This window comes from Mustela erminea, chromosome 10, assembly GCF_009829155.1.
Source record: "Mustela erminea isolate mMusErm1 chromosome 10, mMusErm1.Pri, whole genome shotgun sequence".
Taxonomy (NCBI): Eukaryota; Metazoa; Chordata; class Mammalia; order Carnivora; family Mustelidae; genus Mustela; species Mustela erminea.
Genome location: NC_045623.1, coordinates 28389073 through 28460059, shown reverse-complemented (window position 1 = coordinate 28460059; position 70987 = coordinate 28389073). Strand labels below are relative to the sequence as shown.

General features: G+C 37.0%; 1 long non-coding RNA gene across 1 annotated transcript; it reads left to right on the top strand.

Annotated features, from left to right (window-relative positions):
- Positions 1-34334: 34334 nt before the first annotated feature.
- LOC116567487 lies at positions 34335-41367 on the top strand. The gene is made up of 3 exons (XR_004276233.1): positions 34335-34419; positions 38895-38941; positions 40439-41367. It is a non-coding gene; the product is annotated as an uncharacterized LOC116567487 (long non-coding RNA).
- The last annotated feature ends 29620 nt before the right edge of the window (positions 41368-70987 follow it).

Genomic DNA, 70987 nt, shown 5'->3' with positions numbered 1-70987 from the left:
TGCAATATACTGTTATGGTGAAGACCACAGACTTAGAAGACAAACTAGCTAATTTGAGTGTTTGGAGTAGAAAATATTAAAACAAAGGAAACTATTAAAAAGTTATAATGACACTACTCTTTCTATTTGCTAGGAAAAAACAAGACAGTACATAGCACATATCCTCTTTCTACAAGTGTGTTTTGAAAACAAAAACTTTTCCCATTAAATAATCAATAAATTACATGTAGCTTCTTAAGAAGTGCTTTATAGACACTACAAAGATTCTTCTCATTTTAGTATTTTAGAGATAAGAGATAACTATTTTTAATAAGCTTGACTAATAGAAGTGTAAAAATCTTCCTCCTTAAGTAGCAAAAAATAGTACAAATAAAGGATTCTACTCCCACACTAGCTTGTGAACACCTCAGGTCAATATCCCTATATAACTCCTCTTTTATTCTCTTTGGGATAAGATGTGGGACAGGAAGCAAATGTTCATTAAATGAATTAATAACAAATGAACAGATGAATAGGCTCCTCTTGTACCCTGTACCACTTTCTACTTTGTGTATCTCATCTCTCTTCCTGGATTAACAAATATTTCAGGATGAGAACAATGTGATCCATTTTTACATCCCTTACCACAACCCACCCTAACACTTAAACTGTTTAACTAAATGAGTAAACCTCTTTTAGAATTTTTTTTTTTTAATTCTACCTAGGTTTTTGTGGAAATGAGAAGTATCAAATAGGGAATACTCACTAATTCATTATCAAAATATTCTACAAGCATGTCAGACCTTAGGGTATACCTGGGTCATTTATAATTCCTCACAAAAAAGGTGACAGGAGCATTGTATCTATAAAAATGCATGTGCTGCAGGAAGGAGCATTGTTTGCTGTGTTCGCTGCTTTCTCCTTAGCATCTGAACACTTGAAATATATCTCTTAAATAAATGAATCCAAAGATCAGTCTTCCAACACTTGTTTAACAGTCTTTTAATGAGTATTTTATCTGCAATGATATGCCAACTGTTATTCTAGGCACTGAGGAAACATTGATATATACGTTTTCTGCCCTCATGAAACTTATATTCTACTAATGGAAATACATAAAAAATATTCTAGTATGGGGACAATTAATGAAACAGAACGTGGTTAAGTGCTTTAGAAAAACTAAGTTAACATGAAGAGAGCATTAAGCAGTAGGCAAGGAGATTAAAACACAGTCTGATCAGAGAAGGTCTCTCTTTTAATGATTGCAACATCTGAGCAGAGAGTAGGAGAAAAAAGGGAGATATTCATGATTTTGCTCAAGAAGGAGCCCTCTAGGCAGAGGAACAACACATGAACAGGCCCTGATGTAAAGGTGCACTTGGCAGATTCCAGAAATGGCAAGGGGGCCTGTGTGGCTGAGTCCAGTGAAAGGAAATGAGTAGGAGAGGAATAAGGGCATTTTTTAGCCTTCATTTGACTTTTCTCACTCTGAGTGAGACAGAAATCCATTAGAGAGTTTTGAGCAGAAGAGGGAAATGATCTGAAAATATCACAAAAAGTTACAACCATGTGACTACACTCCTCAGACTTGGACCTTTCTCATGGCCTTGTAAATGACCTGTTTCAGTAAAGGGACCCTGATGCTTAAGCTTCATTAGTGCCCTATAAATCCTGCCTCTGGATCTCCCTCATTTTAACAGGCTCCCTCCCTGTTTGTTCTAAAAATAATTTATAGGAAAGTCAAGGGTAGAGGCATGAAATCCTGCTAGACTATTGCAGTTTAGGCAAGGGATGATAGTGACTCAAACCAGGTAAGTGTGGTAGCAGTAGGTATGGGGAGAAATGGTTGTATGCTTGGATATATGTGAAAAATAGAGTTAATAGAATTTGCTGATAGATTGATTATAGGCTTTGGGAGAAAAAAAAAAAAAAAAAGTCAAGGATGACAACAGGTTTGGAACTGAGTAACCAGAAAATGGAAGTGCTGTTTACTTAGCAGTAGAGTAAAAAAACCTATGGTGCAGTAGGACTGCCAGGTACCACTAAAAATTTATTTGATGTTGAAAATCATGTATTCTAAGTAAGACTATATAATATAATTATGTGTTTGTTTCCTCTCCCTCCCCGCCCCCCAATAATATTCAGTTTCCCTTAGTGTATGCTCAGAATTGGCAAAGACCTTCATTTAACCAGGTTTGGGATCTTTCTAGAAGAGTATGAAGGAGAGAGGAATAAAAGGGTTGAGGGTTTACACAAAGCTCTTCTAATGACAATCCAGGGGACATCAGCTTGCAAAGGAGGGAAGCAAATACTGGAGGGAGGAGGAGGAGACACTGAAAATGTGGTAAGGTACATGGATTGGATTGGCAGTTCCAGAGAAGACAATAAATGCTGGAGTACATGCACGAGAGAGGTAAAGCTGGAAACACAAGACATGGTAGTTGGGGAGTGGTTAGATTTTTAGAATTTAAATCATGGAGGACGTACATTTATTGGTGATGCAAGGCTCATGGCCATAGCTAATGCATGTGCCTACACTATGTTTAGAATGGTGGTACATTCAGGGTTGAGAATTAGGGTAGTTATTAGAGAAGATGTCAAGGAAATGAAAAGCCTGGTCATGCCACCCTTAAAAGTGTAACTTCAATCATCTGAGTACAGATTCTCCCTAGGTATAGCCTATGTCTATAAAGATAGAACTAACCAAGTACCTGGTAATAATCACACATATTTTTTGCTTTGTTTTTGCATAAAAGAGGAAGAACTGTGGTAGTTAACTTGTAGTGGTTATTTGTGGAAAATAGCAAAAAAGGAAAATAATTTACAATTGCATTAATAATTTGAACACATTTTTGGAGAAAGGAAAGACTTGGGGAATTTAACCGGAACATTTTAAGTACAGGGAGATGACCTGGGTCCAGACTCTATGCATTTTTTTCCCTCCAAATTATCACATGGAATTTTATTAATTAGTAACTTATTAACATGATATGTAGTTCTACTTCTGCAAAATGGAAATATATTAAAATAGTCTATAAGGAACAAGAAGCAAAAGAGTGATTAGAGGATTTACTTGATTTGGAAAGTTATTATTATTATTTTTAAAGATTTTGTTTATTTATTTATTTGAGAGAGACAGAGCATGAGCAGTGTAGGAGCAGGGGGAGAAGGACAAGCAGACTCCATGCGGAATGCAGAGCCCAATACGGGCTTATCTCAGGACCCTGAGACATGAACTGAGCTGAAATCAAGAGTTGAATGTTTAACTGACTGAGCCATCCAAGCAACCAAATTTTGGAAAATTATTTTACTGTTCTCAAATTTTGTTATGAGTTTCTTTTTTCTCTCTCTCTCTCTCTCTTTTAAAATTCTCATCACCTATTTCACCCATCTTATCTCCCCTGTGGTAACCATCAGTTTGTTCTCTATAGTTAAGAATTTCTTGTTTTGTTTCTCTTTCTGTCCTTCCTTTTCCTTTTCTCATTTGTTTTGTTTCTTAGAATCCACATATGAGTGAGATCTTATGGTATTTATCTTTCTCTGACTTCTTTCACTTAGGGGATAACATCAAGTTCTATCCATGTTGTTGTAAATGGCAAGATTTCGTTCTTTTTATGACTGAATAATATTCTATTGTATATAGATACCACATCTTCTTTATCCATTCATCTATTAAAGGATACTCTAGCTGCTTCCATACTTTGGATTTTGGAAATAATGCTGCAATAAACATAAGGGTGCATGTATCCCTTTGAATTAGTGTTTTTGTATTTTTGGGGTAAATATCCAGTAGTGCAATTACTGGGTCATAGGGTGGTTCTACTTTTAACTTCTCGAGGAACCTCTATACTGGTTTCCACAGTGGCTACACCAGTTTGCATTCCCACCAATAGGGCAGAGAGGGTTCCTTTTTCTCCACATCCTTGCTAAAACTTGTTTCCTATGCTTTTGATTTTAGCCATTCTGACAGGTGTGAGGTAATATCGCACTATAATTTTGAAAAAAACTCATTGTGGTTTTGACTTTCATTTCCTTGATGATAAGTGATGTTCATTTCCTGATGATGAGGCTGTTTTCATGTGTCTGAGTATTTCTGCATGATTTGCCTTCAATAAATCTTAGTTTATTTTCATGGATGATGTTCTCTAAAGCTGGAGTGGGCTGGAGGATGTGATGCACGGCAATTCCACACAAGCAGTTGTCAGCATACTGGACACTGGAATTGACCACTATCATTTCTTCATTCATTCTAACAGTATGTGAATTGAGCACCTACTATGTGCCATTGATTTTATTATGCCTTATGCACATATAGATCCTGTCCTTGAGAAATTCTGGGCCATGAGAAGGGAGAGATCCTTTAACTCATACTTCCAAATTAATATAATGGCTGCTGTGATGGAATTATGTAGATAGTTCTCTAGAGATCCAAAAGAGGGTGTGCCTAAGGTATCCCAGAGGGCAGGAAGTCACCCTTAGGGAAAAGGGCATTTTCACTGCATCTTAAAGGGCTAGTTATGGCAGTTTTGCAGTCATAGAACACGAGGGATAAGAACTCCCAAAGAGAACAGCAGCAGCAAGTTCAAAGGCATGGGAACATTAAAAAGCCTGGAAATGGAGGAGAAAGATGCAGAATTGCCAGACATTGAGAAAGTAAATACAACTGAGAGGAGAAAGGGGTCAGCAGAAGAGGCTGAAAAGGTGTAGAGGGCCCTGATCTGATTGTGATGGATCCGCAGGATCATCCTCAGGACGGATTTTTTTTTTTTTTTAAAGATTTATTCATTTGTTTGAGAGAGAGGGCACAGTGGGAGGGGCAGAGGGAGAGGGAGAGAGAGAATTTCAAGCAGATTCCCTGCTGAGGGCAGAGCCAGGCACAGGGCTTGATCCCAAGACCCTGGGATCTTGACCTGAGCCGAAATCAAGTCAGACACACAACCGACTCCCCAGGGATGGATTTTATTCAGTAGCCAAAGAGTATGATTTCTAAGTATGTGTTCAGTGTGGAAGAAACAAAGAAAATAAATAGAAATAGGTCCTTGCAACCCCCCAACCGTCTTTTCATTTTAATTTCCCATCCCCTTCATTTAAGATGGAAACTTTGTTTAAAGCTAAAATGCGAACAATGCCTCCTCTCAGATTGTTCATTGAGAAAGAGACTCGGTCTTTCTTTCCTCCATGCCTGGTATTTGGTAACACTGGTGTCCCCTGCCATGGCCCACACTGTCTGGTCAGTATTTGTTGGGCATGATGGGAAATATTCATATTTCAAGCTCATGCAGCAGAAGGTAGCTATGAACAATGAAAAATTGTGGAGGCAGTGCTGATTGGGACAGCCATGCATTTCTCTGAATACTTTACTGTCACTGTTTCCCAGAACTGGAGATGTGTCTTTAGAGTGAGAGTCTTTGAGAGCTCACCAGTTTTGTAAGAGTCATTGCTGTGTATGCATTTATTTTAGTCAGGGTAAGAGCTCGCTTCTGAGGCCTTGGGAAGTGTTTCTTACACTCTCTGGTAGGTCCTAAGCTACCCTAAACTTCATATATTATTCTTCAGTAACAACTTTCCATCTCACGAGAGTGGAACGCAGGAAGGCTCACTAGAATCAATGACCAGGTAATTGAACCGTCAGGAGCTCTGTTTTGCATGATGCTCTGGCTTTGAGAATACTTGAGAGTTAGCAAATTTGCTTTTTCTAAAGGAAACCAAAGTGATTCATAAAATGAAATTCAGAAGGGTCATGCATAGAGGCCAAAGTGGTTCTGATTCTGTTTTCCCTCTCCCAAGTATATTAGCAAAGATTGTTGACAAAAAATGAACACTTAAACCAAAAAGAAAATTTAATATGAAGCTGTCTTAGATGCAAAGGGACAATAGCTGAATAATATATTGTGGAGCCATAGGTCTTTTAATGCAGTCCTCTTTATCGAAAAAATAAAATATTTTTCTCTAAGAATGTTTGTGTGGCACAAACGCTGTATTTTGTGGTGCATTTAGGTCACACCAGAAATTACTGTTTTATTCTGAAAATGAAAACCGAATGAATCTCAGCTGGCCATTTGTGTAAGAAGAAAACAAAGCACCATTTTTTTTTTATCCTTTTAGTGGAGAGCGCCCCACCGTCAATTTGTCTGCAGAATATATGAAATAGTTTATTACTTGTATGCTTCTGAGAGCAGATGAGAGAAAAGTAAGATTTGATAACTCAACTTTATGAGAACCAATCTGCCTTGCCTAGACAGAAGGAAGCAGAGTTTTATAGGATTTTCCATGGGCTGCTACCAACTGGAGTCACTCAGGAGTGCTTTCTGACCTGTAATAATTCATGAAATTTATTGCTACTTAAGCTTGCCTGGACAAGTTTTGGCCGTTAGAAGAGTAAATAATTTATTTGCAGATTATAGCAAGGTCATCTTAAATACTTCATCAGAAGAAGGAGATGTGATTGCATCATCTCTCCGACCAAACAGCACACCCCCCTTAGGTGAAACTGGGGGCTTATCCAGAAAGGGGCTGCAGGACTGTAGCAGATTAGCATAAGTGACGCAGTCTGAGTTGAGGAGACCAGGTTATGCCATTAACTCGGTGATATCAGTGCTGTTGCTAGAACACAGTCTTCCTCTGCCAGGTAGTATTAGCTTGAAACTATCTGTGGGGGAGAAATTAGACTTAGTCTGAGCCTCCCCGCTTCCACCACAAGGCTCAAGACTGAGCCTCCCCCTAGCTTTGCTAAGGGCAAACTTACAGCCTGTACCGTGAAGGAAATGCCTGGAAATGAAGGGAACAAAGGGAAATCCATAGCAAACTGGTGGGAGTTTCTTTCTGACAGGCAGAAAACAAACCTAGTCTCAGAATCAAGGTTTCTGTCAGCGGGGAGGTGAAACAGGAACTGCTCTGGAGATCCGGAGGCCTGATAGGGACTGGCCTCTTTATCATGAAAAGTGGAAAGCAGTAATTGTGGAGGCAGCTGCAGTCTTTAGCAACCCCCCAGACCCCACAAGCAATTATAAGATGGTTTCAGCAACTATTGGTGGTGGTAGCCTTTATTTCTTTTGAAGGTAACTGCATCTTTTGACATATCTTAAATCACGAGAGGGGTTTATGTCCTATCACTTTTTCTATATCTCAGCAGTTCCCTAATACTGGGCTCTTGATACAAAAACACGGATGCTCAGTAAATGCATGATTTACTTTTGGTAATAGGTGAGGATTATTTTCCTGGTTCATAGTCAAATTTAATAGTTTCTCTTTGAACTTTTCTCTTTTTTGCTTTTATTAGTTATATGCTGTTATAATTTTCATCAAGTTATTCACAACCTTTTCTTACACTGCATTTAACATAATATCACAATTCTTAAGGAATGGAAATTCAGAAATTATAAAAATCATTTAATTTGAATCTAATTTCACTGCTGTATATATTGACAGTATATCAAGGTTTAGTTTTATTTTAAACTGAAATCAGTAGTTTTATCTCTGGGTTCTGCCAATAATTTGTTAAAGGTTAAAAGGAATATTTTCACATTTGATCAAGAAATACTGGGACAGGGGCGCCTGGGTGTCTCACTTGTTAAGTGTCTGCCTTCAGCTCAGGTCATGGCCCCAGAGTCTTGGGATCAGGCTCCCTGCCAGGAGGGACATCTGCCTTTCCCTCTCTCACACCCACTGCTTGTGTTCCCTCTCTCTCTGTGTCTCTGTCAAATAAATAAAAATAAAATCTTTAAAAAAAATTAAAAAAAGAAAGAAATCCTGGCACAAAGAATCAGTTAATCCTCTCTGAAACTCTATCACTTAACATTATAATTAAATTCATATTCATTTTAATTCATTTATTCAACAAGCATTTATTAAACCCCTATTGTGTGCTTGTTACTCTGCTGGCACTGAAATTTTTTAAGAAATTATACATAATAACCCCATCAAGAAACTTATAGTTTATTAGAGGGTTATAAGACATGAGCATAATTAATTTGAGACATAGTAGAAAGTGATGTGTTATAACCAAGTATAAGTAAATGGCAATGGGAATCCAGACAGAGAACATCTGCAGCCAGAGAAAGCTTCCTAAGAGATGTAATTTTGAGTTGGACTTTAAAGGATGGATGAGGGCGAAGTCAACTCCAGATAAAGGGATAAACATGAACAAAGGCACAGAGATGGGAAGTTGCAAGTTGTGTTCATTGCTAGGGTAGAAGGTAAGACAGATGTTACGCATACACTGTCTTTTTTTTTTTTTTAAAGATTTTATTTATTTATTTGACAGAGAGAGAGAGAGAGAGAGATCACAAGTAGGCAGAGAGGCAGGCAGAGGAAGGGGGGAAGTAGGTTCCCTGCTGAGCAGAGAGCCCAACGTGGGGCCCGATCCCAGGACCCTGAGACCATGACCCGAGCCAAAGGCAGAGGCTTAACCCACTGAGCCCCAGGTGCCCCACACATACACTGTCTTCATGGATGAGTTTCTTCAGCTCCTGGCAAATTCTATTTTGCAATTTAGAGGTAAGACTTAAGATGGGGGTCATATGCTAAATTAATTTCTCAATAAGATATTAATTACTGCAACTAGGTCCTCTCCTGTGGAGCTTTGGTTTTGCAAAGAGACTTTGGGTATATAAAGTAGAAATAGCAGAGTCACCATGAATGAGGGGAGATGGAATAGCACCTAAAAAATAGAGAAGAAAGGTGTGATAACACAAACAATGCACAGAGATTATCTTTACCTTTTCCTTTGTGATATCTAGAAAAACACATACGTTTTAAATGCAAATTTCGTTCTGTTCTAGTACTGACACTTCGTATTAATGTGTTTATTATCTTAGGTGATCCTGTCTATGTAGAATTTCAATTTGTCTATTCAGCTTGGTAACTTCAAACTTTACTGAGGCTTTCAAGGTTCAGAGTCAAAAAGACTCTGAGGGGGGGGAAACCCCCTCCATTTGAACCAAGAAATAAAGTTTGCTAGGAAAAGCGAGAACTCAGACTGATTCTCATATTTGATTTTCTTTAAAAGCACATTGTTCTTTTCATAGGTCTCAGGCAGTAAGGATAATGATGGCTTGCATCAAATTAACTAGCTCTTGGGTAAGTTGGCCAAATCAGAGATAACCTGGTACCGAATTACTAAAGATCTTATTACCTATGAATTTCATAGTAAAGGATTTCTTGGACAATAACATTTTGTATAACAAGAACTACCCCAACAGCAAATGCTGCTTGTGCCACACTTTAGAATAAACAAATTGAAGCTAAAATCATGTATATTTCTAGCAGAAAGCCAAAAATGGCCACTGAAAAAAATCCTTAAAGATAGGTTAGTTATATAAAATATGAACAATAACTAGACAGTATCCAATTAAAATGCATTTTAAAACCAAAGGAAAATCAGACTGCCTAAAATGAGGAAATGGAATTAAATACTTCACCAGCCGAATCTCACAGAAGAGCCTCAAAGAAAGATGTTTGTGTAATATTAATATAATTCTGGGCATTAACTAACAATAAAGTTCACATCACTGTTTTTGGTTATTCAAAAAGTTCCTAAGTTTAGTCACTAAAGTTGACAGGCTTGCCTATGTGATTCTAGCTTATATTAGGAAATGTGGTTTTAATTTTCTCTCCCATTTCTGTGACTTTTCTCTAACAAATATCTTTCTGTTCCTCTGTCTTCCCTCCCCTTCTTTAACATTCAAATGCATTTTCCTAGGTCTTCACTTTCACAGAAGAAATTAGTTGAAAATGTTCATTTAATGTGTCTTAGTACTTTTTCTAGGAAGGCTTTGTATGTATAATAATAAAACTATCTGGGCACAGATATAGATACATATGCATATACTAATCTGTTTTGAAATGTCTGCCATTAATGATGGTAGAGAGTCTTCATAGGTAGTCTTCCCTATGCTTTCAGACCATCCCCATAGGCAGTGCCTTGCCCATTTGATGGATGACGCCAATTGTTCTTGTGTGTGGCAATCATTTTGAGGAAGACAGGTGAGCACAGATAAAATATCAATCAAGTAGTTGTTCTTCAACATCATCTACTAAGAAAATTCTGGATTCCCATAGAAAAAAGGCACTATCCATCCTATGCCCTATTCCCTTGAGGCTTCCATCAGTAGCAACTTTCTCTGGGAAAACACAAACTAGAGTAATCTAATCCCCAAACTGCACCATCAAACCAGCTTTATAAACTCCAAAGGCAAAGACCTGTTGCTGGGAGCAGTTTCTCAGGGGGCAACTGTTTCAGTAGGCATGTGGAGTGACTGCTGGTGGTGACACAATAGAGCAGCCCAGTGTACTTCCACCATCACCCCTGCTTCAGTTCAAGGGTTATTTGATAAAATTGCTTATTGACATCTATGGGAATACTTGTGAGAACTACTGTTTTTAACATTAAAATTCTGGCATTAGGCTCAGTTAAAATGTATAGAACGCTTAGTTTATAGAAGAGCAAAGAGAAGTAGAATAGGAAGGGAATGGATCTGGCTCTCTAGGCTGGACAGTTGTGTCTGGCTAGCAGTAAAAGTGAGGTAATATGAGGGTTATGAACAGGGACCTTGGTATTAAGGGGTTAGTTCTTATCCGCACTTCTTAGCTGTTGACATTCAGTAAGCAGTGCTGCCGTGAGGATAAAATTAGGTAACAATTTATGCATTACAATATCTGGCACATGAAAGGCATTCAATAAATGGCACTCTATTGCAATGTTCTTTTACATTTTGTAAGTTGCTTTTAATTGAACATTTCTTAATATATTTTGGAAAAGAACCCCCTTTGACATTCTGATGAAAATGCTGAACTCTTACTTCTCAAAAATGGCTGTGTATTCTAAATTTGATATTTTTCAGTGTTTTTATGAACTTTCCTAAATATAGTCAATGTGGTGTTTAATTGTATATGTTAACTTGGCTAGGCTATGGTACCCAGGTGTTTGGTCAAACATTAGTTTATGTGGTGCTGTGAAGGTGTTTTTCAGATGTGATTAATATTAAGTCAGGAGACTGCAAGTACATCAGATTAACCTCTATAACGTGTGTGGGCCTCATCCAATCAGTTGGAAGTCTTAAGACAAAAGACTAAGGTCTCCTGAAGAGGAAGAAATTTTGCCTCCAGACTACCTTCAGACACAAGACTGTAAGAATGACTTCTACAGGAATTTCCAGCCTGCCAGACTGTCCAAAATCCATGGATTGTGGACCAGCCAGGTCCCAACAAGCCTATGAGCCAATTCCTTAAAATACCACTCTCTCTCTCTCTACCTCTCTCTCTCTCTCTGTCTCAGCAGACAGGTAGACAGAGAGATAGATGGAAATAGTGGTAGAGAAACACTCAGATCTATTCATCTATCTCTCTACATCCTATTAGTTCTGTGTCTCTGGAGAACTCTAATATACCTAAGGACTCACTAGGGAGTTCAGACAAACACACACACACACCCCACTTGGAATTCTCTGGAGAAGACATTCAGAAAACAACTTGATCCAATTGTCTCATTATTAAACCATGCATTTCTCACAGAATGGTTCTATCCTTCTCCTAGTGGTAGTTAATTAGGAGATAGGGAACTATTCAGTGTTAAAGTACAAAGTGAACACTTCTGGTAGGTATTGAATAAATGCTTCCCGCTTTACTCTTTTAATTCCGAAGGTGATTACAAAAGTGATTACAAAAGTCAGTCATGTTTTTGGAAGCACCTAATGACAAGGATCAAAACCCCTTCACCTGACGTTTGGGACAAGGCTCCCTTAGTGCTGCTGTGTGAGGCCCACTATTTTCTGGAGGACTATTATACTAACTTTAACTATCTCAGGCGTGCTGGTGAGAAGATTTTAATAGATTCTTGGAAGAAGCCTAAGTGAAGGAAATATAAAAATAAAAAGCATTTTTCCATCATTTTTCCACACATTTTAAGGATTGTTTGAGTTTTTCATTTTTCTGAAGGGCTGTGTGAAATTTTATAAAAATCAGGATGAAATGTTTGGAAAAACTTAGAAGCAACAATCCAAGTGAACCCCTAAAAGCTTCAATAATAAAGAATAAAAAGAGTAGAAAAATTGGGAATTAATTATAGATAAAATTTCTGGGCATTATCACCTACAAGTTTAATTAATACTTTCCTTGGTGATCTGTACTAAGAGTCTGTGAGACCTATATAGTCTCCAGTGCAGGAAACTTACTCAAAGGGAACTGTTGTCATCACATGAGATATATGATAAATGGATAACTAAGTCATTAGTAAGACTACTTTTACAGTTCTTTGGAAGGACAAATCCACCAAACTATTTATTCAGAAAAGAACAATGTTACTGACAGTGTATTGGTCAAAGAGAAGAGCATCTTCTTCACATGCCCTATTCTTTCACCCTTTGTCCAGTATTGCCTCTGACATACTTCATGACCAATTTGTGACAGGTTTTATCTGTGAAGTAGAAATAATATCTGGTTTTCTCACAGAAACATTGTGAGGATAAATGAGATAAATCATTTGAAGTGTTTTGGGCTCCACTGATGATGAGTTCTATATTTCAAAGCATTATTATTTACTTCACAAGTGACTTGTCACCATTCCTAATCTATGTAAAGCACTTTGAAATCCTTAGAGAAAGACTTGCTATTGAGTGAAATTTTAATACGAGTGGATAATATGCAATACCTAGAATCTATTCTGTTAGAGACCCCATTACTACTGTGTGGGGGAAAATAATGCATGCTGTAGCATGGTAGATAAGAAAAAATGTCAAGGCATACTTAACCTTTTAAACTTATTTTCTGATCAGTCCTCCCAATCTAACCTAAGAAACTTAGGTTAGAGACAGAGCATATTAAGTATATACTCAGTCAGTGTCACAGTGGCCCTTAAAACTCCCCATCTTACTTTAGTAGTCCACCTAAAAATTAATGGACATACCCAGTATTTACTGAGCATTTACTGCTTGCCACTGACTAGATTCTAGTGATTAAAAAAAAAATAGTCAAAGTAAGAAAAAAGCCTGGTGGACAATGAAATAAATCATATTAAGAAAATTGGGGCAAGCAATCTAATCTAAATTAGAAACACCAGTGTGACATCCTGACCTTAAAAGACCCCTTTTTTTTTTTAAAGATTTTATTTATTTATTTGACAGAGATCACAAGTAGGCAGAGAGTCAGGCAGAGAGAGAGGAGGAAGCAGGCTCCCTGCTGAGCAGAGAGCCCGATGTGGGACTCGATCCCAGGACCCTGAGATCATGACCTGAGCTGAAGGCAGCAGCTTAACCCACTGAGCCACCCAGGCGCCCCTTAAAAGACCTTTTTAAAAAAGTTTAATACTATTACAACTTCCCAACAGAGGAGGAAGTAGCCGTAGTTCTAGAATTTACCCACTGCCAATCGTTAAGGGCACCCCTAATATCGAGATTTTCACTCCACTATAAAATACCAGGATGGCTTAGGGGGGAGCTACTTCCACGCCTTATATCTGGATAAAATTATAATGGGCTTGGATATTTGTTTTTGCCATTAATTGAGAATATTTATAAGGGTTAGAAACGGTGCTATAAAGGACAAAAGAACAAAATTGAAAGGAGCTCCAGATGGCCATGTTGAAATAGTTTGATTATATAAGAAATGTTGTAATAATACTACAGTTAATTGGAACAAATTGAATTTGTGAAAGGACAGGAATTCTTACTGATATTCAAATTTAAATGCATTTTACTTAAATACAGTCCTTCATTCAACCTGTATTTATTTAGTGCCTACTACGAGGCCATCTCCTGGAGCTCAAATTCTAGTGAAGAGAGAAAGACAAGCAAATAAGATTAACAAATAAATAAGCAAAATACCATACATCAATGGTGATGAGTACTATGGAAAGAAATAAATCAGAAAGAGGCTAAGAAATGGCAGAGAGGAGAAGCTGCAAAGAAAAGGCAGAGAACCAGGAGGTTATCCATGGAAAGAGTCTAGGCAGAGTAAAGTTTTGGAGGTGAAGTCAGAGATGTCCACAAAATATCCAGAGATGGCTCATGTAGAGTCTCATAGACCACTAGAAAGAGTTTGGCTCTTCCCTGAGTGAAATGGGCAGTGATCTGTGGCTAAGTGGTTAAAGGACTGTGGGTGGGGCAAGAGCAAGACTGAAACACCACCTGGGAGGTTATGCAATCATCAATCATCATGTTGGCTTGAAAAGTGATCAGAGTCTATATTTCCGAGTCAACACTAACAGGATTTTCTAAAGGATCTGATGTGGGCTACGAGACACAAAAATGTGTTAATGGCAGTGTTATAACAGTGGCTTCAAGACCTGGAAGAATGGAGCTGGCCATTTACAAGGTTGGGGAAAAGTGTGGCCGAAACAGGTTTAGGGAGGAACACGGAGATATGGTGCTGAGTTTATTCGGTTTGAGATGCCTACTAGGCATGCAAGAGATGTAGAGTAGGTATGAATATGTGAGGCTGGAAGTCTGGGAGGACTGAGCTGATGAATTTATCATCTGTGTGTGTGTGTGTGTCTGTTCAGGTATGCACGTGTACACTGGGGCATGTGCACAGATTGATGAAATGAGGAGGAAAAGAAGAAGAAGCTGGCAGAACAGATTAGGAAAGACAATTAGGGAGACCCATGAAAGTGTTATCCTGGATTCAAGCGAACACAGTGCTTCAGAGGTTAACTGTAATAATAAAGAAAGGTGAAAACAATAAGGTGTATAATTTTTAAGGATGTTAATAAATAAATTTTGATATATTATTTTGATTTTTAAATTATATCATTATTGATAAAGTTTCTCTGAGTATAATTCAGTCATCCTGGAAAATGTAGGAGTACTCTGAGAATAGAAAGGGTTGATAAATGGTGATGGTTACTTATAACAACAAGATAAAAACTGGCTCCAACTATTCATGTGTGTCTACAAAATCCAAGTGGAAAGAAGGTTCCAAAGTATTTAAAAATGATTTATTAGCTAAAAAACTAAGGAAAGGAGCTAACAATGCAGCCTCAGTCATTCCCTCCTCTCCTCTGGATTGCTTTTGAATTAAAATAAGATGTTAATGAGAATTTCATTAATATATCAGAATATATCAGAACATACATATCATTAAGATATCAGAACAGGTTACTGTAATGCAAAGACATTTCAATGAGTTAAGTATTGCAGGCTATTTGAAACTTAATGTATTGGAAAGACAAGAACTTACAGAAATAAAAATATACAATAGTATATGAGGGAGTGAAGAGAAGAAGGGAGGGAAGGAGAGAGAGAGAGAGAGAGACACCAAATACCGAACAAGTGAACATTACTATTAAAAGAGATTCAGCTGAGCCACCTGGGTGGCTCCGTCAGTTAAGAGGTGGACTTCTGATTTTGGCTCAGGTCATGATCTCAGGGACCTGGGATTGAGCCCCAAGCTGGGTTCTATGTTCAGTGGGGAGTCTGCTTCAGGATTCTCTCTCTCCTTCTGCCCCTTCTCCCGTTTGTGTACACACACACACTCTCTCTCAAATAAATAAATCTTTGGGGGAAAAAAAAAAAGGAATTCAGCCAAGTAAATATTTCACTAGAGTTTAATTCCCTTGAATGGCAGGGTCAGAGAAGGTCCTCAGTAACTGATTGATAACCGAGATCCTGCAACATTTGCTGTTCTGAGGAAGATGATCTGTACAGAGCAATAAAATTCCAGAGAAGAATCAATATAATGCTTTCTAAAACCACAGGAAAATATCAAAACAAGGATTAAAATAACCTAGGAAGGTATAAAATCTGGTACAGAAATAAAAATAACTGAAGTAAATCTGTGGTGTTGATTTTTTTAGACTAGAAGTTAAATGTGAATGTCACAATAAATTTTGTAATTATTGCATTTACTTTATATTTTATCTGTTCTTTAAGGCATTTGTAAATGTGTTACTACTATATGTTATTGAAGAGAGATTAAAACTGTAATTGATGTTTACATGTTTAAGAAAATTTAATTTTCATAGTTTTATCTTTAGGTATGAGTTCAATACTTTAACTATTAACTTATAAAGGGAGGTAAGCATCCTCTTCCCCATAAAAGCTCCTTGGATACTGAAGAATCAAACACAAAGCTGCATGAAAAAGAGACCAGTCTTCAAGGATATAAGTGCAGGATTGTAGAGACAGATTGACACATATTTACAAGGCTGTGTGGTACATAAAACTGAGGCATGAATCTTGAAATTTTTTATCTCAAAACCCTTTTATACTCTTAATACTCTTAAAATTACTGAGGATCTGAACGGATTTCCTTTATGTGTATTAAGTCTATCAATATTTACTGTAATAAAAGTTTAAAAATAAGATATTTTAAAATACTTATTAATTCATATGAAAATAATAAACTTTTTGCATGTTAACATATTTTTATGACATATAATGATATGCTCTAAAATACAAATTTTGGGGGCACCTGGGTAGCTAGAGTTGGTTAACTATCTGTTTTTGGCTCAGGTCATGATCCCAGTGTCCTGGGATCAAGTACTGCATTGGCTTCCCTGCTCAGCGAGGAGTCTGCTTCTCCCTTTCCCTCTGCCTTTCACCCCTGTTTGTCCTGGTCTCTTGCACGTGTGTGCTCTCTCTCTTAAATTCATAAATAAAATCTTTTAAAAAATAAAAATAAAATACAAATTTTAGTGACAATAGCATTGTATTGCATTTTTGAAAATCTACTTAATGTCTAGTTTAGGAGGATCTCTATATGTGTCTGAAATAATCTGTAGCAATATGTTGTTTTGTTTGGTGTATAAAGTATATACAGCCTCCCACTGGTATGTAGTTGGAAAAAGGAAGAGAATTTTAATAGTGTCTTAAGATCATTCTTTTATATTACGCCAAAACTCAACAAGCAGTTTCTTAAAGCTTAGTGTTAAAGTGGAATCTGAAATAATATAAACTTTTCATGTTCTATGTAAATATTCATTCATTTATCTTTCATATGAATGGGATTTTTAATCCATTAAAATTTTATAACATCATCATTGATCATGTGGAAAATATTGATTCACTAAGTTATATAAATTCTACAAAAGTTGACACATCTCATTATATAATATCAAAAAATCACATTTGTTAACATCACTGATCTCAAGAAAAGATTTTATGTATTAGGAGAGATAGCAAGCTCATACGCTGATAAGAGCTTTCCAAAAAATAATTTTCATTTAAAATCTCAAATTTTATAACTATAAGGACTATTAGTTATTTTTCTTGAAGTGACAGATTCCACTTATTTTCAGGAAAATGTCTGCCAAATCTGGTCTAAATAAACATAATTTCCAGTTTTCTTTCAAGTAAAAATAGTACTACATTTAAAAAGCAACTAATTGAGCTTGTAGCAAATGTCTTTATGTATGCTTTCCATATCATTACTCAAAATATTGGAAAGATATATTCTCAAGGATCAAGATTAAATAAAATTAAATTTTCATTGCTTTATTGAAAAGTTCTTAGCTGGCCTTTTTCCCCCCTTTCCAAATATGTGACTGTAAAACATAATAACTCCTAGTACAGTTGGGTGTGCCTGCTTCAGTTTGTGGTAAGGTGCTGGCAGTCAAACCCCCTATTGCTTTTGTAACATTTGTTCAAATGTCAACACAATGAACAAGGCACATGTTATCTTCATTATTATTGTGAAAATAGTTTTGAATTCACAGCCCCCCAAAAGGTTTTGAAAACCTCAAAACTCTGTGAAGCACACTTTGACAACCACTGTATTAAGCTGTCAAGGGAGCACAGTGAAGTAGCACCCACCCCAAGCAGGGTATTAGAAATTAGAGACGGAGCGCTTCTTAGAGAAAAGACACGTGAGCTGGGCCTAAGGGAGAATTAATTAGTACGTAGCTGAGAGAAAACACAAATAAAGGCGGGAAGGCAAGGCACAGCATGATGTAGGCAGAAACCTCAGTAAGTTAATGATGCTGCAGTAGCAGAACCACAGCCAGATAGGAAGTGTCAGATAAAACTGGAAAGCTAGGAAAGTGCTGGATCAAAGAAAGAGAAATATACCACATTAAAGATCCTAGGTTTTTATCCTTTAGTCAAAAGAATGTAGGTTGTAAGAAGAATGGAATTGTCACATTCACTGTAGAAAGATCACTTACATGAAGCATAAATTTGAGAGCAAAACTGGAAGCAGGGAGACAAAGTTCAGAGGATATTCTTCTTGCGATGGACTAAATGTTTGTCTTCTCCCCAAATTCACATGCTGAGAACATAACCCCCAATATGATAGTCTTTGGAGGCCTTTGGTCATGAGGTAGAGTCCTCGTGGATGAGGTTAGTACGCATATAAAAGAGAACCAAGAGAGTTCCTTTCCGCTTCCATCCTGAGAGGATACAAGAAGACAAGCCATCTATGAACCAAGAAGAGGGTCCTTTTCAGATGCATCTGCCAGCACCTTGATTTTGAACTTCCCCGTCTCCAGAACTGGGTTTCTGTTGTTCTGTTGTTTAAGCCTCTCAGTGCATCATATTCTGTTATGGCAGTCTGAATGGACTAAAGGCTGCTCCTTTTTTTTTTTTTTTAAAGCCTTATTATTTATTTGAGAGAGAGAGCACACAAGGGGGAACGGCAGAGGGAGAGGGACAGAATCTAAAGCAGATTCGGCACTGATCACAGAGCCTGATGTGGGGCTCAGTCTCATGACCCTGAGATCATGACCTGAGCCGAAACCAATAGTTGGATGCTTAACCTACTGCACCACCCAGGCACTGCCTCCTCTTCCTTCTTATCTGTCCTTCTCCTCCTCCTCTTTCTGCTCCTCCTCCTACTTCTTCCTTTTTTTCCTCGTCTCCTGCTCCCTCTCCTTCTTCATTTCTATTTGGTAATTCCAAAATACAAACATATGTTTGTTATAAAAAGTAAAATAAAATAGAAAACAATATGGAAAAACAAAGCTGATCTTCCTGTCTGCCTTCACCCCCAAGATCCCGAATAACCAGTTACAGCATGGTTTGCGTCTTTCAGAGGATAGATCATTCTTACAGTTTCTCTGTTTAGCAGGCCACTGGATATGAGACTGAAGCATGTAGGAAGGTTAGATCAGACATGTGGAATGTTATCATATGAGGAGTGGTTAAAGCCATGAGTGTGGGTGATCACCGTCTTGGGATGTCACACCAAGAGAAGATGAGTGCACTGCAGACTGACATGTGAGGATCACCAAGGGAAGACATGTGCAACAGCCCACAAGTCCAGGGAATGATGATGGGTTTTAGTGGGAAAATCCTGAAAATAACTTTAGTTTAAAACACTGAGGATGTGTCTTCACAATAAGAGTATGCTGAGTAAGTGTTCTGAAGAAGGTTAGTGGGTTTTAATAGAAATGGAAAAGGGAGGCTTTTTGAGACTATAATAATTTTCCTATGGTTTTGTGCACATTATTTACATATAAGGTAATTTGTCTTCAGTCAGGACTTCAGGAAGGCTCTCGGGAAATCAGCACCCTGAGAAACAAGCGAAGGATGGGATTTATTATGTACTTAACATTAAACAAATGGGTAGACATTTGTATGTCCTACTAGGGAAAAAAAGGAAATACTGATCCATTCTTGAAATATTAGGGAAACTGAATCATTTCCGGGAAATATTAGAAAAAGGAAGACAGAGAAAGCAGTTACTTCAGTTTATGAAGTGGTGAGAAAAATCTCCCATAAAAAAGTAAGAGCTTGGAAGATGAGAAGGATAGATATGTGGTGACTTTCTAATGGTTAACCTGCTGAAATAGTATATATATATATATATATATATATATATATATATATATATACACACACACATACATATATATATACACATAATTTTTAAAGTAATGTATATTTTGGCACTTATAAGTATCGCTTTACCTTAGTTTTATTCAAGTGGAAATAAATAGCATTCTGGAGCCCTCAGAATGAGATCAGAATAGGTGCGCATGTGAAATCGGCAAGCACTTACTATTGTCACAATGAATGGATATTGACATATTTTCCTATGCAATTATCTGTACTCATTACAGCACATCTGACAAAATTTAATTTTTCTAACATCTATATATAAGACACTCTGGTAGGTACTAGGGATATGCTGATGATGAAATACTGTTTTTCTCTTAAAGAATTTGCATTCTCCCTAACACATCATTGACCTAAACCACCAACAATGAATATATCATGATAAATATGGTGCAGGGATTGCCATTCAACAAGTCTAGTAAAATCAGTTCTACTATACCTTCTTATATGGTAGAAAAGTGTTTAAGTCTTTTATCTCTTTTCTGTTCCCCAAGTGCAAACTTTTGACAAGAGAAAATCAACTTCTTACATCTGATCTAAATATCTCTTGATAGGAAGTGTTGTAAAATGATGTAGTACAGTTGAGCACCCTATGTCCTTCTACCCCATAAAATGGAGTCACAATTTAGCTAAATGGGGTGACATGTAAAGAGATGTACTAATTGTTACGTGGCTAGACCAGAGTACTCTGCAGTAGGTGGACTGCACAGACTGGGTTTATTTGAAATGCTAATTATCTTAGAACAGATTTTTTTCCCTCTCTGGATGTGTTATATTTTGGGATACATGGTTTGTACAGTTTGTTGAAATCCATGTAGTGATGAGCCATTTAGTGGTGAGAGTACTATTTGTGTAACATACAATGTTTTTCACTCAAATCTACTAGGTCTAACAAACTGACACTTGCTTTCCTTAGAGATAATTCCTCTACAGAGGACTAACTCATCAAACTAGGTCTAATTAGAACAAGATCTGGGTATCCTTACTGTTAGTTTTATTCAAAGAGTAATATGACCAAATGGGTGACTAAATTGGGCTTAGGCAAAAAATCTACCAGAATGTAGAAATAGTCCTACATTCATGAGGTCTGGGTACTTTTAAAAACATCCTTAGCCTTAGCCTTCTTTTTTTTTCAGCCCCCTCCCCCAAATAAAAGCACTAAGACATTTTCAGAATCATGTACACAAAACTATAAAACTAGAATTTAACACAGGAGAAAATCCAGAGGACTTGGGTCCAGTGACTTTTTAAAAATATATTTTATTTATTTTTTTAAACTTTACATCCAATATGAAGGATGAACTCAAAACTCCAAGATCAAGAAGTCTCATGCTCCACCACCTAAGCCAGGCAGGCACCCCTTGGCAGTCACTTTTTAGATACAACAGTAAGGGCATAATACTTGAAAGAACAAATTGATAATTTGCATTTCATTAAAATTAAAAGAATCTTCTCTGTGAAAGATGCTATTAAGAAAATGAGAGGACAGAACACAGACTGGGAGAAAATATTTGCAAAGGAGATATATGATAAAAGATTGTTATCTAAAATAAACAAAGAACTCTTATTGTATTGACAAGAGAAAATGACCTTCTTACATCTGATCTAAATATCTCTTGATAGGATGGGACCCCTGAGTGCCTCAGTCAATTAAGCATCTGCCTTTGGCTCAGGTCCTGAACCCAGGGTCCTGGGATGGAGCCCTGCTCAGTGGGGAGCCTGTTCCTCCCTCTGCCACACACATATCCCACCCCGGGCTTTTGCGTGCTCTCTCTCTCTCTCTCTAATAAAAAACCTTTAAAAAGTAAATCTTTTTTTTTTAAAGATTTTTATTTATTTATTTGACAGATAGAGATCACAAGTAGGCAGAGAGGCAGACAGAGAGAGAAAGAAGAGGAAGCAGGCTCCCCGCTGAACAGAAAGCCCGATGTGGGGCTCGATCCCAGGACCCTGAGATCATGACCTGAGCTGAAGGCAGAGGCTTAAACCACTGAGCCACCCAGGCGCCCCTAAAAAGTAAATCTTAAAAAATAATTAATAGTAGGGGCATCTGGGTGGCTCAGTGGGTTAAGCCTCTACCTTCAGCCCAGGTCATGATCTCAGGGTCCTGGGATGGAGCCCCACATCGGGCTCTCTGCTCAGCAGGGAGCCTGCTTCCCCACCCCGCCTTCTCTGCCTGCCTCTCTGCCTACTTGTGATATTTCTCTCTCTCTGTAAAAAAAAAAAAAAAAAAAAAGAGAGAGAGAGAGAAATCAATAGTAAAAAAACAAATGAGCAGAAACTTGGATACCTCACCCAAAAAGATAAGCTGGTAATAAATAAGCATATGAAAAGATGTTCCACATCACATATCACCAGGGAAATGTAAATTAGAACAATGAGATACTACTGCACACCTATTAGAATGGCCCAGATCCAGAACATTAACTACTACAAGTGTTGGCAAAGACATGGAACAAACAGGATTTTCATTCACTGCTAGTGGGAATGCAAAATGGTACAGCCAACTTTGGGAGACAGTTTGCTGGTTTTTTACCAAACAAAACATACGCTTTCCATACAATCCAATGAACTGTACTCCTTGATATTTATCCACAGGAGTTTAAAAATTTAAATCCACACAAAAATCTAGACACAGATGTCTAGAGAACTTTTATTCATAACAATTAAAAGTTGGAAGCAACAAGATGGCTTTCAGTAGGTGAATGGATAGATAAATAGACTGTGGTATAGTCAGACAATGGAATATTATTAAACAATAAAAAGAAATGAGCTACCAAACCATGAAGAGACAGTCAGTGAAAGAAACCAATTTGAGAAGGCTGATTACAGTATGATTTCAACCATATGATATTTTAGAGATGCAAAACTATGGAGGCATATAATGATCAGTGGTTGCCAGGGGTTAGGTGGAGGGAAGGATGAATAGGCAGAGTACAGAGAATTTTTAGGGCAATGAAACTATTCTGCATGATACTATAATGGTAGATACATACCACTATACATTTGTCAAAACCTATAGAATGTACCTCACTGAGAGTGAACCCTAATGTAGACTATGTACTCTGGGTGATGATAATGTGTTAGTGTAGGTTCATTGATTATAACAAATGTACTACTCTGGTTCCAGATACTGATGGTGAAGCAGGCTGTGCTTGGGTGGGGGTAAGGGTTATATAGAAACCCTGTGTACTTCCTACTCAATTTTGCTATAAACCTAAAACTGCTTTAAAAATTAAAATGTTTTAGGGCGCCTGGGTGGCTCAGTGGGTTAAGCCTCTGCCTTTGGCTCAGGTCATAATCCCAGGGTCCTGGGATCGAACCTTGCATCAGGCTTTCTGCTCAGCGGGGAGCCTGCTTGCCCCTCTCTCTCTGCCTGCCTCTCTGCCTACTTGTGATCTCTGTCTGTCAAATAAATAAATCTTCAAAAAAAAATTAAAATGTTTTTAGGTGAGTTGTTTGGGAAGATCATCATCATGTTACTATAAAGAGTCAAATTGTAAGGTACTTATGAAAGGCATAAGATCTATCATAATGCTCTATTCATACAAAATCTAGTTTCCTTGGTTTGCAATGAGGAATCCAAGAGGTAGAAAACAATACTCATTAAAGAGGAATCCAATGAGTCAAAATGTATTTTGCAGCCACCATGGTAGGTGTTTATAGCCTTCAGAGATCACAACTATTTTTCTCTATTAACAACTAGTTATTTTCATAGTGACCCAGCAGAATACCTTTAAAATCCCATTATTTAAATTTTTAGAAGATATTTAAGAAATGGAGAAATTGTCTGTGTTAATTAAACTTTATAAAATACAGAAAAAGATTGACTTAGGGTTTAAACTTTCACATATACTTGCCCAAAAAGTCTTGACAGCTCTCCTAGTAAGCCTGAGGAAGGGTTACAGGTGTGCATGGCAAACGTCCCCTTATTCCTTTAGTTGGTTCCTGCTTTGCCTATCTTCAGAGTATGTGCAAGCACTTGCCTTTCCTTTAGTAACTTTGCTAAGGGTGTCAGCACGGAGAGTTCCTTATTTTGGGAATGGGTGTTTATGATTTTAGATTTTTTCTCTATACTGTTCCAGCAGTGAACAGACTCTTAACAAATCTCCAAAATAAACTCATTTACCAAGGCTTTCTCATATTTGTCATTTTGAGAGACTGAACAAACATCAGTAAAAGAAGCAATCCAAGTTCTCATGCCAAATATGTGTATGTCCAAGATCAGGATTTCTTCATGTTTAAATGTGGATTTGGAGCCTCAAGTGCTAGGTATTTTTAATTTTCTTTCTAACTTATTTTTGTTTCTCCTCCTTCACTTGCTCCATTTTTGATGGACTTTAAAGGTAGGGCTGCTTGCCACTTACAAAAAGATGGGCTCTAGCAGACGGAAGGCTGAGTTACCTTCTATTTTATTTGAAAGAACACTTGATTTCAGGCCAATGAATTACTAATTGTGGCTCAGAGAATACTTTCCAGATGACTGGAGTTTGGTCCAAAAGACAAAAGGACCCAACTGGTCTGAAGTCTGAATGACAGTCCCAGAGAGAATTGGACAAAGGTTGGAAGGGATTATTTTTGTTGCTGGAAACACATCAATAGTATCTGCAGAAGTAGGCTAAACTGGGCAAGAAGAGAGGACAGAGTCCATCTTTGGTTCTTTCTCCATTTTTTCCACTTTTTTTTTTTTTTTTTAAGGGGAAGCAATAAAAGAATTTGAACTCAATTGTTCTCACTGTAACTTTCTGTTAGTGGAGATACATAGTTGGCTGTCAAGTTCAGGACTGCTTCCACACCATCCTCTTCTCTATCTGCATTTCATTATTTCTTACTCCTCTCCCCATTTTTCGGACTTCCTAATTTCTTTCTATTCCTATTGCTCGCTCATTCTAACCTTTAATGTCATTTTCTTTGTACAAAACCCAAACACTTTCAGAGGCCAGACAAGCCATCTAAATATGTTAAGTGACAAGGCAGTGAGTGCATCAAAGAGTTGTGGAGACTCAACAAACTGAAATTCATGAACTATCCAAATGTGGTCAAATTCTAACATGAATTTATTGACTAATAAACAAAATCCAAGTGCCAGGTCCCCCCAGTCATCACTTTGCAACTGCTGCTCTATTTCATTAATATCTCCTTTCTTTTCCTTCATCTTTCTAAAAAATTTCAGGGTTAGGGTAGAACTTATAATCTTCAAATTCTGGTTCTGCCTTACTTTGCCAATCACAAACTTATTTATAATTATTTATTTATAAATTGTGCATAATTATTTATAATTAATTGATTGATCAAATGTATCAATCCAAATTAATCTCCCTGTCCCTCAGGTTTCTTATCTGAAAAATGGGATGATAATGGTATTTACTCAGAGTTGTTATGAGATTACATGAATGAGTACTTATAAAGCACTAAAGAATAGTACCTAGGTAGGACACAGTTACACTATATAAATGTTTTAAAAATAAATATTAGATTTTATTATGGCTAGGAAATCTGCCCAAATCTGAATTTCACTTTTCTGCCTGCCTGCCTCCCTTCGCTCCTTTACCTCTGTGTTCCTGAGGAAACATGCTTACAAATCAACAAGGAGATAAGACACAGATTATGATTTGATTGATTCACCAATGATTGGTTATTTGGTTGAAACACACTGCTTCAGCCTGACACCTAAACAATTTCCTCACTACCCTTAAGTATGAGTTTAAAAATTGTAGCTTATTAGCAGAATCAGATGTTAGAGCTTCAAAGAAATCAGCATGATCTTTGTCATGCATTTTCGCACAATTTGCAAAAGTATGAAACTTGAACTACAATTTGTTCTTTTCCTTACTGACTCCCTGCTCCCCAACCCCTTCCCTCAACACATTTCCCCACACATCGAGAGGCATTCATATGCCTGTGGGCATTTGGGGGGATCTGACTACAGAAAAATTGAAGGAACATTTAATTTGAATTTCGGGGGTTATATCTATGAGGTTTATAGTCACTCCTTGTATAGTTCAATTACAGCTAACTGTCCCAAGGTAAAAAAGGCTTCTAAGAATGTTTCTCATGCTTTTCAATTCAACTTTCAAATGTTTGCAAGAATGTTTGAGATTAGCTACTACACCAGAACACGTAAAACGTCCTGAAATCTTATAGCCCATTTATGAAAGAATTTGAAGGAGATTTTTTAAAAATCAACAACAATGCTAAGAACATGTATGATATTATAAACAACTCATCATAAATATAATATATTATAATGTAAACTTCCCTTTTTTAAAAAAAATATTTTATTTATTTATTTGAGAGAGAGAGAGAGAATGAACAATAGAAAGAACATGAGCAGAAGGGACTGGCAGAGGAAGAGGGAGAAGCAGGCTCCCCGCTGAGCAGGAGCCCCAGGATCTTGACCTGAGCAGAAGGCAGCTGCTTAATTGACAGAGCCACCTAGGTGTCCTAAACTTTTTCTTAAAATGAACATGAATCCTTTTTTCTCTTTCAGGACCCAACTTAATTACAGAAAAATACTGTTATTAATTTTGTTGCTCAAGTTGTACTGCTTTGCATTTAGCTGTACTGTCTCCCTAGTGTCCTCTGGTCTGTGACAATTTCTTGCCTTTCCTCATATTTCATGACCAGGACAGTTTCGAGGGATACTAGTTCGGTATTCTGATGTGTGATTTTTTCAAACACCACACCATGAACTCAATTCTGACACTATCTACCTGAAGATAGCATCAGATCCCATAGGTTAAAAGCTCCGTCTGACAAGACTCTCCCCATCCTCTTATCCCACTTTGGATGCCAACTGAAGTTCTAGTTGTCACCTGTGCTTCTAACCCAAGAGCTATAAAACAGAGGTTACGACAACCCCCTCCTTTAGTCTGATTACTTTGCTAGAGCAGCTCACAAAACTCAGAGAAACCTTTTACTTTCTAGGATGCGATTTTATTATAAAAGGACATAATTCAGGAAGAGCCAGATGGAAGAGATGCATATAGCAAGGTGTGGGGAAAGGGCCCAGAATTTCCATGCTCTCTAGGCAAGTCATCTTCTCTGTATCCTCTTGTGTTCACCAACCTGGAAGCTCTGGAATTTCATGCTTTTGGCTTTTGTGGAGGCTTCATTATGTAGGCATGAGTGATTAAGTCATTGGTCATTCGCAACTGATTCAACTTCCAGTCCCCCTCCACTCTTCAGGGATCAAGGAGGTGGGTCTGAAAGTCCCAACCCTCTAATCTCTGGGTCTGTCTGGTAAAGCCCCATCCCAAGTCTATCTAAGGCCCCACCCTAATTTACCTCATTAGCATAAATCAGTTGTGCTTGAAAAGGACACCTAATGAAAGACCAAAAGACATTCTTATCACTTAGAAAATTCCAAGGATTTGGGGAGTTCTCTGCCAGAAATTGAGGACAAAGACCAAATATATTTCTTACCGTACCTCAATTTTGGTTTTTCTTTTTCTTTTTCTTTTTTTTTTTCTTTTTTTTTCATGATTAGACTAGGGTTATGGGTTTTTGGATGAATACTGAAGAGGTGAAGTGTCCTTATCATACATATTCATAGGAGATTGTTGTGCCCAACACCACCAGTTAACTTTCATCACTTGGTTGAGGTAGTGTTTATCATGGTGTTTTGTTTTGTTGTTGTTAAATGCACTAATCTTCTGGAAGTGAGTCACTAAGTCTAACCCATTCTCAAAAGGAAGAAGGAGTGTTGGGAAATTAAGCTCCACTTCTGGATAGAGCTTAGTTATTTATAATTGTCATGTAAGGAACATAAGCCTTCATTTATTTGAATCAGTATGGACTCTTGAATATTTATTTTATATTACATTATATTATTTACTTTGTTGTTCAAATTGTTCCCGCTTTAGCTATTGGGAGTTCTTTCAGTTGGCATCTGTGTCCCTTTGACTTTTTTTTTTTTTCCTTTTAACCACTCCCTTACTTTCTGCCACCCTAACATATTTCAGACTCATCCTGTATTTTTCCTGCCCCAGCACCAGAATCAATTATTTCTCCAAAGATTCTTGGTTACTTTGATTAAAATGGTATTTAGAAACCAAGATCTTGGTGTGTGTGCGCTTATCATTAGTGGGGTATTGTTGTTTCTAAGACCTCTCCACAAACAGAACTAAGTAATACATACATGTATATATACTAACTTACATATATATATGTTACATTTATATACATATATACATATGTCTAGGATTGTTTCTACATCTACTAACACACACACAGACACACACACACAATTGTTTCTATATCTACCATCTGTACTATTATTAAGTTAAACATGGGTTCACACTAATGTCTCCCAACTGTGATCCACTACCATGGAATTTATTCTAATTGTCCTCTCTTGTTTGTCTGTAACTTCTTTCTCCAACAGTAAGAAACCTATCACCCACTATCCACCTTTCTTTTACTTTTTATTCAACCTCAATACAGATGTAAAGTCTCTCATAATTACTAACTGTACTTCCATGAAAAACGACTGCCACTAGAGTAGTGTTTATGTAAAATTCCTTTCGGTTTTTAGTTTTATAGTTTTTTAATTTTTGTCTTTAAAGTTTAACTTTATAGCCAAAACACTATTTTTCAAAGTTACATAAATCATCTCTTCTTCCTCTTATCTTCTTCAGTGCTGATATGTCATACATTTATAACAGTTTAATCCATTTGCCCTTCAAAATCCTGGTTGGTGCTTTCTTTTAGTTTGCATTCATTAAAGTTTACTCCTTTTAATATACAATTCTGTGGGATTTGGCAAATACATGGAGTCATGCATGTACCACTCAGTTCAACTCCTTTTTGCACCCAGTAAGGTTAAGTTCAGGTCCTGACCTGCCATTAGAGAACACCTCATTAATGCCTTAATGTGACCCCTCTTTGTTCTCCAAAGAACACTGGATTCTTCCTTTTTCTCCATATACTCCAACTATAGAGCTTTTGAGTGGTTGTGCTACCTGAAACAAAGGCCTGAAACTTTGAAGAAGCCTGCATAATACAGAATATTACATCTATGTCTAAAATATTCTCTTGAGGGGCACCCGGTGGCTCAGTGGGTTAAACCTCCTGCCTTTAGCTCAGGTCATGATCCCAGGGTCCTGGGACCGAGCCCCGCATTGGGCTCTCAGCTCAGCAATGAGCCTGCTTCCCCCTCCCTCTCTGCCTGCCTCTCTGCCTACTTGTGATCTCTCTGTCTGTCAAATAAATAAATAAAATCTTTACATAAAAAAATAAAATATTTCCTTGAGTATAATATTTTTTAAAAGGACTAATCTTAACATTTAATATTTTGTGTATTTTTCCTTCTTTATTTTCTCTCTTTTCCTATTTATCAATATGTTTTTCAGATTAGGATCAATAATAGATTCCAAATTGCTTCCACAATTATAATCTAGGTTTTTATCATTTATAACCAATTTAATTCTTAAAGTTTGCAAATTCAGAAGCATTTCATTTCACAGAAAATACATCATGAATAACATGTCTCATTATCATCTATTTAAACCACATAAACAATTTCAGTAGTAATGTCTTGACTAATCTTTTAGTATATAATTCCTTTGTTGTTAATCCAGCATATTTTTTTGCTAAAATATTTTTCTAATTGTTTAATTTTTTCTTGGTTTCTTTAACAGATTTTGAATCTGAATAATTAACACCTTTCATTTAATTTTTTCTTTTGGAGATGTAGAATACATAGTTGTAACACCTTATAAATATCTTTTTCAATTGACAAATTTATCTTTTCCTGGATTTCTATGGACATTAATAGGAGATGCTTGAAACCGTATTTGTTGAAAGCTGACCTGGAACACAGAACTCTCAGATCTGTACATTTAAGTATTTTTCTTTGGATTCAAGGTTGTCAACATGATGTGTGGGCTTCTGCTTTTGCAATTATTTTAAATGTGATTGTTAAGTCCCTTTGGGAAATTGTTCTCCAGTTCTTGCATTTTCTTGTGTACCCTCCTTTTATTTAGTCAAGGTATTAAAGTATGTTTCTTCTTTTGAGAAACATTGCTTTCATTAAGAAGTGAAAAGAGATGGGGCGTGGAGGGAGGCTGGCAGAGGACAGAAAATTTTACTCAGAGAAAAGAGAAACTATTATTGTTAGTCTGAATTTCAATTTTTAAATGAAAACCTGAAGGCCAGAAGAAAGAAACTAGTATTTCATTCAAAAGTAGAATTTAAGGTAAGCCCAACTTTAACTCAGAAAAAATATTCAGTCATTTATTTGCATAATTATTTTCTAGTTTCCAGTTTCAAAATAAAACTGAAGTAATCATTTACAAATTGTGTTATTAGAAGATGGAACTGCTATGAAATTTAATAACTCCAATTGAGTATCTTCTGAGTGAAACAGAATATGTGCATTTTTATTCTTGTCAAATTTAGGGTAATCAACAATACGATTAAAGGCTTTTAATTGAGTTGTCACCAAAGACATAAGCCAAAGATGGCAAATAGCTAGCAAAAACAGCACCATTCTAGACACTCCCAAGGCAGACATCAATAATCAATCACAGTGATTTTCCATTATGTCAAGACAAGATCCCAAATCCTTCTTACCACAGCTCTACTAGACATCCAGTGCTAAGTATGTAAAGGACAAAGGAAAAATTAAACTTATTTGCCATTAACCAAATAACTATAAACTTCTCACCTCCCTGAGATATCAAATGCATGACAAAGGATTCTCCTAAATTGCAGGTTGTATAAGTTGTATAAGTTGCACTATTTCTTGAATGACCCAAATAAAAGTCTTTTTAATGCCATGCAATTTTCTCAGACTTATTCTAGCATATTTTATTTCCATATACACAATATTGCAAAGTAACAAAAGACTCTTACTCAAGAATATGAAAATTTTTCAAAAGATCTGTTATAGATACATTCTTTCCGTATACAGGATGTGCTTACTGAAACGGACATGGAGATTAAGTGATAAAGTCACTTAACAAAATAGTCAAATATGTAACGTCTATTTTAATGAAACTCAGAGAATATGAGGATTATGAGTGGAATTAATACAGTAAAATAATGAGCAGGATTTACATTTACTGGAAGCTACATAAAAAACAACAAATCAATCTGCACTAAGTTCATTTAGCCTCAGTTTTACATCTCCTAGGACAGGAATTGTGTAGCCTACAAAACAATTTATATTTTATCTGTACCATCTAATTAATTAAATGGCCCCAGAGTACCAGACTCACAAATCTCGTTAATAGCTGAATACTGAAATAAAGGCTGTTCACCCCTACTAGAATAATATTTGCATATCCCCACCTGTGATGGGTAATAAGTACCTGCCACAAATCAGAATTATGAATTTTGTACGCCTAACAAAACCGCAGGGGAAATTATACCTCAGACATTCCATAATAATTGCAGCTAAGCTGTTTAGTGCCATCCACTTATTCTGCCTGAAGTGTTTAAAGCAGCAACAGTTGTAAATGAATTCAGGCACATATTCAAGGGAATGTTTTTTTTTTTTTCAAAAAGTTTTTCTGTCTTGCCATATGTAATTATCTTTACGGAAGTATTCAACTGCAAGTTATAATGCATTCACATTTAAAGAAGCAAATTAGAAAAAAATAAAGAGAGTTCCTTCCATCAGCCCATTAGGTGTGTATTAGACATCTGTTATTGAAACTCTGGAGTAGCTCAAGATGGGTTTCAAGGTATTGACATTCTGAACTTAAGTAGGCTAGATGGGGTGGGATTCTCATTGTGCAATCTGTAAATTGGTAAAGTCACATTCAGAATAGATATGCAGGAAATAGTGATAGTATGATGAAGCAAATGCTGGACAAGTAGTCCCAAGTTTCAAGATTGCATAAGGTGGCCCATCTCTAAAATGGCGTCTCTGAGCTCCAGGATTGGTCTGTGGAGTCCACAAGCCCCTAGGAGGAATCTAGCCTAAGACCACCACAGTCCTGGACCATTAGCTGGGAACAGTGAGAGTTGCGAAGGGCATATATATCTCTTCTCAGTGTTAATCAAGCTCCTACATGGGAAGCGCCATTGTAGTATTCAGCACAGAGAATCACATGGGAAGAAATAACAAATACCTTAGTATTCGCTGTTAAATACCAGTGACCATGTTATGGTGAGCTGAACTATCTGATTACATGAGAAATAACTGCAATAGGAGCAAGACATGACCTGTTTAGGAAGTATGGAAGCGGTTTAACAATGTAAACAGCAGTGAGGTATACCGGAGAGAGAAGTTAACTAAATATTGGAGGAACCAGTTTCAACTCTTGCCAGGAATTAACCTTGAGATCTTGACCAAGTTAGTTTCTCGGAGTTTCTCTTCCCTCATCTATAAGATGTTAACAAAAATTGTTTCATCTATCTAGCAACGCACTGACCAAATTAAACTGCTTAGGATGGCTGTGTGCCCCACAGCCACACTGTACACACCTTAACATCTCACTGTAAGTGGCTGTCACTATTTATTTTCCCCATTAGGGATTTGGCTGATTGGCTGTCTGCCTTCTAAAGCAAGTTTTTCTACCTAAGAGGCTTGACTGAGAATGGGAAGGAGGGGCACTGGAGAGAATATATGAATATAATCCAATCCTTTGGAGACAAAGGGTCTCTTACTATTTTTTCTGTGTATGCTTAGCTTGAGTACAAGAAATCAACCTCATTTTCTAGAAAAGGGCCCTAAAAATAATTAGGATTTATATATTTTCAAAAGAGTGGGCAGGGCACAATGAGTCACTAAGAGGTGATTAAGTAAGGTTGTTTGAGGTTCCCTAAGGTGACAAGATGGTCTGTAGGCTTTAGAAAGGAAGCGTATATAGCCTATTACCATGATGAAGTGAAATTTAAAATTACATTTTGTATTTGTAAAGGACTAACAGGCAAGGTCCCTATAGATTGTCAAATACTACATAAAACGCTATAAAAACCAGACCATAATCTCTCACTAACTTACACATTAGCCCGAGGCAGTAAAGATGGTTTTTATTGGAACTAGATTTTGTGAGGGGAGAAAGAAAGTTACGCACAGTTTATCCTGGCTTTTCAGGCGCTTTGCTTCTTCCTTGAGTTAACATGACGTATTCCAAGTGATTAAATAAACTTGTCTAGCAACTCTTCTCATGCACTTGAAAGGAGGCAAAGTAAAGAAGGATTTACTCTGAAGAGAGGTCTTAATTCTACCACTGAAAAGTGTCCCTATTCTAATCATCACTACAGCAACCAAGAAAGGCAAGAAAAATTAAGTCTTCTAAAATAGCTGATTTCAGAGACCCACTTATACTCCATGTACTAGTTCACTTACCACATTATACCTTTGCATATCTAAAATGTGTGGGAAGAATTCAGAAGATGGAGGAGGGATCATTGTTAGCACATGACCCCAGTGAGGCGATAGTTCGAATTATCACTGAAGTGCTGGGAAAGGCTTGTCAAACATTTTGGGGAATTAGTAATTTTTTTTGTCTTCAAGAGTTACTGTGAACAGCTTAAAGTCAGATTTACAGTATGTGGCGGATTTATCAATGATCTCCAGATTCAAGCAGTCGACCAGTATGCATACTGGTGTCTTCTGTTTCATTCACCTTTCAAGGGCTGGGGATTTGCAGTATCCTCGAAGCTAGGACTAAGCTTTTATGAGGGGACAAACTGCTAGCTATTTAAATTTGTCTCTTTTACCTCTTAATTTAATATCTATAAATTTGGACTATTTCCAGGACTAACTTAAGCAGAAATACAAAATTCTGGCCTCCCCTAATATTTAGACTCTGCCAATTGAGGATTAACCTTCCATAATTTAGAGACATAAAATGTAGGGGGTGGTGGGTAGTGAGCCTAAATCCTGAAAATCTCAAGTAAAAGACCCATGTTTAATCTCATGCCTTATGAGCTCCTGAAAAGTTGGTGTGGTAGAAAGCATGCATGAGCTTTGCTGTCAGAATGTCCTCTGTCCTAATCCCCACCCTATCATTCAATACCTCTATGACTTTGGGTAGCTAAATTACCTTCTCTGAACTTCAGTTTTGTTTTGTTTTGTTTTCCCCCATTAGTAAAATAGGAGCAATGACAACCGTCTCAAAATATTGCTGGGAAGATTAAATAAGATCTCATATAAGCCTCAGGTTAAGTCTTCTTACTGGAACTGGATTCAGGGTTTCAGCCAAGGAGCCCTCAGAGTCTGGGACATAGTGACCAAAGAAAGAAAATGCTCTAAAAAGAAAGAAGAGATTAATGTTCACTGCTATGGAAAGATCTAATAAAACACAACCTAAAACAATCCCTTCTCCTTTTACCTTTCCAACCACTGTTTCATTTCTGTCCTTTGCTAGCATCTTCCTTCACCTTAAACTTTATCATCAAGAGGACCAATGAATTCCTGTTGCTAAACCCAAAACTCACTTTGGCCCTCGTTTTATTAGGGTAAAACAGGTACAGTTTGGAGACTTAGAAAGGAAGAATTGTAGGTGCAAAGAGCTTGCCTGGATTCAGAGTGAGAGCCTGAATGGCAAATTGTCATTTTAGTAAATGTGTCAACTTGAGCAAGATATTTGACTATTCTGAGCTTGTTTTCCTCCTCTATTACTAGAAAAAAAAGAAACTTACTTACAAGTTCTGATAAAGAAGAAGAGCAGATAACAATACACAGAAATATATATAGTACCCTGCTTGGAATGTGGTAAGTGCCCACTAAAAGTTTTGCTTTTCCCTTTCTCCTGACATAAATGGTACCACATAGCAGCCGTCATTTTCTTCTACCCTTTGTCATGCAAAGTCCTCCAGGTTAGGAAACTTATTTTAATTATCTGTACATCCATAATGCCCAGCACACTATTTGAAACATTAGAGCATGTTCAGTAAATTCTTAACTGATTGAATGAAAATGGAATATAGCATGTGTAACTACACAGGGGAGTTCCTACAGAAGAAATGTCTCATGGTGCTTACACCAGTTTCCTGGTGGAAGTTTCTTCTAGAGGGTCTATTGAGAGATGAAGTATAATGAAAAGACTACAAACAATTATCAGTAACATTTTATAAGAATTCATTACGTGGACCTTCGATTAAGTGTGTTTACGCAGTATCTTAGTCATCACGCAATCTGTAAGAAAACTGCTCAGTGTCCATTTTATGGAAGAAATATTTGCTTACACATTTAGGTCACTACATCAGCTAAGAGGGGAGCTGGGTTTTGAAACTAGAGCTGCATGTAGAGTCTATGTTCTTAAGCACTATGCTATGTTCCTGACTCCCTACCACATGTATGTTGTGAATTCATGATCGACAAGGCCCTCCGTGAGGTGGCTGCTGCCCCCCTGTCCAAATTTCACATTTTCGTCCCTGCTCTCTTTTCCAGCCCTATTTTCCTTTTTAAACATCCTATGAGCTTTCTCACCATCAAGCCTTTCGCAAAGGTTCCTCATCTCCATTCATTAAGTCACCTCTACTGTCGCTGTCTTGAGTGTGTTTCTTCTCCCTGCCACTAAACTATCCTTGACTTTAAACATTTTGAAGCGTCACAGTGATTGAAATGGAGCATGAGCTTGAAGCCAGATGAAACCTGGTTACAATATGTATGACTCTGATCGACTTGGCCTTTTGAGTGAGGCAACAACCATATGCACTTCACAGGATGTTCTAAGGACTAAATGAGAAAACGCGTGCAAAGCACCTGCTATAGTAAGCACTTCATAAATGGCATCTATTATTAAGATGATGAATACTTTCATTCTAGTCTTAAGATTCCTCACACTGAAGTCATGGTCTAAAAGTTTTTTAAACATTTTAATGTTCATTTCAGTTGTACCTAAAATAAATACTTATTAATTTATTTCCTTACATATTACATCTTCAAGATAGAAGCAAGACTTGAGTATCAGTAATTGAGCTTGGTATGTGAATGAAGGGAATTTTTTCAGGGGCTTCTGGGGGAAAGGGATTCACATGCAACATTATGTATTTGCTTTTGTGTAAGACCAGAAAGCTATGATAATTAATTTTTGAAATTAAAATCAATATAGATATTAAATTATAATTGAGCATGATTTTGCCCTGGACTGAAATTATTGTACTTAACTGTTCCAATTTTAATTTAGGGCTAATTCAAATTAGGTAATACATTTCTCTCATTGCTATTTAAATTAGAGACAGATTACATGTATTTTATATATTTGTACATACATACCATGTGTGCTATTAAGCTTTGGAGAATATTATGAATTCACAATGAAGATTATTTTAAAACTACAATAAAAATACTGTTTTTAGTCCCAAAACTGTATTCTACAGTTCATAAAATATGACTGTTTTAATAAATACAGGAGTTCTCCCATAATTCTCTTGGGTAATTTATTTACCCAAGGTTTTCACGTGCTTAGGACTATATCAGGAATTACTGAAACCATGATATATTTAAACGAAATCTTCACAACCAACTGGGTTATTCATTGTCTATTTAGATGTCTTTGATTTCTCAACACGGATGCGGATGCATATTCTCCAAGCTATGCTAAAGGCTGGTCAAAGCTATATTTAAAAAGCATGTGAAAGGCGATTTTTATGTCTATGTGCTAGGCAGACCTTGGTTTGTTTGTTTTTAAATCTGTTTTTACATCTCTACAAAATATATCTTTTGTTCTCCTTTCTCCATTTCCCAAAATTCATTCTGAATGATGTCATTTCTATTTTCAAAGATCTTTAGTGTCTCTTTAAGATTTACCAAATGAAGGTAATTAGTACAACTTTCTTATCTTGGCATTTAAGAACACCCAGATACCCAGATTACTCTGCAAGTTATCACAGAAACAAAAATGGGAGTAGGGGAAAAAAAAAGAAACAAAAATGGGAATGGACATTTAAGAGACACAAGTCCATTTATCCTTGGCTATGAGGATCATCCCCTTGACATATCACATTGCATAAATAATTTCACCTTTTCTGAACCTTTGCCATCTCAATTGTAGGATGAAAAAGTTAAACTATGGTTTCCTAAATTTTGCTATAGGTCTAGAAGTCCGTGTGTCTCCAACTTAATCCTTGCAGACATATTTTTTATGAGGTCCCTAAATGTTTCATTAGTTTCAGCTAAACCACACTACATACTGATTCATGCACATACCCATCTACTTTTTGGCTTCTATTCTCTTCGTATTACTGACTTCTTTCAAAAAGAAGTTCTCTTCATTTCTGTCAGTTCAAGTTCTCACAGTGCTTCAAGATTTCCTTTCAGATTACCCTCTCCATCAAACCTTCCCTAACATCTTCCAACTCATGGTGTTATGATCTCTGAAATTTTGCTTGAAACTCTTCAATATATGCCACACACAGATTTTTATTATACAGTAGTCTCCCCTTACTCATGGTTTCACTTTTCGCCATTTCAGTTACCCGCAGTGAACTGCAGTCTGAAAGCAAATGGTCCTCCTTCTGACATGTTGCCAGAAGGTCAAAAGCACCCTAAACCTAGGTCACAATGCCTACATCATTCCCTCACTTCATCTAAACACTTGGGCATTTTATCATCTCACACCATCACAAGAAGAAAAGTGAATACAGTATATTTTGAGAGACCACATTCACACAGCTTTTATTAGAACATATTGTTATAGTTGCTCTATTTTATTCTTGTTGTTAATTTCTTACTGTGCCTAATTTATAAATTAAATTTTATCACAGATGTGTATATATAGGAAAAACATAATAGGGTTCAGTACTAATTGTGATTCAGACCTCCACTAAGGGTGTTGAAATGTACCCCTGCAGATAAGGTAGGGTTGCTACTGTATTGTTTCTTATTTGGTCTTCTCTGTTAGACTTGGAACAAAGGCATTCTCTTACTGACTTCTGCATATTTCTGGAGCACCTAACAGTGCATGGCACATGATAGGCTCTCAATAAAATCCCTGTGGAATAAAAAGTCTGGTGAACCATTCTGATACACTGTAAATGGTAAAATTATCTCCTGTTGCAGAAAGCGCTGTTAGCCTTTTATTTGAATTCCATTTTGTATGTTGTTTTTGATTGTTCAAAGATGCAGTTTAATACTGTATTTTATTATACCATATGAGTATTAGCGCTCCCCTGACACTAAGACAGGCAGAAAGATGATGCAGTTTGGCTCTTTCTTTTCTCCAAGCCATTATGCAGAGAATAAGCTCTGTGTGATGAGGTCATACCCCTGAGTCTAACAAAGAAACAGGTTGCTTCTCAGAGTTAAACATCTCAGACTATTTCCTGTAATCAGTTAACAATTTCAGCTTGATTAAAATGTGTACAATTTTCCATTTGCTTAATTTTTTTTAATTTAAATTTTGGATCAAACTAAGAAATTCTCTATGTCCCCTCTCTCCTTCAAAAACATTTTTCCACCATAAATGAAGCTGTAATTGGAACTTAAAGGTCATTCCCCAGTGATAAATGCTATGTGGATGTTAAAGCAAAGACAGCTCATGTTTCCTACTATCCTTTCACCCTTGTTATTATGATGGAGGCTGCAAGGATCCAGTGGAATTTGGCAGGTAAAGGGATCCGGTTGAATCATCTCAAAGCCCGGGAGTTTTGAGGCCTCTGGCTATTATGGCTGAGTAGCTGCGAGTATGCAGAAATTGTTGCTTTGTTTGCCCTGAATCCCTGAGCCATCTGTACCACACAGAAAAGCACTGTGAACTCAGTCATTCAAAATGAATATTTAAGAGTTCACTTTTGACATGCTTTTTTGCTTTTTTTTTTTTTAATTTATTTTTTATTTTGTATTTGTTGCCTCTTAAATCTCTTGATCCCAGCTGTCCTGTCTTTCCCTGCACTGGCATCATTCTGTATTCCGCGTAGTAGGAACAGAGATTGCAGATAATCAAAGAGAAGCCATCTTTTAACCCTTGAATTATTTGCATGGTAAACAATCAGAATGGTCTCATATTCCATCAAGATTTTGCTCATTTGTGCTCACTAAAAAATACAAACACACAGGAGGTATTTTATGCTGCCTTCTTCTTGTTGATTTTGTTAGTTTTGTATGTTTTAAACCATTCTCTTTTTCAGAACATCGTACCCATGTGATGAGTTAAAATTAATGTCCTTTCACAGATTGTTTACTGAATGTCTATAACAATTCTAAGCAACTCCCAAAGTGATAGTATATATGAACTTTTTCCATAGGTATTCCAGATTGGAGATATTTGTGGCGATGCAATGATTATACTGTGGTATGTAATACCTATAAGCATTTTTTACTAAGGTCAAGCGTTGTTACTGGTCTCAAGGTTGAGAAATTCTAAGGAACTAGTTTTCATAGCAAAAAAAAATTGTTTTTTCAGTTTTACACATTAAAATGCAGAATTTAGAGCCTTAAGCCTCTGAAAATTGGTAAAAGGCCAATAGGAAAGATGTCAGAGAGAGATCTGTTCACACTTTTGAATACCATATGTGACTTTTTAGGATCTGGTCCTGCTCAATAATAAAAAGCCTAATCTTCTACCTACAACCTGTTGAAATCCTACTTTCGTCCAGGATTTCTCCACCTTACTATACTGATATTTAGTGCTGGATAATTTCACTGTGTGGCCCTTGTCTTGTGCATTGTAGGATATTTAACAGCATCCTTGACCTCCACTCATTAGATGCCAGACACTACTAGCAACATCCTCCTGATTTATGACCAAAGGGGTGGGGGGGGGGGTGGGACGTCTCGACACATTGCCAAATGCTCCCCAGGGAGTGATGTTGCCTCCCTACCTCCATTTGAGAACCTCACGTAACCTTTTATAATCCCAACATCCCATGCCCATCAATCAGAATTTAGTGTAGTTTCTAGATATTTTAACAAGAAGGAACTCAGTGTTTTCAACAGGAGTCAGGACTAAAGGAGAGAAATTCAGGAGAACCCCATCAGACTGCAGGATTTTAAGGGTGTGCTGCTTGACCTGTGGGTCAGATTAAGGAAGCAGCTTCTATCCCTGCCTCACCACAGCTGCCTCTCACACCCACTAAGCCTCTAACTAGATTCAGAAAATCAGCCTGTATTTCTTGCCACCTAACTACAAGGACAAAGAGAAGCAACAATATGCCCAATCACCTTTATCCTTTTAAAGCTCCCATGCCTATATTATCATGCATTGATTGAACCTAATTCATAAACAGACTTCTAGCTTCAAGGAAGTTTGGAAAGTATCCTTTATCCTTTTCTGGCTCTTACAATACACGTAGAAAGTAAAATCTGCTGTGGCTAAAATATCACCTCTAGCGTGTCATACTGTGGAACACCTGCTTGTTTTGGAGTCATTGTGCCCTCTGTAGAGATATGCTTTACTGTTCGTTCATTCATTCATTCATTCATTCACTCATTCACCCATTCAACCCTCAGCCAATTTTTCAACAAGTTTTTATTGAATAATGTGCTGGGAATTTCCCTGGTGCCAATAGCTTGAATTAGTTTATTGAGACATGTTAGTGGAGAAGACAAGAACTTGAGAGGGTATTGAGGAGACAGACCAGGACTTACGAATGCCTTTGAGACTGTCTCTCTCTCCTCTCTTTTTCCATCCCTCTCTTTCAACATCCTTTTCCTAGAATGGGCTTCTTCATGAGGTACTGAACTGAATTACTAGAAGTTCCAGATTCACTCCCTAAGAGCTTCCTCACCATATAATCATTTTTTTCAACAAATATCTATCAAGAACCCACCAAATATTTATCTCTGTTAGGTGCGCTGAATGGGGGCTATGAGAATCTGAACAGAAAGGCTTTCTTCTTCCAAATAAAGTTGAAAAAGAATAAATGAGCAACAAAGAAGAATCCTAGTTTTTCCAGCATCAGTCATACGCATCTTCTTGAACCAAGCTGTGGATAAGATATTAGGATTGATCCAACAGGAGTACAATGTTGATGCATTTGGATCATTTAGCTAAGGGAGAAGTAGATGGTGGAAGTTAAAGTAGGAGGATTGCATGGCTTGACTACCAGAGGAATCTCGGAGGAGAAACCTGCCGTACTCATGTCAACTACAACTGCCTGCTGTGTACTGGGTACTAGGCCCAGTATCGAGAATAATGAAGGGAACAAGACAAATTTCCCTGGAAAGGCTCTTCTGTGAAACCTGATCCTGTCACCACCCACTCATGACCAGCAGGGCTAACCACTACCTCTTCTGGGCTACTAGTCCTTTGCAGATATTATTAAGTTGCTGTTATTTGTATCCGTTTTCCTCAGGAGGCCATAACACCTTTGAAATGGAAGCCGCTGGCATCTTACCTTAATACTGTGCCTGGCATGCAGATGTGATTCCATGAATGCTTGTTTATCGGCTAAAGGTTGAAAGAGTGAAAGAACAAATGACTGATTGGTTAAATAAATGAATTAATGCCTTCCCCTCATACTGAGACAACTGTAGATGGGGGCCTTTCTCCTTTCCTAAAGCAACCCCACTGGAGAGGCGAATTTGGCTCACTGGAAAAGTGATGGAAGGGCATCTGATCTACTCTGACATGTTTCAATTTAAGCTTATCCTTCTCTTGCTCCTTTGCTGTAAGTCTATCTTTTGGGCTATGAGATTTTTATTGAATTTTTGATGTGTGAATGAATCACCATGTAAAATGTAAGCTCTTTCTTGAATAAAATTACACAAACAAAATACTCCTGGAAAAATGAGGCAAATAAGTCTCTTCGGAGGTGGTTATTTATTAAGAACGCCCTCCACATTTAAAATGCTCTCATTTCAATAGCCTTAAGTGTCTCTAGTTGGAATTTTAGTAAGAAAGACATATGATCTGTGAGAAGTGGCACTTTATCTTGGCCGGCTATAAAAGCATTAAAAAGTTTTAATGACTAAAAGTATTTTAAGTTGCCATATAAAATGTTTTCAGATTTCTTTTATCTTTTTATGGGGGGGGCAGGGAGAGTGAGGTGGTTATGACTATGATTAAAATCAATGAAGACCCATTGCTGGTTTTAACACTTGATGACAATATTGTATACCATTGTGGCACATAAAGTGATATCACCCATAAATCCCTTGCCCTTTCTGATGCTTCTAAGAAAACACATGAAATCATTTTGACTGATTAACAAGGCTATGCTCTGCAGGCACTACTGACCCTGAAGTTATTGGTATTACCTAAAGTATCTGAAGCTATAAATCAGGGGCAGTTTGCATTATTAGCAGCAGGAAGATGTTTCCTAGGAAGAAAGAAGAAGGCAACAATTATTTAGAGTTATTTGTGATGTGTTTCCAGTGTATTATGCTTTGGATAATATTAAAAAATGTATGATATTCAATTCTTGCAAATAGGGTTACTAAAAAATTAAAGGAGGCGTCTCAGATTCAGAGGAAGGCAAGCAACTCCCCACAGTAGATTTTACCTTTTGGAAGTGCTGTTTGTAGTCACTTAGTTGGAACAGACATGACCAAATGGGGCCACTGATTTTCTCTATCTCCTATCCTCACTTACAGTTGCCTATCTCACTCTTCATCTTCCAGTGAAAATAGTCAAGCTCCTCATGGGTTTGTGGTTATAATGCAGTGCTGGGAGAGAATGGAGGAACACTGAATAACTTCTGATTTAAACATAGAAAAAATAAAATAGTGGTACATTTGTCAAAATATAATGCCTAGATGCACCTGGGTTGTGCACTTGGTTAAGTGTCCTCTTCTTGGTTTCTGCTCAGGTCATGACCCCAGGGTCATGAGATTGAGACCCAAGTTGGGCTCCACTGTCAGCATGGAGTCTGCCTAAGACTCTCTCTCTTCTGCACCCCCATCCCACTCTCATTCTCTCTCCCTCTCAAATAGATACATAAGTCTTAATAAAATAAGATAAAATAAAACAAAATGCCTAAAGCCCAGCGAATATTCTACACATTAGATGGTGTCTGTTGTTTAAAATCACAAAATAACCAACAGGCTGTGTTATAGTAATTGGAGGGTACAGAGGCCTATTCTCACCACCAGTCATATATGGACCTCTCCAAAGTGTTTCTCATTCCTCTATCAAAACCTCCTGAGACAGACAAACACCAGCTAGGCTTGTGGGTGATGTGATTTATGTGATGTTTAGTGCTACTGAAGTATTATACTGGCATCATCCTGGATACAATCTGTAGTTGAGAAACATGTTAATAAATATTAGATGCAAGTTTACCAAGAAACTGTTCACTAGGTCTACTGGGTATTATTATCATAAATTCTTTTGGTTGCAAACAATGGCAATGAACTTCAATTAATTTAATTATAATATTGGATTTTTAGCTTCATCTGAATTGGACTCAAGGATATATATCATTCTTTCCCTTATATATCTGTATTCTTTAGTTTTAATTTATTTCTCAAGCCAGCTGGTTTGATGTGATAGAGAGAACAAGGGACAATTTTGTACTATATTAGTCATGTGGTTACTGGTATTTAAAGTATCCATTTATTCATCTGTACAGTAAAGTTAATAATATCTGTATCTCCTGGGATTCCTGACAATAAAATAGTGGTATGAAAGCACTTTGTAAACTGTAGGGAACTGAACAACTATAAGATATCTATGTATCCTCACTTTTTTTTTTTTTTTTTTTTTTTTACCGTCCGTTCATGTCATTTGCCTATTTTTTTTTATTTTTATTTTTTTTTATTTCCAGCATAACAGTATTCATTATTTTTGCACCACACCCCGTGCTCCATGCAATCCGTGCCCTCTATAATACCCACCACCTGGTACCCCAACCTCCCACCCCCCGTCCCTTCAAAACCCTCAGATTGTTTTTCAGAGTCCATAGTCTCTCATGGTTCACCTCCCCTTCCAATTTCCCCCAACTCCCTTCTCCACTCTAAGTCCCCATGTCCTCCATGCTATTTGTTATGCTCCACAAATAAGTGAAACCATATGATAATTGACTCTCTCTGCTTGACTTATTTCACTCAGCATAATCTCTTCCAGTCCCATCCATGTTGCTACAAAAGTTGGGTATTCATCCTTTCTGATGGAGGCATAATACTCTATCCCCAGGGGTACAGGTCTGTGAATCACCAGGTTTACACACTTCACAGCACTCACCAAAGCACATACCCTCCCCAATGTCCATAATCCCACCCCCTTCTCCCAAACCCCCTCCCCCCAGCAACCCTCAGTTTGTTTTGTGAGATTAAAAGTCACTTATGGTTTGTCTCCCTCCCAATCCCATCTTGTTTCATTTATTCTTCTCCTACCCACTTAAGCCCCCATGTTGCATCACCACTTCCTCATATCAGGGAGATCATATGATAGTTGTCTTTCTCTGCTTGACTTATTTCGCTAAGCATGATACGCTCTAGTTCCATCCATGTTGTCGCAAATGGCAAGATTTCATTTCTTTTGATGGCTGCATAGTATTCCATTGTGTATATATACCACTTCTTCTTGATCCATTCATCTGTTGATGGACATCTAGGTTCTTTCCATAGTTTGGCTATTGTGGACATTGCTGCTATAAACATTCGGGTGCATGTGCCCCTTTGGATCACTACGTTTGTATCCTTAGGGTAAATACCCAATAGTGCAATTGCTGGGTCATAGGGCAGTTCTATTTTCAACATTTTGAGGAACCCCCATGCTGTTTTCCAGAGTGGCTGCACCAGCTTGCATTCCCACCAACAGTGTAGGAGGGTTCCCCTTTCTCCGCATCCTCGCCAGCATCTGTCATTTCCTGACTGGTTTATTTTAGCCATTCTGACTGGTGTGAGGTGATATCTCATTGTGGTTTTGATTTGTATTTCCCTGATGCCGAGTGATATGGAGCACTTTTTCATGTGTCTGTTGGCCATCTGGATGTCTTCTTTGCAGAAATGTCTGTTCATGTCCTCTGCCCATTTCTTGATTGGATTATTTGTTCTTTGGGTGTTGAGTTTGCTAAGTTCTTTATAGATTCTGGACACTAGTCCTTTATCTGATATGTCATTTGCAAATATCTTCTCCCATTCTGTCAGTTGTCTTTTGATTTTGTTAACTGTTTCCTTTGCTGTGCAAAAGCTTTTGATCTTGATGAAATCCCAATAGTTCATTTATGCCCTTGCTTCCCTTGCCTTTGGTGATGTTCCTAGGAAGATGTTGCTGCAGCTGAGGTCGAAGAGGTTGCTGCCTGTGTTCTCCTCAAGGATTTTGATGGATTCCTTTCGCACATTGAGGTCCTTCATCCATTTTGAGTCTATTTTTGTGTGTGGTGTAAGGAAATGGTCCAATTTCATTTTTCTGCATGTGGCTGTCCAATTTTCCCAGCACCATTTATTGAAGAGGCTGTCTTTTTTCCATTGGACATTCTTTCCTGCTTTGTCGAAGATTAGTTGACCATAGAGTTGAGGGTCTATTTCTGGGCTCTCTATTCTGTTCCATTGATCTATGTGTCTGTTTTTCTGCCAGTACCATGCTGTCTTGATGACGACAGCTTTGTAATAGAGCTTGAAGTCCGGAATTGTGATGCCACCAACGTTGGCTTTCTTTTTCAATATCCCTTTGGCTATTCGAGGTCTTTTCTGGTTCCATATAAATTTTAGCATTATTTGTTCCATTTCTTTGAAAAAGATGGATGGTACTTTGATAGGAATTGCATTAAATGTGTAGATTGCTTTAGGTAGCATAGACATTTTCACAATATTTATTCTTCCAATCCAGGAGCATGGAACATTTTTCCATTTCTTTGTGTCTTCCTCAATTTCTTTCATGAGTACTTTATAGTTTTCTGAGTATAGATTCTGTGTCTCTTTGGTTAGGTTTATTCCTTGGTATCTTATGGTTTTGGGTGCAATTGTAAATGGGATTGACTCCTTAATTTCTCTTTCTTCTGTCTTGCTGTTGGTGTAGAGAAATGCAACTGATTTCTGTGCATTGATTTTATATCCTGACACTTTACTGAATTCCTGTATAAGTTCTAGCAGTTTTGGAGTGGAGTCTTTTGGGTTTTCCACATATAGTATCATATCATCTGCAAAGAGTGATAATTTGACTTCTTCTTTGCCGATTTGGATGCCTTTTATTTCCTTTTGTTGTCTGATTGCTGAGGCTAGGACCTCTAGTACTATGTTGAATAGCAGTGGTGATAATGGACATCCCTGCCGTGTTCCTGACCTTAGCGGAAAAGCTTTCAGTTTTTCTCCATTGAGAATGATATTTGCGGTGGGTTTTTCATAGATGGCTTTGATGATATTGAGGTATGTGCCCTCTATCCCTACACTTTGAAGAGTTTTGATCAGGAAGGGATGCTGTACTTTGTCAAATGCTTTTTCAGCATCTATTGAGAGTATCATATGGTTCTTGTTCTTTCTTTTATTGATGTGTTGTATCACATTGACTGATTTGCGGATGTTGAACCAACCTTGCAGCCCTGGAATAAATCCCACTTGGTCGTGGTGAATAATCTTTTTAATGTACTGTTGAATCCTATTGGCTAGTATTTTGTTGAGTATTTTCGCATCTGTGTTCATCAAGGATATCGGTCTATAGCTCTCTTTTTTGGTGGGATCCTTGTCTGGTTTTAGGATCAAGGTGATGCTGGCCTCATAAAATGAGTTTGGAAGTTTTCCTTCCATTTCTATTTTTTGGAACAGTTTCAGGAGAATAGGAATTAGTTCTTCTTTAAATGTTTGGTAGAATTCCCCCGGGAAGCCGTCTGGCCCTGGGCTTTTGTTTGTTTGGAGATTTTTAATGACTGTTTCAATCTCCTTACTGGTTATGGGTCTGTTCAGGCTTTCTATTTCTTCCTGGTTCAGTTGTGGTAGTTTATATGTTTCTAGGAATGCATCCATTTCTTCCAGATTGTCAAATTTATTGGCGTAGAGTTGCTCATAGTATGTTCTTATAATAGTTTGTATTTCTTTGGTGTTAGTTGTGATCTCTCCTCTTTCATTCATGATTTTATTTATTTGGGTCCTTTCTCTTTTCTTTTTGATAAGTCGGGCCAGGGGTTTATCAATTTTATTAATTCTTTCAAAGAACCAGCTCCTAGTTTCGTTGATTTGTTCTATTGTTTTTTTGGTTTCTATTTCATTGATTTCTGCTCTGATCTTTATGATTTCTCTTCTCCTGCTGGGCTTAGGGTTTCTTTCTTGTTCTTTCTCCAGCTCCTTTAGGTGTAGGGTTAGGTTGTGTACCTGAGACCTTTCTTGTTTCTTGAGAAAGGCTTGTACCGCTATATATTTTCCTCTCAGGACTGCCTTTGTTGTGTCCCACAGATTTTGAACCGTTGTATTTTCATTATCATTTGTTTCCATGATTTTTTTCAATTCTTCTTTAATTTCCCGGTTGACCCATTCATTCTTTAGAAGGATGCTGTTTAGTCTCCATGTATTTGGGTTCTTTCCAAACTTCCTTTTGTGGTTGAGTTCTAGCTTTAGAGCATTGTGGTCTGAAAATATGCAGGGAATGATCCCAATCTTTTGATACTGGTTGAGTCCTGATTTAGGACGGAGGATGTGATCTATTCTGGAGAATGTTCCATGTGCACTAGAGAAGAATGTGTATTCTGTTGCTTTGGGATGAAATATTCTGAATATATCTGTGATGTCCATCTGGTCCAGTGTGTCGTTTAAGGCCTTTATTTCCTTGCTGATCTTTTGCTTGGATGATCTGTCCATTTCAGTGAGGGGAGTGTTAAAGTCCCCTACTATTATTGTATTATTGTTGATGTGTTTGTTTGATTTTGTTATTAATTGGTTTATATAGTTGGCTGCTCCCACGTTGGGGGCATAGATATTTAAAATTGTTAAATCTTCTTGTTGGACAGACCCTTTGAGTATGATATAGTGTCCTTCCTCATCTCTTATTATAGTCTTTGGCTTAAAATCTAATTGATCTGATATAAGGATTGCCACTCCTGCTTTCTTCTGATGTCCATTAGCATGGTAAATTCTTTTCCACCCCCTCACTTTAAATCTGGAGGTGTCTTCGGGCTTAAAATGAGTTTCTTGGAGGCAACATATAGATGGGTTTTGTTTTTTTATCCATTCTGATACCCTGTGTCTTTTGACAGGGGCATTTAGCCTATTAACATTCAGGGTAACTATTGAGAGATATGAATTTAGTGCCATTGTATTGCCTGTAAGTTGACTGTTACTGTATATGGTCTCTGTTCCTTTCTGATCTACCACTTGTAGGCTCTCTCTTTGCTTAGAGGACCCCTTTCAATATTTCCTGTAGAGCTGGTTTGGTATTTGCAAATTCTTTCAGTTTTTGTTTGTCCTGGAAGCTTTTAATCTCTCCTTCTATTTTCAATGATAGCCTAGCTGGATATAGTATTCTTGGCTGCATGTTTTTCTCGTTTAGTGCTCTGAAAATATCATGCCAGCTCTTTCTGGCCTGCCAGGTCTCTGTGGATAAGTCAGCTGCCAATCTAATATTTTTACCATTGTATGTTACAGACTTCTTTTCCCGGGCTGCTTTCAGGATTTTCTCTTTGTCACTGAGACTTGTAAATTTTACTATTAGGTGACGGGGTATGGGCCTATTCTTATTGATTTTGAGGGGCGTTCTTTGAACCTCCTGAATTTTGATGCTCGTTCCCTTTGCCATATTGGGGAAATTCTCCCCAATAATTCTCTCCAATATACCTTCTGCTCCCCTCTCTCTTTCTTCTTCTTCTGGAATCCCAATTATTCTAATGTTGTTTCGTCTTATGGTGTCACTTATCTCTCGAATTCTCCCCTCGTGGTCCAGTAGCTGTTTGTCCCTCTTTTGCTCAGCTTCTTTATTCTCTGTCATTTGGTCTTCTATATCACTAATTCTTTCTTCTGCCTCATTTATCCTAGCAGTGAGAGCCTCCATTTTTGATTGCACTTCATTAATAGCTTTTTTTATTTCAACTTGGTTAGATTTTAGTTCTTTTATTTCTCCAGAAAGGGCTTTTATATCTCCCGAGAGGGTTTCTCTAATATCTTCCATGCCTTTTTCGAGCCCGGCTAGAACCTTGAGAATTGTCATTCTGAACTCTAGATCTGACATATTACCAATGTCTGTATTGATTAGGTCCCTAGCCTTCGGTACTGCCTCGTGTTCTTTTTTTTGTGGTGAATTTTTCCGTCTTGTCATTTTGTCCAGATAAGAGTATATGAAGGGGCAAGTAAAATACTAAAAGGGTGGCAACAACACCAGGAAAAAATGCTTTAACCAAATTAGAAGAGATCCAAAATCGTGAGGGGGGAGAAAGGGGATAAAAAGAGGTTCAAAAAGGAAGAAAGAAAAAAAAAAGAAAAAAGAAAAAAGAAAAGAAAAGAATTAAAAAAAAAAAAGGAAAACACCTAAGAAAAATGTAGAAAAGAAAAAATATATATATTAGATAAACTAGTAAAAAATCGTTAAAAATGAAAAAGATAACAGTTAAAAAAAAAAAATTTTACCCGAAGGCGAGAAAGAAAAAAAAAAAAACAAAAAATGAAAAAGAAAAAAATTAAATTAACTGCAAGACTAAAAAAAAATCACAGGGAAAAAGCCATGAGTTCCATGCTTGGCTTTCTCCTCCTCTGGAATTCTGGTGCTCTCCTTGGTATTGAAACCGCACTCCTTGGTAGGTGAACTTGGTCTCGGCTGGATTTCTTGTTGATCTTCTGGGGGAGGGGCCTGTTGTAGTGATTCTCAAGTGTCTTTGCCCCAGGCGGAATTACACGCCCTTACCCGGGGCCGGGGTGAGTAATCCGCTCGGGTTTGCTTTCAGGAGCTTTTGTTCCCTGAGCGCTTTCCGTAGAGTTCCAGAGGACGGGAATACAAATGGCGGCCTCCTGGTCTCCGGCCTGGAGGAGCCGAGAGCCCAGGGCCGCACTCCTCAGTGCGCCCTCAGAAAACAGCACCCAGTTACTCCCGTCTGCCTGACCTCCGGCCGCGCTCCGAGCTCTCCGAGCCTGCGACCAGTTCAAGGTAACACCGAGCTGTGAGCTTACTGTCGGCTCTGTCTCTGTAGCCAGCTTTCCCGTTCCAATACCCGCAAGGTCTGCGACACTCAGACACCCCTGATCCTTCTGTGACCCTGCGGGACCTGAGGCCACGCTGAACCCGCGTGGGCTTCGCCCCGGTTTAGCCTCTGGAGCGATGTCCCTCAGCGGAACAGACTTTTAAAAGTCCTGATTTTGTGCACCATTGCTCCGCCGCTTGCCGGGAGCCGGCCCCTCCCCCCGGGGTCTATCTTCCCGTCGCTTTGGATTCACTTCTCCGCCGGTCCTACCTTTCAGAAAGTGGTTGTTTTTCTGTTTCCAGAATTGCTGTTCTTCTTCTCTTCGATCTGCCAATGGATTTTCAGGTGTTTGCAATCTTTAGATAAGCTATCTAGCTGATCTCCTGCTAGCTGAAGCAGTCTCAGCCTGCTACTTCTCCGCCATCTTGACTCCTCCTCCTGTATCCTCACTTTTAATGTCATAGTCTGAATAACTGCAATCTAGAACCTCCTCCCCCACCCCCACAAAAATGTAAGATTTTTTTTTTCAGAAGATACTAGTTGAGCTCAGAGAATCAAAGGAAAAAGAACAACCTCACATCAGGAAGTAGATAGATCACAGTGGCTGTGGGGACCTAAGCTCTAAAAAATATATGGCACTATCTTCCCCATATATAATTTAAAACTTATAAAGTTTTACTCCATATGTATAAACATATATATATATAGCCTTATATATGTAGTTATATATAGTAAACTCTTTTATTGATAGGGATCTATATATTGATTGACCAATAGATCCTTATCAGTAACATAGTTTAGAGAAGCTCCAAAAAGTTCTCATTTTTCTTGTTACTACCTTAATTTTTGGAAATATAAAAATTTCAAATATTTAATATTTTGATTGACTTTGATGTGCAATATCACACATTTTTCCATTTTTTACTACCTCTGCTTTGCTGGTACTTTAAGCAGATGCTTAGTCTGTCACTTGGCACTGCCATTAGTATGATTCAATCCCAATGACTTTCAAGTTCTATTTCTCTGCCTTCTTGTTTCAAATACACCATAGAGAGGATCCAAATAGCTCACCTTGGGTCAGTGATCTATTCTTGCATATCAGAGTACAGGAACAAGTAGTGTAGGCATGGCTACTGAGGATCCACTCTTTTCACCAAGGCCATTTCCATAGAAGACAGATCACTATAAGCTGGAAATTCATCCCCTTCCTCCCTCCTCCCCATCTCCTTTGTGTTTTATCTACGAGTTGAGGCTGTCCATGTCCTTATCTCCATCTACCCAGTCCCTCAGTATTTAAAAGTTCCTATTTAAAACTGAAATTACATGGTGTGCTTGGATGGCTCAATCTGTTAAGCATCAATTCTTGGTTTCAGTTCAGGTCATGATCTTAGGGTCAGTAGATCGAGTCCCATGTCAGGCTCCACACTCAGTGCAGAGTCTGCTTGAGATTCTCTCCCTCCCCTTCTGCTGCTGCTCCTTGTATTCACCCCCCACTCTCTAAAATAAATAAATAAATAAATAAAATCTTTAAAAAATAAAAATAAAACTGAAATTATAAACTATGTAATAATATAAAAAATGAATTAAAAACTGATTAGATATTCATTCTGCTACATGGCCAATGTAAAAGTTTATTTAATATAAATCACAAATGGGAGAAAGAAAAATCTTCACTCAGGAGATACAAGGTACAGAGAATTCCTCATCTCTATAATGGTTGTGACCTCAATTTCATTTGTAATTCAGACCTCAGTTCCCACAAGTAGGAATCTTGAGATGATACTTCTTTGAATCTACTCAAAAGTGAGTCGTCAGGTTTTTTTGGGACAATCTGCCATTTTGTTCCCTTTGTTTTCTGGAACAGCTCTTGTGTTGTCTATTGTCAATGCCTTTGATATAGCAAGAGCATTTAGATTCTTCATTTCTTGTTCTAATAATCACACATTAGTTTTATTTGTTATGTACTATCTCCCACTGGAACCTGACAATTCTACTCTACCTCAAGAAATAGTTATTGCTAATGCTGTGAGCATTCTTGAAAGATCAAAGGTGGCAGAGACCTCTATGGATCCCTCAATGCCCAGATGCCCAGGTGGCTATTCTGTGTACAAAGAAAAAAATGTTTCTTTCTCCTTATTAATATGCATATTCCCAAATATATATGAGAACAGGGTTGCTTGTCTCATAACCTTCTCACTCATACTGTGACACCTGCCCTTTCCATTTTTCTTATTCATGAATGTTGAAAGGCTGGATTAAGAGACTAAATGTGCTGCATAACAAAGAGCTCATCTTCCACTGGCCATTGTCATATCTTCATGTGATGACAGAAACTTGTCCCCATGAGGAAAGATAAACTCATATGCTGAGGAAGACAGACTAGAAAGATGGAAATAACCTGAGTTTTTAAAGACATTAACGATGTACAGAATCCACCAAGCCTGGAAACGTTTTACTCATAGCCTTCTTGGTTTTTGAGCTATTACATAGCCTTTGTTTGTTTTTTAAGGCCACTAAAATGTCTTATTTTCTTACATAAACCTAAAAGACCATAACTTATGATCTTATAGCAAAAATGCACAATAAAGACAGTAATTAGAAAATTTTATTTACTAATTTGTCTTTCTCTTCCATGTTTCCATCTCAGCAGATTCAGTTTGTCACTGGATAATTTATCAGCCTCTAATGGTCTCTAGCTCTTTGATACAATATTAATTTTAGTTAAGAAATAAATATATACTTGATTTAGGATGACACCACTATCTCCATCTAAGTGTTTCTTTAAAGTTTTTCATAAGGTACATTTCATAAGGTATATTTTCCATGTCTAGTACATTAAAATAGCTCTTAAATGGAAAGAGAGATGCTATTCAAGCAAATTTCATTTCGTTTCCCATAGGTATAACAAACGGATGAAACTGTTTTTATATACCATAAGTTCTTAAGTTAGAAGGGCCTCTGAAGGACTTTTTCTCCTCACTTCTCCATGAAAAGTAGTAACATATGACTATATCATTACAACCAATATGTAACTATATTGTTACAATCTGATTTTATTATTTAATAAAGAGGAATTTTAAAAACAAGAAGGCTTTTTCAAGATAGCAGAGTAAATACATGTTTCTCTTCCTTCTCTCTACTGACATGACTTCAAATAAAACAAAAGGGATACATAAAGGCATAAACCAAGAAATAATGGGAGTGAAGGAAGTATGCATCAATCTAGTTGCTCATAGAACTATTTCTTCTGGAAAAACAAACAACAACAACATATAAACATATTGAGGATTGGTGACCAATAAGGCAAAATGAGAAGGATAAAGTCAAGGAGACTTTATAAAATGTTCAGTTAAGGATGAAACAGATTTTCTCTACAGAAACTCAGTAGGCCTTGCAAGTTGGAAACACTGTATCTAAAAGACTAGGAATAGGATACAATTAAAAGTCTATAGAAGAAACAGTTGCTCTTCCTATCTTTCTCCTAGGTCTGCACGCAGCTGGCATGAAGGATTTAATTTACATGGAGAAAAAAAAAAGTCAAAATATTCAAGGAATGCTCTTCAAATAAACTAAACCATCTTTTGCAATGAGAACTAAGGTGACTAGTGTGAGAGACAGCATTCCAGGTTTAAGTGATGCATATTCTGTCATTTAAGGATCTGGAAACTAACTGCCAGGTCTTTGCCCACTCATAGTAAGTGCAGTCTGCCAAGCTCCACGGTGTTCACAGTCAGATTTGCTGCCGTCTCTTAATTAAATGAAGAATAAGCATCTCTATACATTAGGGGAAATCTTGTGCAAAGAATAAAAACTCGAATACTTCTTTAGAGACAGAGAGAGAAGGGACATCCTCTCGATGGGAAAAAGAGGTATTTTGAGGCACAGAAAATACTTAGAAGGTATTCTGATTAGTGTTCTTAGTGGTATCTGGAAGATGCTGCCTTAATAAAATGAGAGCAGCCTTACTTGAAAAGGAAGAAATACCAAACACATACAGGAAAGCATACTGGAACTTGAATATATTTTCCAACAAACCTAGCATATTTAATGTCAAACTGTTAAATATCCAGAAAAGCACTAAAAACTCTAGAATTATAGCTTAACTACTAAACTAGAAAGCTGACAGGAGTGGAAGGATTAGGAAAAATTAATTGGATGTATCATATATAATAAGAGAGAAATTGAAAATATGGTAGAATTTTGTGGAGCATAAAAGCCCATGGAACTTAACTCTAGAAATATTCTTCATCAGTGGAAAATTGGATGGAATACTACTACATGGGAAAAGAAAATCCTAGCACATAACTCGGTCTTCTGTAATAACAGTTATGTAGCCATATAATACAAGTGCAATTTATTGGTTTTAACTTTTAGAAGCCATTTATAAACAAACTGTGTAAGATTTCAATGAGCTCTCAAAACATGTTAGATCTTTCAACTTTGTTATAGCAATCTGTAACACACCTGCCATGTTACTCCTGCCATAATAAATTAAAACAGAAACCAAAAATTATCTGTTTTTAACACACTGGACAACTGTGGACATAAAGAAGCCTAAAGTAATTACATCTTAAAGAAAAGATATATCTAAATAAACAGGAATCATCTGCCACTTTCCTCTTCGGATGGTCTGCCAAGTCTGGGTATAGGCAAGTTAAAAATCATGACTGCCAAAGGCAGAGGCCTCTTCCTGAGATTTAATAACATTGTGTTCTGGCTGACATATTAGATCTACAGGATCCCCAAACATGAAGCAGAGAGATCTGCTTGCAGATTTTTTTCCCCACAGGACTTTTGTTGAGTGTTTGGCTGTGGCATCACAGAAAACAAGAGTTTTGGCTAGAAAGCAAAAAAGCTCTCACAGTTCTTAGATCTTGCAAGAGGGAAGAGATTGCAATGTATACAGAAAGAGCTCACCCTGAAAATATTTGAAATAAGAGGTGAGTAGAAACTAACTAGAGCTGTAATCTAGCCCTAAAACTACTTCAACTACTGTTTGGATTGAAGTGATCATTTTCTTTCTTTTTTTTTTTTTTAAGATTTTATTTATTTATTTGACAGAGAGAGAAATCACAAGTAGGCGGAGAGTCAGGCAGAGAGAGAGAGAGAAGCAGGCTCCCGCTGAGCAAAGAGCCCGATGCGGGGCTCGATCCCAGTACACTGAGATCATGACCTGAGCCGAAGGCAGCGGCTTAATCCACTGAGCCACCCAGGCGCCCCGAAGTGATCATTTTCTTATACCAGTCCCTAAGTTTCCATCTGAGCAGCAGCATTGTCTTCAGTTTATAAGGTTTAAAAAATATTAAGTTGGTATACAATAAACAAATAAGAGCTATGCAAAGAAACAAGAGAAAGTAAATGTTAGTCAACAGAAAAAAACGGTCATAGAAATAGACTTGGATGTTGGAATTAGTAGACAGAAATACTAAAGTATCTATCACAAATACGTTAGAAGAACACATGAATAGTGTACAAAGAGATGGAGAATTTAAACACAGTAACTGGATCTACAAAAGGGAGCACAATGGACATTTTAGAACTAGAAGATATAAAACTTGAAATTAAAAATTAATTGGACGGTTAAACTTCTGGGAAAATGGAGTAGGTGTACTTTTACATATTCTTCTCACTGAATACAATTTAAAATCCTGGACATTACGTAAAAGGAGACTAGGAATGGTAGAGAAAAGAGGGCAGACCAGCTAAGACCTCAGGACTCAAGAATAAAATACGAGTGAATTTCTCGGGTTTTCTTTGTGTCTCCTATGTCTTAGACTTGGGGTTGAAGAAGCCAACAACCTAGAAATACCAGCAGGTATGTATAGACAAAAAAGCCACAACAAAGCATATTTTCCCTAGCCAAAGAACCAGGAAAGTGAGAGCCTACCAAAACAGTAACCACCCCCTCCAATCAAAGAGCACAGAAAATACAGGGGCCCAAATCCAGCCATGCCAACAAAGCTGAATGGGGGCTGAGGCCGCAATGTGGCATCCTCTGAGAGTGGTTTTAGAGAAGGTAAAACATGGAGACTGGATTTTCACCTGGACCAGGCAGTAATGAGGATTCCCCCCACAACTTGGGTGGTGTCAAAGGAAGCCTGTGGTTGAATCAGGCTGTTCACTACACCAAGTGGTAATGAGGCAACACAGGGATCTCAACTTTCCACAACTGCCTAGCACTAACAAGGAACCTCCCACCTCCAGGAGTGGCAGCCAAGGTTCAGTGTAGAATGCAGACCTCAGGTCCTCTGGGTAGTAATGAGGCAGTGCCACTCCCACCTCCAACCCCCACTTGGATGTTAGAAAAATCCATGTAAAACAGAAGGTTTTGATAAGATCTAGAATCTCAGAACACAGTGCAAAATTGTACAGATGTCAATCAAATATCATTCATACCAAACACCAAACACATCTCAAACTGAATGAAAAAGACAAACAATTGATGCCAGCAGTGAAATAATAGGTTGTTAGAATTATCTGGCAATGATTTTAAGGCAGTCATGAGTAAAAACAAAAACAAAATCAATAAAAACCCACAAAACTTCAGTGAGCTTTTATAAATACATATGAAACAAGTAAAAAAAATTCAAAGCCTCAACAAAGAAAATCCAACAAGAAAATGGAAGATATAAAGAAGGACCAAATGGAAAATTTGAAACTGACAAATACAATAATTGAAATAAAAGACTCAAAGAATGGGCTCAACATTAGGTTAAAGGGGACAGAGGGGGAAAAATGTAGAACATAGAATTTACCCAAGTAAACAAAGAGAAAAAATAAACTGCACACACACACACACACACACACACAACAACAACAACAACAACAACACACCTTCAAGGATCTGTGGGACTATAGCAAAAGATATAAATTTTGTGTCATTGGAGTATTGGGAGGAGAAAAGTAAGAGGATGAGGTTGAAAAAATATTTGACAAAATAATGGCTGAAAAACTGTGCATTTGGCAAAAGACACAGACATAAAGATTCAAGAAGCTGAGAGAACCCCCAACAGGATGAATTCAAAGATACCCATGATAAGACACATCATCAAATTTTGAAAATTAAAGACAAAGAAAACATTTTGAAAGAAGCCAGAGAAAAATGACACCTGTAGGTAATACAGGGTAAAAGCAATTTGAACAACTGAGGATTCCTCTCAGAAACCACAGAAGCCAGAAGACAGTGGCACAATATTTTTTCAACTTCTGAAAGAAAAGCCTATCAGCCCAGAATCTTTATACCCATCAAATATATTCTTTAAAAGTGAAAGGAAAATCAACAATTCTCAGATGGAGGAAAACTAAGAGAATCTGTCGCCAGTATATCTATCCTAAAATAATGGTTAAAAGAAGTTCTCAAAAGAGAAAGGAAGCAGTGAAAGAGGAACCTTGCAATGTCAGGAAGAAGAAATAGCACTAGAAGCAAAATACGAGTGAATACTTTAGTTTTTCCTTCTCTCCTAAATTTTCTAAATTAGGCTTGATGGTTAAAGCAAACAATCATAACACTGTCTAATGTGACTCTGAATGGATTTAGAGGAATTATTTCAGACAACTACATTATGAACAGAGAAGGATAAAGGAATGTAAAGGGAGGTAAGTTTTCTATATTTCACTCAAACTGGTACAGTGAAAACACCTGTAGACTGTGATACGTTATGTAACATAATGTAGAACAAACACTAAGAAAGCTTAAAAAAGAGGTACACTCAAAAAAGCACTATCGGTAAAGAATTCTAAAAAATATACAGGTAACCCATAGGAAGGCAGGAATTACAGATTAACATGTCTTTACTTGGGAATTTTATCAACGTTTAAAAAAGAAATATTCTCCCCCTTGCAAAATTCTTTGCAAAAGAGGCCAACATAAACCAAATACCAAACCCCAAAAAAGAAATTACAAGAAAAGTATAGAACAATATCCTTCATGAACATAGACACAAAAAATCACAAATATATTAGCCAGTAAATTTCAGTTCTGCAAAAAATGGAAAAATCAATCTGACCAAGATAGACTTTTTATGAATGTAACATAAGAAGCCTTTGCTGGGTCATAAGGTAGCTCTATTTTTAATTTTTTGAGGAATCGCCACACGGTTGTCCAAAGTGGCTCCACCAACTTGCATTCCCACCAACAGTGCAAGAAGGTTCCCCTTTCTCCACATCCTCTCCAACATTTGTTGTTTACTGCCTTATTAATATTTGCCATTCTAACTGGTGTAAGGTGGTATCTCAATGTGGTTTTGATTTGAATTTTCATGATGACTGATGATGAACACTCTTTCAGGTGTCTGCTAGCCATTTGTATATCTTCATTAGAGAAGTGTCTGTTCATGTCTTCTACCCATTTTTTGACTTATCTGTTTTTTGGGTGTTGAGTTTCAGAAGTTCTTTATGGATCTTGGATATCAGCCCTTTGTCTGTAGTGTCATTTGCGAATATTTTCTCCCATTCCGTGGGCTGCCCCTTTGTTTTACTGACTGTTTCTTTTGCTGTGCAGAAGCTTTTGATCTTGATGAAGTCCCCAAAGTTCATTTTTGCTTTTGTTTCCCTTGCCTTTGGAGATGTGGCTTGAAAGAAGTTGCTGAGAAAAAAGAAAAAAAAAAAAAAAGGAAAGAAAAGTTGCTGATGTTGAAGGTGTTACTGCTTATGTTCTCCTCTAGGATTTTGATGGATTCCTGTCTCATGTTGAGGCAATTGCACTACTGGGTATTTACACCAAAGATACAGACATAGTGAAAAGAAGAGCCATATGTACCCCAATGTTCATAGCAGCAATGTCCATAACAGCCAAACTGAGGAAAGATCTGAGATGCCCTTTAACAGACAAATGGATAAAGAAGATGTGGTCCATACATACAATGCAATATTACTCAGCCATCAGAAAAGATAAATACCCAACTTCTGCATCAACATAGATGGAATTGGAGGAGATTATGCTGAGTAAAATAAATCAAGCTGAGAAAGTCAATTATCATATGGTTTCACTTACTTGTGGAACATTAAGAAATAACATGGAGGATATTAGAGAAGGAATGGAAAAGTGGAGTGGGGGTAATCAGAGGGGGAGATGAACCATGAGAGACTATGGACTCCGAGAAACAAATTGAGGGTTTTAAGGGGGTAGGGGGATGGGTGAGCCTGGTGATGGGTACTAAGGAGGGCATGTATTGCATGGAGCTCTGGGTGTTAAATGTAAACAATGAATCTTAGAACACTACATCAAAAACTAATGATGAATTGTATGGTGACTAGCATAACATGATAAAAAGAAAAAAAGATGAGCCTTTAAATAATGAGTAAGTATAATTCACCAAAGATAAAAGAAAAAATATAAATGTCTCAATTGATACAGGAAAAAGTAACATTCAAATCCACTTAAATAAAGGAGATTGTTTTTTCAATTTCAGCTTTATAATATTTACTAAAATCCTGCAACCAATAGTATATTTAATGATAAAATACTGAGAGTACTCTGCCTAAGGTCATAAACACAACAAATATTTCTGCTATTGCCACTGCTACTCACCATTATACTGGAGGTCCTAGTCAGTGTGTTAAAGTAAGAAAAAGAAGTAAAATATATGAACATAAGAAAGGAAGAAGTAGAAGTGTTTTTATTTGTAGGTGATATGATATATACATAGAGAATCCAAGGAAATCAACAAACAAGGAGAAATTCACAGGTTCACAAGTTCAAGATCAATTTACAAAAGTCATTTGTCCTTCTTTATGCTAGCAGTAAACAATTAGAAAATAAAATAAATAAATCCTACACTAGCACAAAAATTATTCAATTCCTGGGGCACCTGGATGGCACAGTCAGTTAGGCATCTGACTCTTGGTTTCAGCTCAGGTCCTGAGATGGAGCCCTGAACTCAGCAAGGAGTTGGCTTCAGGTTCTTTCTCCCTCTCCCTCTAACCCTCCTATTCATGTTTCCTGTCTCAAACAAATAAGTCTTTTAAAAAATTACTCAATTTCTAAGACTATTTCAAAAAGTATGTATCTTTATCCCGAGTCCAAAAAACACTGTTGAGAAAATTAATCTACAGAGTCAAAGAAACCCAGTGTGCTTTATCTGTGGAAATTGAAATGATGCTTCTAAAATTTATATGCAAAATAACTAGAAAAAAAATAAGCAAACAAAACCCAGAATGGTAGTATTACTAACTTTGACAACATAAAAGTCGAAGTACTTTTGATAGACATAACAAAAATGGAAGTGGTTAAAAAAAAAAAAAAGAAGTGTATAAGAAGAGGAAGAAGAGAATTCTACTTTTGGAATCATACCAAGTGTGTGTGAACACTGACCAAGACTGAAGAACAAATAAACTTTGAATTATGTTGTTTTGGAGTAAAGATATGACCAGTAGAGATACTAATAATAATGATAAAAACTATACAGATTGGTCATAAATTAGGGAAGGAGGAAGTAATATATATGAACTATTTTCTCATCTGTTTTGAGAGTAAATCAATAGACATGTCTAAAACTAGGGAAAAGGCGGGGTGGGGGGGTGAATAAGAAAGAAAATCCCAAATAATGAAAGTTAAGAGGAATTGCTCTGGGTACCAGGACTAAAAGTGAGGAGAAGTGAGATGGGAGATGGCTGCTTTTTATTATATTATTTAAATCCTTTGTCTATCTTCCTATAATATAACTTTTATAAAAATATGAATTGATAAATTAAAAAGCAAACTTCTTAAATTCAAAATATGATAACCTGGTGGAGAATGTGCATTAAGATGAGCTCTATCATGAAGTCAAAGTAGGTAATGGCCAATTAAGTGAGCTTGGGTTATAGAAAGCAAGGGACTTTATTACTGAGGTGCTAGTGAATGGCTCTATAGATTTTTTACATGATTTTTCCTTTTTTTTCAAGAGAATGACTATTTTGCTTAATAAACAATATATTGTTTACTGTTTTGTTACCAAAAGCCCAATAGAAAATTACAGAAGAAAAAAGTAAAAATTTTCTTCTAATTTTTTCTCTATTACAGGCATGATCCCAGGCAACGACTCTATGAGCTATAGCTATAGGTTGGATGGATGATTGGTGAGGTAGACAAAGAGGAAACTATTTCAAAACAGCATCAAACTACTATTCTAAACAAAATAATTACATTGTTATGTACTTGAGTTTAACAAAGAAAATTTTCATAAGAGATAAAGGATAGCTAAACTTCAAAAAAATATTTGTTTTGAAAGACAGTATTTCATAATAGAGTTCTTTAATACTAAGAAACTGAGAAAAATAAGCATTGAAGTTGCCATCTCTACCTACATGTTTCAACTTTGGTCAGTATCAATTCTTTGGCTATGAGAGATAAAGGTATTAGCTGTATACTTGCTCCGAGCTTCTCTCCATCTCTCAAATTTTTTTTATCAGTCATATTTTATAATACTTAATACACATTAAATTGCATATTATGTTTTTATTATTAAGTATATGTTTACCTTTATAACTATAATTACTATTGATTTTATTCAAATGATTCCTGTTCCAGTTCTTTTATGGTAGCTTCTCCATTCTGAGGTGTTGAGTTGAATTTAACTCTTGAGGTCTGAGTAGCTTACATAAGAAGTGTTCATCAGATCTCTGCAGAGAATATAGGAGTTCTGATTTTGTTTTTCATTATAGAAGAAATAAAGAATCATGTTTAAGAATAGTTTTGGTTGCCACTTCACTTGACTTATATATTGTCTGGGTCTAATATTTTGGGCCACACTGTCTCTCAGAACCTTACAGAAATGGCTCCCTTTTTTTCTGACATTGAATGTGGCTTTGAAGAAGTCTGAAGTCAACTTAAACTCTTTTCTGCTTGTATTTAATGTGTCATTTTCAACCAGAATTACAGGAGACTGCCTCCTTTTAGGATTTCTACTTATGATAATCAGAATTTGTCTCATGGATGGTTCTTTGTGTAAGACTTGTCTTTGCAAAACAGGTCATTTCTGCTATATTTCCATGAGAGTTTCTCTCCACCCTCCCCCACGCCCATTTATTTTATTCTCTTTCGTCAAAATTAGACCATGCATATGTACAAACTTTTTGGAAGATTGTCCTTTGTACTACTAATCACAAAAAAAGGCAGGAGCAGAGGTGTACTGATCCTTCCTATGGAAATAAATGTTAGCACAGAATTGTGCAAAGACAGCACAATAGAACATTACTTTTAGTAAACACCACACATTTAGAAATAAACACATAAGTCAGCGAGCGGCTGCTTTCATCTATAGCAGCCTCTTAAAAGCAAAACTTGTGAGACATTGTATCTGGGATACACAGGGGCTTGCCTAATTTTGAGATATACTGTTGCCCTCTGACTATCATCTAGCAGTCAGGGGAATTTCAATAGTGAATTAAGGCTAATCTGTTCAGATTTCTTAAGGAGAAAAAATACAAGTGTTTCACAATGTACTGAACGAATAGTTTATTTAACCATTTGCTTAAACCATTGAAATTAATGGGGCTGGTCTTTTGTTTAAGAAAACTTCTTTAATGTTTATGATTTAATATCCTATCCTACATTGACCAGGCATTTGCTGACATAAATTTAGTGCAAAATTGCCAGTTATTTTAATTTATGAATTGCTAGTACTAGCAGAATGTGCAGCACAGCTGTTACTCAATATTAGAAGGACATTTTTAACATAATTTTTCTACATGATTAAAGACTATTGTACACACAGAAGCTTAAAGCTCCCTTCCACAAGCGATTTTGTATTCTCATTGTTACACTATGATATTTGAAAAAAGGCGATCTGAAGGTGTAGGATGTGTGTTGGTCACTAATATCCTATTTTAAAAGCAATATTGCATTCTAAAATGCTAGGAACGTTGTTTACCTTTTTCTTTTTGGAAGACCTGTTGCAGATTCAGTGCAACAACAAAAATATATTACACACACTGCTCTGGAACTAGACTGGACACTAGTATCACAGGTAACTGTCATCTTGGAATTCATTTGTATGGAAGAAGAAAACAGTTGATTTTTAAGGGATTTCGTGAAATAACAGAAAATATTTAGACAAGAAAGGTGAATCTAATACAAGCTCCTTATTTTACAAAATGGGAGTATTTTTCTCCGTACTATGGAAAGCCTGATACAAGTTTTTAACATAGGGCAAAAGCAATGATTCACAAAGTCCTTTCTTCAATAAATAGAAAACAAAAGTTAATTGGGCTTGCAACAGTATAGTAACCTAGCTCTTTATCCCAGTTTCTTTTTACTTTATGCTTAAGTTTTTATGTCTGTAGCTTATAATGGAGTTTATCGGAAGCTTGGTGCAACTGATGTTTTAGCAAGCAATCCTAATGCTGTTCCCTGTAGGACAAGCTAAGAATAGCAACCACTGATTTTATGTAATGTATTATATCAGAAAACTTGTCATCAACTCTTACAGGTTCATTAAGAGGCCAGATTTCAGCTTGGTTTCTTCATTTATTGGGATTTCTTTTTTTTGGGGGGACCGTCTGCCCCAGTAACAAGTCAAGGAAATAATTTCCCGCTGTTGTGTTGTTTTATGTTTGTTTTGTTTAAAAGAGAAAGAGAGAGTATATACTTGCTAGGATTCTGAAACGACTAAAATGTGAGAGTTTCCTCTAAGCTCTCAATTCTGTATTTTGTAGTTTGAGTGGAAAAAAAAGGAGGGGGGTCTTGGCTATGCCTTTGGAAAGTGTGTGTGTATATATATATATATATATACACACACACACACATATATGTATATATAGTTGCTACATGAAATTGGCCTGTTGCCATATAAGCATAAGTAGATAATTTCATTTGAATTGCAAACTGCTCCCTTTGTAAGGAGTGGGAAGAGAATCCCAACTTTGCAAGACAGTCAAGTGATGGTTAAAGATGATAAGCATTTGGCAAAACACCAAATCTGACAAGATCTTAGAACCATGTTTTCCACAATCTCTTTCACATGTTTCCAGGATAAAGAAATCATTTTGTTCAGATGTATCATTGTCCATAAAGTCCCTGGACCCCATTTCTAGGACAGCACAAATTCTTCTAAATTTTTCTTCAAAAGGAGATACTAGCTACTTATTTTAATCCCCTTCCCCCTACCTTTCAAGGTTGCACTCCTAAGATAATAATCTCTACTATTAACTTGGAGAATATAGGAGGAGGTAACAATGTACATTCATCCATTCATTCTTTGTTCTTTCAACAAATATTTATTGAATGCCCACTACTGACCAAGTACATTCAACAGAAATGAACTAGAACATCTTACTTGCACTCGAGTAGTTCATAGTCTAGCCTCAATGGAATATACGTAATTAACTCCAAGAAACAGGCACCAAGAAAACACTCTTCAAAGTACTCTTTATCTTGACTTTGTATGATCTTTTCACTATATAAAGACCCTTTTACAGTATGGTGACAACTTTTGAATAAGAGGAGAATATGAGTGATTGCTCAGTCTTTCAAGTCCTCTAAGGTAATGGACAGTTAGTTTACAGTTTTGATATGTTCTGAATGAAGAATGTGGATGTGTAGAAGTTATTTCAGCTTCCAGTATTGTCCAACTGGTTCACATGTGAATGAGGCTTACACAGTGAGAGGTACCTATGAAATGAGGTTCACGGCAAAAAATCCTATGCAACTCCTCAATTTCAAGCTTGCCTTAAGAGTCAAGAACTGAGTTACCTTGGTCAGTGCTTCAGGTACTGTGCTCTGGCAGAAACTCAGAAGATGGGTTCAGCAACTTAATGAAGCCCTCCCAGGAAAAAACTAGGCCATTTCTGGACGGTGAGATTTCCTTCCCTGTTGGATTCTAACTCACCTCAATGTGTTAGGTGACTTCAGTAGCAGGAAGATGAAAATTTGGTACTTTTGGTTCCCATTTAAGTGTTTGAAGCAGACAGCAAAGTGAGGTAGCTATTTTTTTAAAAATCAGTCCCAGAATACACAAGAGAGAAATCGTCATTTCTCAAAAGTCTAAAAGGAAGTCTGCTAACACTGAGTTTTTGAGAAAGAAAGAAACAAAATCAATGAGGAGAAAAAATTCCAAGATTACTGTTTGAGTGAAATGTTCTGATTAACACTAAAAATGTAATCTCTATACAGTAACATTTCAGACTGAGGGGTGATTTCACCAGAGATGTTTCTAAAGCACAGAGTGAGTAAGGCAATCAATTTTTTTTAATTCTCTAAATATGAAAAGAAATTTTAATCTGGAAGTTTATTCTCTCTCTCAAATTTCACAACACAACAGCAGCACACTTCTGCCTCAGACTGCTGAGATGCAGTTACAATGTCAGGGAAATTTCCTAGTCTCCCAGACTCCGCATGCGCCCTTCAACATCTTTAATTCAAACCAGCCCACATTTGCATGTAGCTCCTTAATTTAGCAATTCCAGTGCTGGTCTTGGTTTTGTTTTGCTGTCAAGTATTCTACTATGGTGTCTTCTTCACTGAAGTATTTCCCCATTACATTGCCCAGGACAAAGCTATTTTGTATGCGCAGGAATTCACTTCAGGACTTTAAACTATTTTCTATTCGACAGTGGTTAATTTTTCATTTATGTAGCACCTTACTGAAGAGTAGTCAACACAGTTAACAATACATTGTTCAACAATAAATATTTTACTGGGTATATAATCTTCACAATTTAAAAGTTTTATTTTCTATGTGGATCTGTATAAAGCTAGAATTGTTAACATTTTATAAATGCACATTTTTAATAATATGCTCTATAATCACTATTAAACAAATGACCTGCACTTTAATAGGCACTCCAGACATTAGCTGCAATTTCTGCTAAACTCAGTAAACTCTAATAAAGGTATTTTATGGGCAGAAGGTTTATTTTTTTTTTTAAAGAAGATATATTACATAGATTTCATCAGCACATAAAAATGTTATCCTGGGAACACTGGATGATTCATCTATTTCTAAATTATAGCACATTCCTGTCACTTTCACATGAGATCATTCTAATTTTGAAAAAACTATATAATAGTTTAGATTGGGTCATGTTTCACACTTTATTCCATTTGAATTAATGATGTTATTTACTTGGAACTTGATTGTGTACTTGTCTCACTTTCTACGAGGTAGTTCATAAGAGGCAGCCAACATAATAAAGAAGGAAAATGTTATTTACTCCCTTTCTCAATTCTCAGGAGCTTGGTGTAAATTCTACCCAATAAAATGTGTTTAGTTTGTTTCTGTATTCCTTTAAGGCTCAATATACAGAAGCAGGCAGCAGGAGTGCTCAGAGTCACAGCCTTTGTAGGATTTTACTCCTGAGCACCTGCAGTGCTTGCCCTTGATCTGGAAAACAAACGTATTCTCAGCTCTGGAACTCCTTGATCCACGAAACAAAACTGTCTCCTACCATGGAGCTTCAGGAGTTCAGCTTTTGCCTCCCTAACCCCCAGGAGGCCAACAATACCATATCACATAGCAAGAACTCAAGTGAGTTGGGCACAATAAATATTTTCTCTGAGCAGCTATATGCATTACATGCGGAGTATATACCAAACAAAAATCCCCCTATTTCTGGAAATAATTTGGTGTTCATCAAGTAAATCTAAACCTAGACCTGAGCCTGGTCCAAGGCCAGGGGGCCCACATTTTTGGTGGGAGTGGCCATATAATCCAAGGGATCATGAGGAAAACAACTACTAGCAGCAGAGCATGAAGGGAAGAAGGGAGAGTCAGGCTCCTGTTGGTATGCATTTCAGCCTTAAGAGATCCCTACTATACTTTCGTCATCAAAGGAAACTGTGGAGTTGAGCAACAAGGCCAGCATGTCAGGCACCTCAGGCCATGGTTATTTAAAATGTTCATAAGCTTGTGGATCTGTGGTGGTTATGACTCACGGGTTTGAAGGAAGAAGGCATTTCAGCGCCCTCTGGCTTTGCCTCAGTTCTGGGGCCCAAACAGCATTTTAAGGTAGCATTTCAAGCTAGTATTTCAAGTACCTATGAGCGACATGCAGACAGCTGTACTCCTGAGGCTGCAAATGACCAGCGTGAGGTTAAAATCAGCTGCTTATAATGGAGAAAAGCCATGAGAATCAGCAAACCTGAATTGTGCTGGGCAATCCTAGGCAACCCACTGGAACAATTTCGGTCTCAATTTCTCCATTTTATACAATCCAGATGCAACCAGAAATACCCTGACCTTTAAGATTCAAATGAGATATGGTCAAATTGGGTTTGTTAGAGTCTGAATGCTTGTGTTCCCCTAAATTCATTTGCTGAAATCCTAATGCCAAAGGGAAGGATACTGGGAAATGTGACCTTTTGGAAGTGATGAGAGAATGAAGATAGAGCCCTCATGAATGGAGTTAGTGCCATTATGAAGAGGTCCCAGAAATTCAACTCCTCCCATCCACCATGAAATGATGAGACATGTAGTCTGCAACCCAGAAGAGGGCCCTCATAAGACCCTCACTGTCACCCTGTCCTTGGACTTCCCAACCTCCAGAACTGTGAGAAATAAATTTCTGTTGCCTGTAAGCTACCTAGTCTATGGTATTTTGTTATAGAACCAAATGGATTATGAAGGGCTCCACTAAGCTATTGGCTATTATTCTTTCTTGATATTTTGGGGAGGATAAAGTAGCTTACATTGTCCTTTAAATCCTGTTTACCTGCTTATCTGTAATTATCTACCAGTCTTTCTGAACTGTCACTGTTCTACAATGAACCGGACATGAAATTCAGTCCATTTGTCTTTTTATCACAAAATAACCATAATTACAGTCCAAAAACAAACTTACACAATTACCCACCCCCAAAGAAGACCAACAAATAAATGCAAGAAAAAAAAAAAAGAAAAAAAGAAAAAGAAAAGATCTTGTTGTGTAGAGCAGAATTTAGTGAATACATTGAGAGAGAAGAGAGGATTTAGGTTTCAACAACACACCACTTATGACTGATTATTGGGCCTTCCTGTTCTTAAGAAGTCCTTCAGCAGCCATTTATGCCCATTTATTTATTTCTATAATGACTTGATTTTAAATGTTCTCCCACTCTTTTCCTGTCACATGTAATATAAGAATCTGATACTGAATTATTTTTAAGGTTTCTACCTATACTAGAAATCAATGAAATATCTCAACATTGTATAGTTTTGAAATACTTGAGAATGGGCTGAATCTTTATGCTCATGATGTAGAGACAGCGATAGCTCCACATGCTAACAGAAGATTGGCCGAAGGATAATGAAGATTTGAAGTGAGTATGTTGATATGTTGTGGGCAGGGAGAAGGTCAAGAGGCCCATTTTATGCTGGCGTTTAAAGATTAGGAATAGAGTGCATAGTTGGTGGGACGGGTTCTCTGTATTTCTCCACTGATGAGTGAAATATGTTTTCCCTTGGTTATAGAGATCAAGTTAGGTGTTGCAGTGCACAAAGAGGTGCCACTGGGGGATATCCCAAGAGGACCTTCACACTGTCATTATTTTGCTAAATTTGTATGATTCATAAGAGTATGATAATCACTTTTGTAGGTCTACGGCTAAAAATACTCAGGATGGAATAACCAATTCACTAAGAACACTGAAGTATAACCTCAAGTACCAGTTTGTGAATTTACAATGGAAATCATTCTGTCTTTAGATGCCACATGGGTCTTTGGTCTGAACTATAGTGTGTTGGTTTTAAAGTCTCATTCTCAGAAGCAACATTATTTTTCCTATTTACAGTTGCTTCAGGGTCATCTTAATGTAGCATACAACTTATAAAAGAAAAAAAAATGAAGATCAAAGAGGTGTGATAGGGTCAGATTTGAATTAGGTGTGTTGATACCAAATTCAGCTCCCTTTTCACCAAGCCGAACTGCAAACTTTTTTTTTTTTTTAACTGCAATAGTTTAAACACAGCAAATAAATATAAAATTTCTTGCACTGTAACATTCTATTAAGAATATGTTCTTGGGGGGCACTTGGGTGGCTCAGTAGGTTAAATCCTCTGCCTTCAGCTCAGGTCATGATCCAGGGTCCTGGGGTGGAGCCCCACATTGGGCTCTCTGCTCAGCAGGGAGCCTGCTTCCTCCACTCTCTCTCTGCCTGACTCTCTGCCTACTTGTGATCTCTGTCCAATAAATAAATAAAATCTTTAGGAAAAAAAAAAAAGAATATGTTCTTGAAATTATTTTGTTCTTCCTGTTGTGAAATACAGGATAGATGTCTAAAAATAGTTTTAGATATGATAAAATTTAAATACCAGTCTTTTGTATTTTTCTTTAGGATATACTTTGTAAGGCAACCACTTTGGCATTGTAATGCTTACACTTTGAAATTACGTTAGCATTTGGTTACATAAAGTAGTCCATTCAACATCAGTGAAACCATTGGAACTGAGTGTTGTAAATAAGAATGATAGTTGAAGACAACCTGATATCTGACAGGTCATTCCATAAAACCTTTAAAAATTTAGGATTTGACCATGAAAAGGACCAACTATAACTATCAAGGACAGTAAGGATTTATTTTAAGTCATCAGGTCTGTCTCCCCGATTTTGCCTGATTTTTTCTTATAATAAACTGCTAAGTTTATTATGTGTCTTAGGCTGGATATAGAGAAAATCATTTATTTGGGGCCTTACATTATGTACTTTCCCTTTATGTAAAATTGATACGTTCCTGGTAAATTGTGTACAAACCCAATGGTTATACATTAAATGGTATTTTAAATTCAGCTGCTCTTTAAAGAGTTTTGTTTTGTTTCGTTTTTGTTTTTGTAAAGCCAAACAAAATTTTCTTTTTCTGTGTGTGGAGGGGAGAGGATGGAAGACCCTCTTTATTTAAGTATTTGGGAAACCAGATGTGGTCAAGATCATTGGAAAACATTCATGATTCATCACAATATCTAACATTTGTAGAGTTTGCAAAGCATTTACACTTTTTCTCATTTTCCTTTCTCAACCCTACATGAGATATGTAATACTATTTCCTTTATATGAACAAGAAAACCATATTTTAGAGTTTCATGGCATTCCTTTGGATGATACAGGGGCAATGGCAGAAACAGATCTTACCAAGGTGCTTTGCTTCCAAATTTAGCAATTTTTAAAATAGAAAGCATAGTGTGTAAGATTTGGGAAAAGAATTTGGGGTAACTCAGAACTGTGTGGAGTCTTGGTTCTTCCACTAACTCTGACTACCATGGGAAAATTGAATAACCTTTGTGAACCTGATTTTTTTCATTTGAAAATGGATTGGATATTCTATTCTTCCAAGACAGAATATGTTAGAAAAGATAACCAATGAAAAATTTATCTAAATAGGTAAAGTACACATCACTGATCCTTCCTCTCTTATTTTCATGGCCCACTGCAATGAATATATAAAATTAGATTTCCAGAACTTAGTTATGACTGTCTTCTAAGGTCTCAATAACCATGTCTAATAGACAGGTTTTTGCAGTACAATATACATCTCCAATGTCCCATGAGCTATTGCTAGGTGTTCCTTAAAAGAATGAGGCATAGTTACAGGAAATACCTTTATTATTATCTATTCCATCATCTGATGTTTTTGAAATTAAAGAAAAATAACAAATATATGAACTAAATTTTACTCGGCAAAATCATTGGTAGTCTAAAATAATATTTATTACACGAAGAGATAGTTAAACACCAAGACTTTCCTGGGGTAATCAGGCATGAATTGCTTTAAGTAGTTCTCCCACTTTACAGAAGGAAGGCAGAGCCCACATTCATTCTAAATGGCAGTGTGGTACATTGCCACGGAACACAAAATCTCCCAGAGCCCCCCAAGATGAGATATATGGATGTACTGGTTAGGGGATGTCCCCTCAAAAGAACTCAAGGAACCTTAAATTAATAGCACTTCCTATAGTTTCCTTGGGATATGTTGGCCCATATTGGGGTGATCTGAATTCATAACAATATAGATTAATGACATTTAGTCTTATCAACATAACAGGAATGTTTTACAGAAAATGCTGAACTTTATCAGAGCCTTGGAATTCTAGAAAACAGCTATGGTGAAAGAAATCTGCCCTCCTCTGTGTTCTGGGAAACAGTTTACTGCCAAGAATTGCTCTTTCACATATGACTTAGATAACTGTTATGGATAATCCCTTTGTTTTCCTAGCATGAGTCAGAAACAGACCCTCCAAATTTCCATTCTTTGCCTCACAAACGACTGTCTGAACTTTTTGTCCTCTCGAAACCATCAGAATAAAATGATTATTAACCTAACCTGACCAAACTTCTATAGTTTAACTTCTCTTCTCCACATTGGACCTTGAACTTTGACCCACCCTCAGCTTGAGCCAGTATCAGAATGAAGAACAGCTTCTTTTAATGACTCCTCCCCCAACTGATCACAAAGGGCAATATTCCCTGATCAACTG